The sequence below is a fragment of the Aquarana catesbeiana genome, linkage group LG01 (genome assembly GCF_042186555.1).
Source record: "Aquarana catesbeiana isolate 2022-GZ linkage group LG01, ASM4218655v1, whole genome shotgun sequence".
Taxonomy (NCBI): domain Eukaryota; kingdom Metazoa; phylum Chordata; class Amphibia; order Anura; family Ranidae; genus Aquarana; species Aquarana catesbeiana.
Window position 1 is genome coordinate 284,596,167 of NC_133324.1, and position 72,089 is coordinate 284,668,255.

At 42.5% G+C, this 72,089-nt stretch overlaps 1 protein-coding gene across 1 annotated transcript; it reads left to right on the forward strand.

Annotated features, from left to right (window-relative positions):
* Window positions 1-2,719: 2,719 nt before the first annotated feature.
* On the forward strand, window positions 2,720-49,465 carry LOC141128482 (solute carrier family 2, facilitated glucose transporter member 11-like). The gene is made up of 13 exons (XM_073615827.1): window positions 2,720-2,840; window positions 17,979-18,065; window positions 21,358-21,456; window positions 22,814-22,974; window positions 23,054-23,178; window positions 25,082-25,211; window positions 25,389-25,537; window positions 29,066-29,253; window positions 32,127-32,237; window positions 34,942-35,043; window positions 43,458-43,533; window positions 44,346-44,473; window positions 47,338-49,465. The coding sequence occupies exons 2-13, from the start codon at window positions 18,042-18,044 to the stop codon at window positions 47,533-47,535; spliced, it is 1,491 nt and encodes a 496-aa protein (XP_073471928.1). The 5' UTR covers window positions 2,720-2,840; window positions 17,979-18,041; the 3' UTR covers window positions 47,536-49,465.
* The last annotated feature ends 22,624 nt before the right edge of the window (window positions 49,466-72,089 follow it).

Consider the following 72,089-nt stretch of genomic DNA (forward strand, 5'->3'; position numbering starts at 1 on the left):
ATCAATATATGCTTATTGTCATTTTTATTACCACAAATATGTAGAAGAATACATATCGGCCTAAACTGAGGAAGACATTTTTTTTTATATATATTTTTGGGGGATATTTATTATAGCAAAAAGTAAAAAATATTGCTTTTTTTCAAAATAGTCCATCTTTTTTTGTTAATAGCGCAAAAAGTAAAAACCGCAGAGGTGATGAAATACCACCAAAAGAAAGCTCTATTTGTGGTGAAAGAAGGACATAAATTTTGTTTGGGTACAGCGTCGCACGACTGCGCAATTGTCAGTTAAAGTAACGCAGCGCCGTATCGCAAAAAATGGCCCGGTCAAGAAGGGGGTAAATTCATCCGGGGCGGAGGTGGTTAAGTATCGTTTTTTCTTTGCCTGTTTCTTTGAATATTCAAAAAGGCAGACAGTAAATTATATTATTACACACGGAATTTTAAGAAAATCACACTTTTTTCTTTTCCATCATGTAAGGGGGATTACAATTGGGCAGATACTGGCGCCAAACTGTGCAAGTCCCCGTCCCGCTTCTACTTATTGCTGGGAAACTCTCTGTCATATTGGGTCATACTTCTGGTCTGTGGCCCGCTCACGACATCCCCAGTCAGAGGCTTCACTATTTGAGAATAAAGGAATGTCCACATACAAATGTGTTTTCCTGCACTCAACTGTAACTTTTCTGTGACATATCATATTGACATACTTGCAGAATCCTCAGCGTGGATTGCCACAAGCCAGGTTAGACATTCTGTAGCCGCCATTTCAGCGCAGATTGCAGGTACACATCCTTAAGCCATCTTCCCTCTATACCTCCATTCTCCTCCTTGGAAGCACCCTGTATACTAATTCGACCAAGTCACAGGACCTATAGCTGAGGGTGAGGGGAGATCAAAGTGCTTTCTTTAGTATACCATTCTCTTTCCAGCGTCCTTTCTATAACTCTGTCCAGTCGGACACACTCCCAGATGGCATACTCACTCCCAGGCTTCACCACTACTCACATGGACCCTGTCCAGGCCTCCAAGGCCATATACACCCTGCTGTATGACCTGCAAAGAAGGCCAGGGAAGGCAGGTTGACTGCAGAAATTTCTTCCATGTTCTGTAACACCTCGTCTGGGACTTCAGCCCTGCAAAGGGCCCTTTAGATCAGCATTGCAGGAGACTATATCTTAGAAGCTCTGGGGTATCTCACTCCCATGCTCCGTCTACCAAGGGCTCCCCCCACCACTGTCATTTATGTGGCCACTAACCTCACCCAAAACAGCACTAGATGGGGCTTTTCTCTAATAGGGAAGTTAACACCTAATTACAACTTTCCCTTTACCATACTATCTGGTAATAGAGCCACTTAGTGGCAGACAAGCTAACTGCACCTGCCAACACTCCACCCCTTTAAATATGACTTGTCCCTGTGCCATGTAGGAAACCACACACAGGAAGAGTTCAAGGTATAATAGTTCATATACCTGGCACCACACTTGAACTGTTATGTAGAGATACATCTAGGCATGGTAGTCCATATGCCTGGTACTGTGGACCCCCTGATACTAGAATTATTGCTGTCACTATGACGTTTGCAGCGATACCTCACATGCATGGTGTCACTGTTTACATGTGCATGCCAGACCTAGGCGCGTGCTTTCATTTGTGTGCAAGCACGGGGGAACAGCGTTGCTTTTACGTTTTTTTGTTATTTTTTTATTTAAATTTTTTTACCTTTTTTCTATCACAAGGGGTAATGCTGTCTGTGTCCCCATTTCACCTGCTTCTTGTTCTGACACCAGTCACCTGCACAGGAATGTGGAGTAACCTCCCAAGTGGAAACACAAAACATCAATAAACATTTTACAAAGATTTTAACTCTTCACCATGCTACTAGAAAATGTATTTTTATTGCTGTCTGTGTCCCCATTGGAGAGGTTTCCCTTCCATACCTGATTAACCATACACCCATCAAATTAGACTTTTCCTGAATAGAGACAGAGACAACAATAAAAAGTTGGTAAGAAGAAATGTGGATATTAGAGGCAACAGCCCACAGCCAAGATAAACAAGGAGATTGAAATAAGTGCATGTCTCTTTAATTATTTAGAATATTTTAATAAAGATCTAAAGGTAACCCGACACGTTTAATGGATTTGTGTGCTCTTCCTCAGGGCTAATCAATATGTGAACAGAGAGCCACAGGAGACGTTCATTTGAAAAAATACAGTGTTTGGCAGAAATCCAGATGAGATACTTATTCACCTTGGCTATGGTCTTTGCTACATTCCTTTTTACCTTTCATAAGCAGTGCTTGGACTTCTACATAAACTATTGATGAGCCTACTACGTGGGGCATAATAAAGCCTGTGCCTCCTTTTTTTTCTATTCCAAGCAATAAAAAAAACAATGTTACATTTCTAAAAATTCCCCTCACCCTTTTCAAAACTAAATAAAAATGTAGTAGGCTAGGCTTTAAAAGCCACAGGTGAACATTAAAAATAAAATCCTCATCTATCTTACATGTTTGTCCATCCCAACACATAGGAGATGTATGTGACAAAAAATCTGCAATTCTGTTCAGCAAGTCTTGTGATTTACACACCTTTGCCACACTGCAGTAAGTCAGATAACATCCTTATATGTGTGTTCAGCTTTGCAGCGTCCTATGTCATCTCTCCATCCCTAGCCTGCTCATTGGGCAATTCACAGCTGTCTATCCAATTAGCAGGGAGATGATCCAGGAAGAGGTAGAGCTGAAGAAAGAAATAGCAGAGAGATCTTCCCAACTGTAGAGTGTGACAGAAGCATATAAATCTGAGACAGCGGTATAGAATCAGATGGCAGGTAAACAAATATGGATTTTAAACATGCCTTTAGCGGTTTGCCTGGCATTCAACTTTAATACATAATTAATGACGGCAAAGCACAATCTTTAAATAAGCTATAAAACAAGATTCTTCTTTGCTGGAAATAATAAGCATGTTAATTTTTTATAATGGCAGTTACAGGAAGTGATACGCCAAACAGAAAACATAGTTTGTCATTTTCAACAGAAACAGAAGATAAGTATTTATTAATGTTGAACTTTGCAGAGGTTCTTCATGTTTTCAGCAGAGCTAATGTTTTTATACCCTGTTCCCAGCAGCTACATTAAAGATTTGCATCATAGGCACGTGCTGTTTTTGGCATGAAAGTAATATTGGAGCTGAACTTATGACTGTAATGCCCCGTACACACGGTCGGATTATCCGACGAAAAATGTGTGATAGGACCTTGTTGTTGGAAATTCCGACCGTGTGTAGGCTCCATGACACATTTTCCATCGGATTTTCCGACACAAAGTTTTAGAGCAGGATATAAAATTTTCCGACAGCAAAATCCGTTGTCGGAAATTCCGATCGTGTGTACACAAATCTGACGGACAAAGTGCCACGCATGCTCAGAGTAAATAAAGAGATGAAAGCTATTGGCCACTGCCCCGTTTATAGTCCAGATGTACGTGTTTTACGTCACCGCGTTCAGAACGATCGGATTTTCCGACAACTTTGTGTGACCATGTGTATGCAAGACAAGTTTGAGCCAACATCCCTTGGAAAAAATCCTAGGATTTTGTTGTCGGAATGTCCGAACAAAGTCCGACCGTGTGTACGGGGTAATATAGTTAGTTATAGATAGTAAGGGTTATGTCTAGAGTTAATGCAATTATTACATATTGTACATTGTAAAACACTAATGCCCCGTACACACGGTCGGACTTTGTTCGGACATTCCGACAACAAAATCCTAGGTTTTTTTCCGACGGATGTTGGCTCAAACTTTTCTTGCATACACACGGTCACACAAAGTTGTCGGAAAATCCGATCGTTCTGAATGCAGTGACATAAAACACGTACGTCGGGACTATAAACAGGGCAGTGGCCAATAGCTTTCATCTCTTTATTTATTCTGAGCATGCGTGGCACTTTGTCCGTCGGATTTGTGTACACACGATCGGAATTTCTGACAACGGATTTTGTTGTCGGAAAATTTTATATCCTGCTCTCAAACTTTGTGTGTCAGAAAATCCGATGGAAAATGTGTGATGGAGCCTACACACGGTCGGAATTTCCGACAACAAGGTCCTATCACACATTTTCCGTCGGAAAATCCGACCGTGTGTACGGGGCATAACACTGAAATGAAATTATACCAGCACTGAATTGAATTCATATTATTTTTCTGTAAGATCAGGGCTTTTTTTTCTCAGCTAATTTGCCCCCAAACTAGCCCCCGACCCTACCCCCTCCCGCCATTCCTTGGGGAAGAAAAGTAAAGTGGTGCAAAATAATGGGTGTGGTCAAGGCTCAGAACTGAGTTTCGCACACAATGCAAGGTTCAGGAAAGTGTAATACACAGAGCACTGGATTCAGGCGTGCATAACATACAGGAGTGCGTATTGTGCAGTGCTGGGGAGTGTGTATAACACAGTGTGCAGAAAAAAATCAGCATCCCCCTCCACAGCTCACCCTCTCCCCCCTGTCCACAGCTCACCCTCTCCCCCCTGTCCACAGCTTGTCTTGTCTGCCCCTCGCTTGCAACTCACCTTCCCCTGATCCACAGGTCAACCTCTCCCAACCCCCTGTCCAAAGGTCACCCTCTTTCCCCTCATCCACAGGTCACCCTCTCCCCCCATTCACAGGTTACCCTCTTCCCCCCACCCACAGCTCACCTTCCCTCCCCATCAACAGCTCACCTTCCCTCCCCATCCACAGCTCACCCTCTCCCCCCACCCACAGCTCTCACTTTGCACAATCTACTACCCCCACCAATCTCTTGCCTCTGCAGAACCCCCAGAACTTCTCCACAGCTGTCTCTTTGCACAGCCGCTGCCCCCATCCTCCCCCCTTTTCCCTCCACAGCTCTCTCACCTCTTCACAGTTGCAATAGAACAGTGCAGCTCGATCTGTTCTATTGGGGTGGAGCCTTTTTTTTCTCTCAGCCTACTGTGCAGTCTCATCCCAAACAGGTACTTCTCTAGGGGGTGTATCTCTTCTGTGCCCCTGTCAGTTGTTTGGACCAAAATCCAATAGGTATAGCTCTCAGACCTTTCTTTTTGTTTGGCTGCCACAGACTCCAAAATATGGTACCATCCTCCTCCACTACATCCAGCTGAAATGATACTTCTTGTCTCACTGGTCCTAATCCCTGATGCTGCAAAATGGCTTCTTTAGCAGCAAGGAATGCAGTCTGCTGCTCTGAACCCCATGAGAACTCAGTCTTTTTCCTCGTGACATTGTATATAGGCCTCAGAATCAGTCCAAGATGTGGAGAATCCCACAACTCCAATGAACTTCTGTGCCTCCTTTTTGGTCGTAGGGAGTGACAGTGACTGGATAGTTTGCACAACTTTCTCTGGAATTTTCCTCTGCAGCCCAGACCACATCATTCCCAGGAATTTCACCTCTGTGGCAGGTCCTTGGACTTTGTCCCTGTTGATATTCCACCCTCTGTTCTCCATATGCCGTATCAGCAGGTGCAGTGCTTTAGTTACATCTTCTTTTGTCCCAGAAATCATAAAGTCATCAATGTAGTGAAACACAGCAACTTTCAAGTTCAGGGTACTTAAATTTCGGGCAATTGGTCCATGACAAATCGTTGGAGAATGAAGATAGCCTTGCGGAAGGACAGTGAAAGTGTACTGGCGGCTGTCCCACACAAAGGAAAACTGGTCCTGACACTTTGGGTCTATCAAAATCTAAAAGAAAGCATTAGCTAGGTCTATCACAGCATGATATTCTCCTGCCTCTTTATCAATTTTCTCAACAATTGAGATCATATCAAGTACTGCTGACTTCAATGGAGGTGCCACTTTGTTTAGACCTCTGTAATCCACAGTCATTCTATAAGTTCCATCGGGTTTCTTTATTGGGAACACCAGAGATGAGAAAGGACTTAAAGCAGGTCTAAGGATCCCTACTCTCAACAGTTCTTGAATAGTCTCCACAATTTCTTTGCGGCCTCCAGGAAGTCTGTTCTGCTTGAAACAGACTGGCTTCTCTGGTGGAGGAATGTAGACAGGGGTCCATTTAGCATGACCTCTGACCACAGCCTTAACCGCCCTAACCAGATACGCTTTATCAGATACCCGAATGTGAATGTACCTCCATCCCAAGAATATTTTTGGTTAACTCTGATACCAAAACATTTGTGCAAAATCCTGATCCCTTGCCAATAGCCAATTTCACCCGTATCCTAACTGCTGGTGTGGTTTGCCCTCCTACACCTTCTACATAAATCAATTCACCTTTGTGATGAGAAGGATTTCCTTGCAAAAGTGTAACTTCAGCTCCAGTATCAACTAAAGCCATTACATGTGTAGGAGAGGATGACTTCCCCCACCATACAGTGACAGGTGCATATGGGCGTCGGTCTCCTGCCGTCACTGTCCTCACTGCTATTACAGGAGACCCACCTTCCCTTCATAAAGAATAAGTAACCTCCCAATCCCCTTTTCTGTCTCTCTAACTACTCCCCAGAATAAAGGGATTTGAGTTTGGGTTCATCTTCAGTTTTGGGAATTGGTTTGGGGCTAACAGGGGGGGTCTGTTCTGTTTTCTCTAAATCTAGGCTGATGTTATCTTCACTAGGAATGGTGTTCCTAATCCTGACAGTTTTCCCCACTAAATGTTTCCACATCTTCAGCATTTCTGCAGTAGAAATCCCATCTATCACATATTTAGGTACTCCTGCCTTTAATAGATCCACCCACATTTCTTTCCTAGAGATAATTAGCCTGGTTTTCTCTTCACCTCCTGTCTCGCCCACATTCCCTTTCTTCTCTGTAAAAGTTATTTTCTGCCTGTTTTCTTCCTGTCTGGCCTTGACCTTATCTACTGCCCTGACAGGTTTTGTTTTAGTCTCCTCTAGCTCCCCCAACTGGCTTAAGAGGGTAGTCCTGTGTGCCATACTGCCAGTTTATTGCCATATAGTTTGCCTGTGCGTCGCTGCCAGTTTAACGCCATATAGTTCTGTGTGCTTTACTGTCAGTTTAACGCCATATAGTTTTGTGGGTTACTGCCAGTTTAATGCCATTTACTTCTGTTTGCATTACTGCCAGTTTAACGCCATATGGTTCTGTGTGCGTTACTGCAAGTTTAACGCCATATAGTTTTGCATGCATTACTGCCAGTTTAACGCCATATAGTTCTGTGTGCCATACTGCCAGTTTAATGCCATATAGTTTTGCGTGCGTTACTGCCAGTTTAACGCCATATAGTTCTGTGTGCATTGCTGCCAGTTTAACGCCATATAGTTTTGTGCGTTACTGCCAGTTTAACGCCATTTACTTCTGTGTGCATTACTACCAGTTTAACGCCATATAGTTTTGCATGCGTTACTGCCAGTTTAACGCCATATAGTTTTGTGTGCGTCACTGCCAGTTTAATGCCATATAGTTTTGTGTGCGTTACTGCCAGTTTAACGCCATTTACTTCCGTGTACGTTACTGCCAGTTTAACGCCATACTGTTTTGTGTGCGTTACTGCCAGTTTAACGCCATACTATTTTGTGTGTGTTACTGCCAGTTTAACGCTATATCGTTTTGCGTGTGTTACTGACAGTTTAATGTCATATAGTTCTGTGTGCATTACTGACAGTTTAACACCATATAGTTCTGTGTGCGTTACTGCCAGTTTAATGCCATAAAGTTCTGTGTGCGTTACTGCCAGTTTAATGCCATTTACTTCCGTGTGTGTTACTGCCAGTTTAACGCCATATAGTTTTGTGCGTTACTGCCAGTTTAACGCCATTTACTTCTGTGTGCATTACTGCCAGTTTAACGCCATATAGTTTTGCATGCGTTACTGCCATTTTAACGCCATATAGTTCTGTGTGTGTTACTGCCAGTTTAACGCCATATAGTTTTGTGTGTGTTACTGCCAGTTTAACGCCATTTACTTCTGTGTGCGTTACTGCCAGTTTAACACCATTTACTTCTGTGTGCGTTACTGCCAGTTTAACGCCATATCGTTTTATGTGCGTTACTGCCAGTTTAACGCCATATAGTTCTGTGTGCGTTACTGCCAGTTTAACACCATATAGTTCTGTGTGCGTTACTGCAAGTTTAACGCCATATAGTTTTGCGTGTGTTACTACCAGTTTAACGCCATATAGTTTTGTGTGCGTTACTGCCAGTTCAACGCCATATAGTTCTGTGTGCGTTACTGCCAGTTTAATGCCATTTACTTCTGTGTGCGTTACTGCCAGTTTAACGCCATATCGTTTTGTGTGCATTACTGCCAGTTTAACACCATTTACTTCTGTGTGCATTACTGCCAGTTTAACGCCATATAGTTTTGTGTGCGTTACTGCCAGTTTAACACCATATCATTTTGTGTGCATTACTGCCAGTTTAAGGCTATTTACTTCTGTGTGCGTTATTGCCAGTTTAACGCCATATCATTTTGTGTGTGTTACTGCCAGTTTAACGCCATTTACTTCTGTGTGCATTACTGCCAGTTTAACGCCATATAATTCTGTGTGCGTTAATGCCAGTTTAACGTCATATAGTTTTGTGCGTTACTGCCAGTTTAACGCCATTTACTTCTGTGTGCATTACTGCCAGTTTAACGCCATATAGTTCTGTGTGCGTTACTGCCAGTTTAACGCCATATAATTTTGTGTGTGTTACTGCCAGTTTAACACAGTTTACTTCTATGTGCGTTACTGCCAGTTTAACGCGATATTGTTTTGTGTGCGTTACTGCCAGTTTAACGCCATATAGTTTTGTGTGCGTTACTGCCAGTTTAATGCCATATAGTTCTGTGCATCACTGTATGTTTGGCGCATTATATTGCAGTATATAATAGTATATTATATTGCAGGGGTGTCAAACTCAATTTCATCGTGGGCCGCATCAGCATTATGATTGTCCTCAAAAGGGCCGGTTGTATCTGTAAGATTAGATGTCCAGCGCATCCCCTCCCCATACAAGAGCCACCCCACCATCAGAAGTTGAGTCCCCTACTCTCCCTAACATCACAGTGCACCCCCTTTCCTTATGCTGCTGCTGGGAAGAAGCTGGATGCATTACTTGAAAGCAGAAAGTAGGGGTCTGGAGAAGGACCAGAGGAGGGCTTAAGCTCTCCTGCAGCTGCAGGAGAGGTGTGAGGGCCACATGAAATGGCCTGGAGGGCCAGATTTGGCCCGCGGGCTTTGTGTTTGACACCTGTGTTATAGTGTATCCCTGGAGTGTGTCTGTGAAGTGTGAGTACTCAAATTAAAGTGCACCAAACACCTCTACGTACAGATTTCAACTTCTACTTTACATTTGCTTATAAGCACCCCCCCCTCCTTCCCAATAATGTCTGGGAGGACAACAAGGAGAGGCAGACGTTCCCTTGGCACTGTAAGGGGGTCAGCAACAAATGTGTCCACAGGCAAAGGTGGATGTGGTGGTCAGTCCTCAGGCAGGGCATCATTTCCTGCTTAGTGAGTTTATCTGTGCTATGCTTGTCCATCTATTCCTGCCATAGCCCCAACATCAGCCATTGAGGAGTCAGTTGAGTTATTTGACCACAGCGTCAGCCACTTGCTCCTTGATGATGCCCAGCCATTACTGGATTCAGATGTTGGTTCTGAGGTTGAGGATGACAGGAACATGAGCCTAGAGAGAGGGAGGAACACTGGCAGACAAATTGGCATTCTTGTTCCACAGCGTATTGCCAAGTTGTCTCCAGTGGTAATGATGAAGATGGAGGAGATGGAGATGATGATGATGATGGGATCACTGATGCAACTTGGGTGCCAGAGAGAACAGAGGAGGAAACTGAAGATGAGGCGGCACAACCCCAAGGAGGTGGACATCAAGAAAGAGTAGAGAGCAGCCATCCTATTCCATCACATTCTGCAGCTGTTATCTCCCAGCCCACTCTCCAAAGCTGTCTGGGCCTTTTTCACTGTCTGGGCCTTTTTCACCACATCTGCAGCAGATCGCACTGTTGCTATCTGCAAACTGTGTCTCAGGCACATGAAACGTGGCAAAAACACCAACCATTTGGGTACCACATGCTTAACAAGGCATTTAACGTCCAACCACTCAGCCCGTTGGCAAGAGCACCTAAAAACCACAGAAAAGGGGCACAAATCTGTCCCTCCACCTCTTCCTCCTCCTCCTCCTCCTTACCCACTTCAGTCTGCTCCTGCGATACCAAGTCATTACATCTCAGCAGCCTCCACTGACAGGGATGATGGTATAGCACAGGGTGTTCCAGGTCCTAGCAGCACATCTGCCAGCAGCACACCACCAGCTGTAGACTGTAGCCGGCAAATTTCTCTGCCCCATCTGCTGCAGCGGAAAAAAAAATACAGTCCCTGCCCAGCGTCTGAATGCAAGCTTGACAAAGCTGTTGGCTCTCCAACTTCTGCCTTTCAGCCTGGTGGATTCTTCCCCGTTCCGTGAATTTGCACAATGTGCTGTACCACAATAGCAGGTTCCCAGTTGCTACTACTTTTAACGCAAGGCCATTCCATCTCTCTACTATTACGAGACAGGGAATGTGCTGGCATCGTTAGGCAAGGCAGTCAGCCGTAAAATCCACCTTACTGCTGACACGTGGTCCAGCAAGCATGGGAAGGGACGATATATTTTGTTCACAGCACACTGAGTAACGCTGCTTGCAACTCGAAAGGATACAGGACAGGGCTCAGTGCTGCAGCTTGTTGCTCCCCCACGTCTCCATACAGCTGGTGGTGATGATGCCAGACCTGTGAGCTTTACCCCTCCTCCGCCTCCTTCTCCGCCACCTCCATGCCCTCCTCTGCAGAATTGTCCTATGAACATCAGGTACCCCCTAAGCGTTCAAAGGGCTATTCCCAGAGTCAGACTAAAAAGGTGCCATGCAGTGCTTCAGCTGGTTTGTTTAAGGGACAGGAGCCATACATGATCAGAGATTCCTGCAGCTCTACAGAGACAGGCCCAGAGGTGGTTCACACCATGCCAGCTGGAGCCAGGAATGTTGGTGTCCGATAATGGCTCAAACCTCCTGTCCGCCCTTAGACAGGGAAAGTTGACACATGTGCCATGCCTTGCACATGTCCTCAATTTGGTGGTGCAGCGTTTCCTAAGTACATACCCAGGGTTGCAAGATGTACTAAAGCAGACCAGAAGAGTCTGTAGCCATTTTAGGCAGTCATACACAGCCAGTGCTTGGTTGGCTGAAATTCAGCGGCAATTCCACCTGCCTGTAAACCACCTGATTTGTGACATGCTCACCAGATGGAACTCAACTTTGGGAATGCTGCAGCGGCTATACATGCAGCAGAGGGCCATCAATGAGTACCTGTGCCAGTACGGAACGATGACAGGCTCAGGCCGCCTCTGCTTTTTTTCCCCTATGCCAATGGCTGATCATTAAGGATGAATGCACTGTATTGTCACCATATGAGGAGGCCACAAGGATGGTGAGCAGCGACAGTGCATGAATCAGTGACACAATCCCTGTTGTGTTCCTGCTGGAGCAGACTCTGCGTGGCATTGTGGACAGGTTGCTGGAGGCAGAGCAGAAGGAAGAAGAGGAGGACTTCCTTTCCTCTCAAGGCCCATTTTATCCAGACACGATCATTCCTATGTCACTAAACACACAGGAGGAGAGAGGGGAGGAGGATGAGGAGGAGGATTCTGGCACTTTCATAGGCTTCGAAGAAGAGGAAGACATGCGTCAATCTGTAAGCGATGGCTTTCCAACCCCAGGACCCTTGGGAGTAGTACGTGGCTGGGAGGAGGAAGTTCCAGATGCTGTCATCCTGAGTGAGCCCGAGGAGTCTGCTTCTCAAGCCTCTGCAAATTTGAGGCGCATGGGCAACCTCATGCTTCAAAGCCTGTGAAAGGACCCAAGAATACGTGACATAAAGGAGGATGATTACTGGTTGGCAACCCTCCTTGACCACCGTTATAAGGGAAAAGTCTCAAAACCCATCCCGTCCCCACAGAAAGTGCAGAAGATAAAATCTCTTGAGGACACGTTAAAGAGGATTTTTTGAACGTTTTTCCTGGCTCTAGTAGGTTACAGTGTCGTGGAAAACATAGTTTTGAGTCTTCTGTTGGTCAAGAGAGGAGCGTTGGAAAAGGCGTCTGCCTAAGTGAGGCATTTCGGAATTTTTTTAGTCCCAGGGCTGTCAGCTTTCACATCCCATCGGCAGCGTCTGCATCACATGGTGGACGATTACCTCGGGTCCAAAACAGAGATGGAGAGCTTTCCAGCTGACGATCCACTGACTTACTGTGTCATAAGAATAGACCACTGGCCAGAACTTGCCCAGTAGAAGTAGTCGAATGTTTTTGGTATAGGTTTCATGGGCACAATTAACACCCAAATACCAATTTTTCAGCACCTGTTTGACATTTGCATATCATTGCAATTTTTTACAGCAAGGCCAATTATTGCTTTCATCAAGAGTATCTCTATAAGGTTATGGTGGGAAGGCGCCCCCGACACCCAAAGACCAATTTTTCTGTGCCTGTTTGACAGGTGCATATCATTGCAATTTTTTACTGCAAGGCCAATTCTTGCTTTCATCAAGATTACCTCTATAGGGTTACAGTGGGAAGGCGCCACCGACACCCAAAGACCAATTTTTACACACCCGTTACTTCTATCCAAAGTCAAAGTGACACCAGAATGTATCCAAAAAGTCTCTAATCTTGTTCCCAGTGCACTACATTGTGGCCTCATCATACACACTGGCTCCCCAGCTGTTGCTGAGCAAAATAAAGGCAGCTTGCAGGGAAAATTTCATTTTTTTGGTTTTATGAATGCAATTATTGCTGCAGCAGATTCTAGACATGGTACAGATCTGCCACTTTACAGATAAGGGGACCTCCCAGGCACTATATTGGAAGGAATTTTTCATTTTTATGCTTTCACTTTAAAAATCAAAAAATCACTGCTCATTTAAAAATGACTTTTTTCACAAACTTTTTTTTTTTTTTTTTATTGATACATGTCCCCCAGGGCAGGACCCGGACCCCTATAACCATTGTATGCCCAATTACTTGCATATAAGCCTTCAAAATGGGCACTTTTGATTTTTGACATTCAGGTCTTATTGACTTTAATGGGGTTCATTATTCGGGTCCGAACTTTCGTGGTGGTCAAAAGTTCTGGTGCAAACCGAACAGGGATCGGTTCGGCCCATCCCTGGTCAACAGTTGCCATTGTTTGAGGACAGCCTATGTACGTGTTACCAAAACATTGATTTGAAAAGCATCCTCAAACAAACTCAAACAAAACCTGATTTCTGTTCCTGTGAAAATTAGTCTGATGGAGAAAATAATTAATTTAATATATATACATATATATATATATATCACATTTTTGTTAATATTTTATTATATCTTTTCATGTGACAACACTGAAGAAATTACCTTTGCTACAATGTAAAGTAGTGAGTGTACAGCTTGTATAATGCCGCGTACACACGAGCGGACTTTTCGACCGGACTGGTCCGACGGACTATCTGACAGACTTTCGACGGACTTTCCGAATGAACGGACTTGCCTACACACAATCACAACAAAGTCCGACGGATTCGTACGTGATGACATACGACCGGACTAAAATAAGGAAGTTGATAGCCAGTAGCCGATAGCTGCCCTAGCGTTGGTTTTCGTCCGTCGGACTAGCATACAGACGAGCAGACTTTTGATAGGAACTGGGTATGGCGGATTTCTGACGTAAAGATTTAAAACATGTTGCAAATCTAAAGTCCGTCAGATTTTCGACCGAAAAAGTCTGCTGCAAGTCGGATGAAGCCCACACACGGTCAAATTGTCCGCCGGACTCGGTCCGTCGGACCAGTCCGGTCGAAAAGTCCGCTCGTGTGTATGCGGCATAACAGTGTAAATTTGGTGTCCCCTCAAAATAACTCAACACACAGCCATTAATGTCTAAACCGCTGGCAATAAACGTGAGTGGCCACCATTATTTTCCAGCACTGCCTTAACCCTCTTGGGCATGGAGTTCACCGGAGCTTCACAGGTTGCCACTGGAGTCTTCTTCCACTCCTCCATGACGACATCACAGAGCTGGTGGATGTTAGAGACCTTGCACTCCTCCACCTTCCGTTTGAGGATGCCCCACAGATGCTCAATAGGTTTTAGGTCTGGAGACATGCTTGGCCAGTCCATCACCTTTACCCTCAGCTTCTTTAGCAAGACAGTGGTCATCTTGGAGGTGTGTTTGGAGTCGTTATCATGTTGGAATACTGCCCTGTGGCCCAGTCTCCAAAGGGAGGAGATCATGCTCTGCTTCAGTATGTCACAGTACATGTTGGCATACATGGTTCCCTCAATGAACTGTAGCTCCCCAGTTCTGGCAGCACTCCTGCAGCACCAGACCATGACACTCCCACTACCATGCTTGACTGTAGGCAAGACACACTTGTCTTTGTACTCCTCACCTGGTTTCCGCCACACACGCTTCACATCATCTGAACCAAATAAGTTTATCTTGGTCTCATCAGACCACAGGACATGGTTCCAGTAATCCATGTCCTTAGTCTACTTGTCTTCAGCAAACTCTGTTTGCGGGCTTCTTGTGCATCATCTTTAGAAGAGGCTTCCATCTGAGACGACAGCCATACAGACCAATTTGATGCAGTGTGCGGCGTATCGTCTGAGCACTGACAGGCTGACCCCCCACCCCTTCAACCCCTGCAGCAATGCTGGCAGCACTCATATGTCTATTTCCAAAAGACAACCTCTGGATATGACACTGAGCATGTGCACTCAACTTCTTTGGTTGCCGGCGGTAGCACACAAAAGCGGCTTCTGTGTTAAGTGGCAGCTTGGAGAGGAGAGGGTTGCTGAAGGTGGTGGAATGCCATTTTGTCATGTTCCAACTGAAAAAAAATCCCAGTGTAAGATAAATAATATTTATACACTTAAAGAATATGTAAACCCAACATGTCATATTTTAGATATGTGCCTGCTGCACCATGTACTTGTATAAGAAAACTATCCTGTTCTCTTCCTTTGTGTGATACCCCTGGTGTTCCTGCCAGTCCCTCTCCTATTAAAAACTGACCACATTAGGCATGAGAACACAGGGGAGGAAGGCCCCTGAAGTCAAAACTGAAGTTAAAACTGAAGTCAAGGTATCATCCTTATTGCATAGTTACCTTAGCCCAGCTTGTATCAATGTAAGTATGGATATCTCATACCTGATGGACCTCTGTGGAAGATGACAATCACTCCAGTAGTTGCCACTACTATAGTGATCATTGCAATCTCCCCTGTGCCAAGAGGCTTCCCTTCTGCTTAGAGACGACAGGAGGTCTCTACCTCTGCACTGCTGCCTTTTGCAGAATGACTTGCACAAGGCATTTTCTGATTGGACAAGGAGCAAACTGTGACGTCACCTCCCTCCCTGAGAATGCCTTGTATTCATTATGAAAATGCAAGGTGTTTTGTGAATGGCAGCAGTGATAAACAAGCAACTCCTGTGGTCACTAAGCAGAAGGGAAACCTTTCCTGGGCTTCTCAGCTCCATCTAGTGGCCATAACCTGGTATTTCACTGCTGCCTATAATAAAGGAACATTCGATCAGAAGAGAAAATAGCCTTAAGGGTTAGTTTACACTTGCTTCAAAACATGGCTTCAGATACGCTTTGTTAAAGCTCTCTGAACGCCAGTCAAAGCTCCTTTCGCTAAATAAATTAAATGGTTAGCTTACAGTCCTTTTTACACCTTTCTTTTTCTTGGTGCTTTGATGAGGCTTCGATGAGGCTTCAGTGGTAGGGTGCCCACGTGTCCTGGATTGCCCAGAACATTTCCGCATTTAGCAGGTCTGTCCCGGGTCCCGGGCACCTTCATTCCGGGACAATACAGTGTCCCAGAATGAAATTAACAGAGCGAGCAAACCCCGCTAGTGCTGGCGCTCGCTCTGCCTCCAGCTCCATCTGCCTCCGCAGCCGAACCCGCCCGAGCCGAGGGGAACTGTGACCGCCCCTCCCGCCCGAGCAAAGCCGAGCCCGCCTGAGCCGAGGGGAGCTGAGACCGCCCCACCCCCGCCCGAACACAGCCGAACCCGCCCGATTAGAGGGAAGCTGAGACTGCCCCCTGCCCAAACACAGCCGAACCCGCCCGAGCCGAGGGGAGCTGAGACCGCTCTCCCGCCCAAGCACAGCCGAGCCCGCCCGAGCTGAGGGGAGTTGACACCGCCCCCCACCTGAGCAACTCTGTACTTAGCAGGGGGATCTGTACTGAGGGGGTCTGTACTTATTGGGGGTCTATACAATATTGGGGGGGAGTCTGTACTGATTGAGGGGGATCTATACTGAGGGAGGGGGGTTTGTACTGAGGGGGGTCTGTACTTATTGGGGGTATATACAATATTGGGGGGGAGTCTGTACTGATTGAGGGGGATCTGTACTGAGGGGGGGTCTGTACTTATTGGGGGGGTCTGTACTGAGGGGGTCTGTACTTATTGGGGGGTCTGTACTTATTGGGGGGGTCTGTACTGAGGGCGGTCTGTACTTATTGGGGGGGTCTGTACTGAGGGGGGTCTGTACTTATTGGGGGGAGTCTGTACTGAGGGGGGGTCTGTACTTATTGAGGGGAGTCTGTACCGAGGGGGGTCTGTACTTATTGGGCGGAGTCTGTACTGAGGGGGGTCTGTACTTATTGGGGGGAGTCTGTACTGAGGGGGGGTCTGTACTTATTGGGGGAAGTCTGTATTGAGGGGGGCCTGTACTTATTGGGGGGAGTCTATACTTAATGAAGGGGGGTCTGTACTGAGGGGGACTTTACTTGGCAGGAGGTAACACCATGTTTTACGGCACCAGTGGGGTGACACCAACCCTAGCAAAGCCACTGCCACCCACCTGCTCTATCTTCTAGTTGAACTATTTCATTATATATTACAATGTAGTAATAGAAATAATATGATGCTAAAACCAGCCATTCACCTGGCAAATCACTCGCCAAGACTACATTCAACACCCCCCCACCCCCCCCGGTCCTTGGCAAAATTGTCCCTGAATGGCAGTTTGGAAATGTGGTCACCCTATTCGGTGGGGGCTTCGATGAGGCTTTGGTGGAGCTTCGATGGGGCTTCAGGGGGGCTTTGGTGAGGCTTCCTGGGGCTTCAACGAGGCTACAGTGGGGTTTCAGTGGGGCTTCAAGCGAGCTTTGCCATAGACTTCTATGGAGGCTTTGAAGAAGCTTTGAAGCACCACTAAAGCTACATGGGGTATAATTTTTGAAGCAAAGCCGAAGAAAAGCAAAAGCAAGGTGTAAACAGGAAGACTGTAAGCTAACCATTTTATTTAGTGGCAGGAGCTTTGACTAGCATTCAGAGAACTAACAAAGCCTGTCTGAAGCCTTGTTTTGAAGCAAATGTAAACTAGCGGTTAATGTGTGTTGAAGCCGAAGCAAGTGTAAATGAGTCCTAAGAACATTTATTTTTGCCCAGTTCACACAGAACAAATGTACATGCAGATTCCCTGGATGAAATGTCATTTTTTTATATATATTTAGTGTCCCACACTGCTTACCCTGTCTGTTGAGTGATAACAGTGCCAGAAAAATGCCACTACCATTGCATAAAAGGATAGCCTGCATGCCATTGGTAGCTGCAGACCCAAGATAAGTGCCAGGCATCACCCTAGTGCTGGATTAGGATACCCTAAAGAACTGGGATCCACTTCAGGATTCTCCAGTAGGCCAGTTCAACCCTAATGAAACCCATTATAGATTGTCTTTAACAGAAAAGCATCTATGACACATGTAACAGAATTTAGATATAGGATGCATGTGCTCCTGTGTGCCTTTGACCCAGTACCTGCAAATGTTATACATATTGTAAATCAGTAGCACATTATGTAACATCAAAAGTGTGTGAAAAGTACCATATGAGATCTCTGAAATGTCTAATCGGTAGGTTCTTTATAAGTTAGGAATAACACTGTATGTAAAAATTTAACCTCATTCCACCTCAATACCAGTTTCCTTGGTCCAAGATTGCCAGGACTCAGGAAGAAGCCAAGGCAGCAAGTCTATTCTCTGAAATGTCATCTTGGGTGAAGAACCTGGTGAGTATCCAACTTTTATATCCCTAGCTGAGGAGCAGCGAGGCCACTCATAGCACAATACATTTTGACTGCTATGTGTATATTGCCTGTTCATTACATTTATATTATATGAAGTAAGAACTGGTTAAATATAAAATATTTATTTAATGATTTGGTTCCTTAAACTTTGCCCTAATGGATGAAACATGTATGCTTGGATTATTTTTTAATGGGTTCAAAGGTTAATTTATCTTAGAAATGTTTTTTAGTCAAATCATCAGATAAACATCAGATAAACATTGTGTGGAGGGACAAACTTTAGGCTGGGTTCACACCTATGCGAATTGGATGCAGCTTACACCTCATCCAATTCGCAGAACATTTTAAAATATATTACTTTCAATCAGTCTGGTTCAAATATGTGCTTTGCATTCGCACACCGCATTGCCCAAAAAACGTGTGTGCGTTTTCTAGGCAGTGCGGTGCAAATTGCAGGCACATATTTTTCTATGGGAATGCATCTAATTTGCAGAACAGGCATTCTCTCCCCCTCTCCACTACACCTCCCCCTTTCCCTGCTCAGCGGATCCACAGCTACAACGGAGAGGAAGCACTGAATAGCTGCTTTTTCTCTTCGCACAGAGAACGGAGCTGGAATTCACACCGGACTGGTGTGAATCCAGCCTTAGGGGTATTAGTGATCCATGCCTTAGTTTAACCACTTGCCTACTAGGCACTTTCACCCTCTTCCTGCCCAGGCCAGTTTTATCTTTCAGCGCTGTCACACTTTGAATAACAATGGCACACTCATGCACTGTAACCAAGGAAATTTTTATCTTTTTTTTGAGACAGATAGAAATTTCTTTTGTTGGTATTTAATCACCACTGGATTTTCTATTTTTTGCTAAACAAACAAAAAAAGAAAAAAAGACCAAAAATTTTGTTTGGGTTTTTCTCCTTCACTGATGTGTGCTAATGAGGCTGCACTGATGAGCACTGATAGGCGGCACTGATGGGCACTAATGAGGCAGCACTAATGAGGCAGCACTGATGGGCACTGATGAGGAGGCACTGATGAGGCTGCACTGATATGAGGCACTGATGGGCCCTGACAGGCATCACTGATGGGCACTGACAGGCATCATTAATGGGCACTGACATGCATCACTAATGGGCACTGAAAGGCATCGCTGATGGGCACTAACAGGCATCATTGATGGGCACTGACAGGCATCATTGATGGGCACTGAAAGGCTGCAATGATGGGCACTGGTGGGGCTGCACTGATGATCAGGGCACTGATTACCATGGTAGATGTCCCCCAGAGCTTAATAAATGAGATGAAGCTTCACTTTGCAAAAAATACCCATTCACATGCAAGGAAAAAATAATAATTTTGGCTTGCGCATGATTGGATGATGTAAGTCAGCAGAGCTTCCCCTCATTCACTAAGCTGTGGAGCAACTGCACCCACAGACTGCAGCTGCACTTGAAAAGTGCACAGTATATTGTAAATGTGTCTGTGCTAAATTATCCATATTGGTCTTAGTGTAACAGAGGTTTAAACTTGCTTAAAGTGGCTATTAAACCCAAAAAAGAAAAAGTATTAAAATTACAGCTTACAGACACTTAGACTGCATTTGCTTTTTTTGTTTTGTCTTGCTTTTCCTTTATTGCCATCTGGTAATACTGCCAGTAATTTTTCAGCTTACTATACCAGACCAAGCTGTCTACCAAATTGGAAGTTAGAGAGTTTGGACAAACCATTTAACACTGACTGGAGTGCTTACAATGATCAACTTTTATTCATTTATGTGAAATCTTTATCCTAAAAGGAAAACAAATTTACTGTAACTGCTTATAAAGTATTAGCTAGAGTTCCCCTTCAGATTGGTTTAATGTTATATTTAGGTAAATATATTTACCACCAGAGAAAGCCATAAATTGTTGCCAACATCCCTAGAAATTGGAAAATATACAAATAAGTGTCAGAAACCATGAACCAGACCGAGACAGAAGTACAGTAAAATCACACTTGTTTAGTAATAAAAATAAAAAGGTAAATAGAGTAAGCGTAGTCAAAGCATAGCCAGAGTCCAGTAACCGAATCGGGTAGTCATCCAAGCCAGAGTTCAGTAACCAGATCGGGTAATCAGCCAGGCCAGAAGTCAGGGATCCAAGTAGAGGAACAGCAAGCAGGATAAGGAGCCAGAAGGGATGTCAGCAAAGCCAGTCTTTAAACAGGAATGCAGGAGATGGTTAATTGTGATGTGACCAAGGCGAAGGCAGGAATGAAGTGAGCTGGAGATCTTTAAGTAGGAGGGACTGACGAGCAGATCCACAACAGCTGGTTAACTGTGAAGAGAGATGAGAGCTGGCAATTAGCCGACAGCTGAGCGGCCAGCTCAGAGAAGGAAGGGCTGAGCCAGCCCTGACAATAAGTACCCCCCAGTACAATGGGACTTTAAGGGCAACTCATATATTGAACCAAAATTTTATAAAATAAAGCTTTATTAGATATATAGATAAAAAGTCGGTGCATACATCACATTTAAGAAAAAAGAGACATAACAGAGCACAATAAGGTAATGACTGATATGAGAATCAATGTTGCTGTGACAATATCTTCTCATTATGCCCAACGTGTTTCAGGAAAAAACTTGAATCCCTTCTTCAGGGGAATTTGCATAGAGAAGACCACAAGATTAAAACACTCAGCAAAGCAGTCAGCACAGAGGTCATCACATGTAAAAACACCAACGAATATGCCTGCACCAGAGTAGGGATGTCCCCCACATATGTTGTCCCCGTGAGGGGACACCGAGGCCTCAGATGATCCACACAAGTGTGACCTCAAACCGCAGCAAAGAGTATTTCAACATGGAATGAGAAAGCCCTTGACACTGAGTAATGAGGCAATTATCAACAAGGGGGTCTCAACAGTGGAGGAGACAAGCACCTTGGCCATCTACAGACACAGGGCACTAGCGTCCTGGTGCAGGCAAAATCTCTGGTGTTTTTACATGTGATGACCTCTGTGCTGACTGCTTTGCTGAGTGTTTTAATCTTGTGGTCTTCTCTATGCAAATTCCCTGAAGAAGGGATTCAAGTTTTGTCCTGAAACACGTCAGACATAACGAGAAGATATTGTCATGGCAAAATTGATTCTCATATCAGTCATTACCTTATTGTGCTCTATTATGTCTCTTTTTTTAAGTTTATATTTACTACAGGACAAACCTTTCAGCTGATCTGTTACAGCTTGCATGATGCAGACAGTTCAGTAATACAGTATTAAACATTTGTCTCTCAGCTCCAGTATCGTGGGCTTCTTATGCTTATATGTGTATTGGGAATTGGAGGAACTTTTCAATATGGATTTCATATATCTGTGTTAAACTCTCCCTCTCAGGTGAGCATTAAACTGATTTTGTCTATATTTTAATTCAGCATTACTTTGGCAAGGATAAAACCATCTGGCAAATGTATCAACTGTCTCACAGACTGTAATAATCAATTAATTATTGTATTAGAAGTATTTTTTAACTTGGTATTAGCCTTTGCAATCCCTATTAGAGCAGCACTTTTAATCTGCAGACCTTGACTGGAGGCGGTACTGGGCACTGCGGAGGACCAAGTTGATTGACACTTCTGGAAGTGTCAGTTTCCCTATAGACTTCAGAGGAGGACTTCTTGTGAACGGAACCACAGGAAAGGTAAGTATTTATCTCTTCTTTTACAGGTATGTCTGTTTGGGATGCTTTGATTTAACGGCTGGGACATTAACTGCATAAATCAATGATCTCATTACAGTTACACTGTGGATCGCATTGCACAAATTAAATGCATCTGATTAGGTAATGAAATTAGACTTTTTCGTTTCAACCGGAAACATGTTGGGGCAACAACCACCTTTCAAATATCACTTCTGCAGGCCGGAGTTTTAAAATGAAAGAAAGATTCTCTAGGCATTATTGCAGACCCAAATACTAAGCACATCACAAGCACATCTAGAATTCCTTTTGGTGCATTCAGAATTCAAGAACTTCTCTGATTTGTTAAAAGTCATAGGATTCATTCTTCAAAAGATCCAGATATACAGTAGTTAATGTTCCTCAACAGTTTATAGAACTCTGAACCAGCCAGTTTTTTAAAGGCCAAGTTCATCTTTAAAAAAAATTCAAATAAATGCACATGTTTTTGCAGGTATAAACTGGTGCAAAGTAACATGTTATATGTTACACCCTAAATATAAATACAGGCCTAACATGTAACATGTTACTAAAGGTGAATTTGGAGAATCCCATTCTTTCTAACTGTGACTGTTCACACTTGTTTGCTCAGTGGCTCTACGCCCTATGCTCACAAAAGTATGTGAGCTTTTCTTTGAGCTTATCCAACCAATTTTGGACCTATATAATTTAATGGGAGCGTTTGTAAACACATGATACACACATTTTGGGGTGCTTTCACGTTTGCCTGAAGAACTTCTATTGCCTAGCCCAGGAAAAAAACACCTGATACGCATGCAAAAGCACTTGTAAAATGCCTGTAATATGTATGAAAAACACCTGAAAATGCTTTAAAAATGCTGAAACATTCCTAGGAATGTGCGGTGCTCAGGTGTAAATTAAGGTTTACACTATGGAAGGAAGTAGACTAAAAAAATTCAAGAAACATTTATTCTTATCGGTAGACTTACAGTGGCTCTACACAGCCATTTCAGATCCTAGATAATAGGTAGTGATTGCTTAAAACCTTTCTTCCAGTTTGTAAAGACATTCATCAATGACACATGGATACATCGATACCAGCTACCAATAGCTGAGAGTGATCTTAGATTATTATGGTCCTTCGTTGTGTCAAGTTACTGCATTGGTGGGTTGCTTGGATCTCTGACATCAGGATATTTAGCTTCCAGATTTGGCAAGTAAGTGCATTTAAAACTCATTGCTGTCATTACCAGTATGAAAACAGCGCTGATAATTACCAATGTTTCCTCATTACAGAAAGAGATGTCTGCTATGCAGTGACCTGATTCCTATTGTTGGAGCTCTCCTGCTTGGTCTCAGTTCCACTGCCAGGTCTTTTGAGACGATTCTGCTTGCTCGCTTTTTGTATGGCATTAATGCAGGTATGGGTAGTCTGCTTAAGTGCTGTTTTGTAAAATAAATGGTCACAGCATAAAACCTAAAGGAGTTCAATGGTCACAGCACACGCATTATATTTTTTACATTGGCATTGTAAAAGAAAGACAAACAATAGTTATGTTTAATAATTTAGTATAAGCTTATTTGAAAAGTCAGCAGGCCATGTTTCCACAACTTCCTGGATTTCCTGCATGCTTTACAAGCGGTGATCCCAGTACTGACCCAGTACTGAGCCCCTTTGTAATTGCTGCACTACATGCAGTTTGAGGTTCCTAATGCAAAGATCTCATCCTCACAAAAACACAGAAATATGTTAGTTGATTTAAATTACACGTATACCAAAATAAATATATATGATGTTGGACTTCCTTTGAAACATAACAATTGCCAGGGTCTCCAGAATGAGTATAAAAATTTTATCAAAAGTATAAAAACAATGATACTACTCACAAACTAGCGTGAAAAGCAGGCTTTTCTTAGCAGTCACAGCTACATCCCTTGGTACCTGATGACAAGAGGTAGATGATGGCACCCCAAACGGCTGAACGGCTGACGCGTTTCAGGGGCGCACCCCTTTCCTTGGAGCCTAGGCAGTCTGTGGCTCCTCTGTCCTGTGTGCCCTAATATATACATCCATATGCCCACGCCCCAAATGACCACTACCCTAATAAGCCACGCCCATCAATGAGATCTGGCTCCAAACAAAGGGGCGGAACTTACTTCCCTCTCTACAGCATGCTGTAACAGTGTCACCAAGTACGGGCCGTCAACAGGCCAAAGAGTTAACCACACAAATAATGTATCAAAAATCAGATTATCAAAACACAATAGAGATATATCAGTTGCCCAGCATCAATTGCACTAGCCCCAATCTGACTGATGTGAATATTCCATAGCGTATTCATGGCAGTGCGCAGCTCGATCCCCCAAGAGAAGAAAGGTCAGGCAAAAACCTACCCTCATGACTCACTCTGTGTGATGTGTCTCTATTGTGTTTTGATACGCTGATTTTTGATCCATTATTTGTGTGGTTAACTGTTTGGCCTGTTGGCGGCCCCGTACTTGGTGACACTGTTACAGCGTGCTGTAGAGAGGGAAGTAAGTTCCGCCCCTTTGTTTGGAGCCAGATCTCATTGATCGGTGTGGCTTATTAGGTTCGTGGTCATTTGGGGCATGGGCATATGGATGTATATATTAGGGCACACAGGACAGAGAAGCCACAAACCGCCTAGGCTCTGAGAAAAGGGGTGCGCCCCTGAAACACGTCAGCCGTTCAGCCGTTCAGCCGTTTGGGGTGCCATCATCTACCTCTTGTCATCAGGTACCAAGGGATGTAGCTGTGACTGCTAAGAAAAGCCTGCTCACACTCGTTTGTGAGTAGTACCATTGTTTTTATACTTTTAATAAAACTTTTACATTGGTAATGCACTAGCTCGATGCGCCCTCTTCTCTTTTTATTTTCTCTTTAGTTGTATGAATACCCATTATTCTGAAGAGGGCTGCAAGACTTTAGATTTTGCCTTATATTCAAGAATGAACCACACCATAGTGTCTAGCAAAACACTGGAGCACAGGAGATTATTGCTTGGTTGATTTTTGTTCAAAGGTTTCCCCTTTCTTCCTGTTCTGATCACCATCCACAATTTGGAATTTTCACTTTCACACTCGTAATAATGGTAAACAGTACATATTGAGAGAGTGATGCTCCCTAACAGGGACACAGACAATAAAAAATCTGACATGTGTTCTAATCCCTCTGTTCTCTATCCAAAACTTTAAAAAAATGCCTTAGTTATACTTTAACTCTTTCTAAGATATATTTCTTGTGGATTTCCCTTTAAATGTTTTAATAATGTGTACTCTGTAAAATACATATTTGCTTTTCAGGATTCGGACTGAACATCCACGCTCAGTATGCAGGTGAAATAGCAGATAAAAAGATGCGTGGCTTTACGAACACCAGTATCTCCATATTTGTGACAACTGGGAAACTGACTGGCCAAATTCTTGGGCTAAGGTGAGTGCCCCTGTGGGCCTGTATTCTAATCCTTTAAGTTATATGGCTTTGAAATGTTTTAATTATTGCTGTTATACCGATGTGACACCTGGCATTCAATTTACTTTATTATATGAGGGTATTTTGGGATATAAAATATATAAGTTTTATAGTTTTGTTATCTCTGATTACCTTTAGGGAGGTCCTAGGATTTGAATCAATATGGCCTCTTCTCTTGGCTGTCAGTGGGTTCTGGGCACTGACCCAACTGCTTACTTTGCCATTCTTTCCTGAGTCTCCACCATACCTTCTGATGGAAAAACAAGACAAGGATGGTTGTATGCAAGGTATGGGTGAAGAACCTTTTATGTCCTATTTGGTTAATTATTGATAAGGGTTTGCTATGAAGTATTCCCTGGTTATTGTGGCTTTTGAATTTTTTTTGCTGGAGACAGCTTACTGGATGAAAGACCACCAAACTAATGTACCTACAGCAGATGTTCTTCTGCCAGCTATTGTTGGGGCCCTTTATAGGCATCAGTGCTCCTATTGACAGTCCCTGTTAACCTGCATGCAGTATAGGTACAGTATGGGTACGTTTCAGTCTTGGCACAAGTGCAAGGGTTGGTGTTGTATAGGTACGGTAAAGAGTCTGTATATTGCGGTATAGAGTACATGTGCAGAACGGAAAAAATTGTTTTGCTTCAGGTTGATTTGTTATGTTACTAATTTCCTTTTGTTGATTCGTTTTGGAATTTGTTTAGTTTTGTTTAGTTTAATTTTGTTTATTACTTTTCTAACTAATTATAAATTTTCGGAACAATTCAAATTCAGATGGGTCTTCCCCACAACCCTTGCCCAGTAATTCACATAGGGGTGGGTCGGGATCTGGGGCCCACTTGTTAAAGGGTGCTTCCACATTCTGAGCCACCCCCACAACCACCAGGCCAGGGTTGTGGGGAAGAGGCCCTTGTCCCCATCAACATGGGGACAGGGTGCTTTGGGGGTTTCCCCTTAAAATCCATGCCGGACCTGAAGGGCCTGGTATGGACTGGGGGGGCCCCATGCTGTTTTTTTCTGCATTTTTCATTGTCGGCATTCTTTTTTACATTTGAGTGATCGGTTGTTAAGGAGCTCCCCTGCCCAAAAGCACCCCCCCCCCCCATATTGAGGGCATGTGGTCTAGTATGGTTCAGGAGAGGGGGGCTCACTCTTCCCATCCCCCTTCCCTGACCTACCAGACTGCTTGGATAAGGGTCTAGTATGGATTTATGGGGGGGACCCCATGCTGTTTTCTTTTCTGCATTATTCATTGCCGGCATTCTTTTGTTTACATTCATCTGTCAGCGGGCAAACCTGCTAAACTAAATTTTTTCCTTAAGACCCCTTTTACACCGAGGTACCTTACAGGCATTTTTGCGCTAAAAATAGCTCCTGTAAAGCAACTGTTTCTTCTGCAGCCCCAGTGTGAAAGCCAGAGTGCTTTCACACTGGGGCGGTGCACTTGCAGGACAGGAAAAAAAGTCCTGCAAGCAGCATCTTTGGGACGGTGTGCCATTTTCAAAGAGCCTTAGCAGCGCTAAGCAGGCGCTTTTAACCCCTTTTTAACCCCTCCTGGGGGGTTAAAAGCACCCCGCTAACAGCAGTAAAGTGCCACTAAATCTAGCAGTGCTTTACCGCTACCGCCCACACTGCCCCAGTGTGAAAGGGGTCTAAATCTTTCTACACTGAACACTAAAGCAAATAGTTTCCAAACAAGAATCAATTTAAATACTTTTATAAGCATTTTTTTAATTTGAAAAAAAAAATCTAAAGCTATCCTACATTGATATTGGAGAAGATCTAGACGTTTTACCTGTTTTAAAGCAATTCATTTTTTTTTTTAAATCAAATAGAGCTTTATTGAAAAATAAAAGCATATAAATACAAAGTTTATAGCAATTCCAGGACAGTCTCTTAAGTTTCTTAAACATACTCAGAAAACAGCTCATACAATGTATAACAAACACAGTGGTATAAATCTAGCTTCCCTCTATCGCAAAAGGACAGTACAGTTTGGTCATAGGTAAATAACAGAATCAAACTCATGTTGCCAGATCTGCTGACAAGTGTATAGTAAAGTTCTCCTGTCAGAGGGATATAACTCAACCAATAAGTAGCCTGTCCATCACCAATTCTAATGGGCCCTGGATCTGGGGTATCCAGCCATGGACCCCTGTTCTGGTAGATGTACTTCTCCAGTCTAAGAGCTTCACCCATACATTGTACCCATTCCTTATGAGATGGAGAATCAGTAGACTTTCAATACCTAAGCACATCTCTACGGACTTGAAAGAGAGCTCCAGCCACAACTTCTCTAATAGGGACAGATAGTTGAAAATTAATGTAAAATGCCCAGAAGGCAAGGTTTGGGGTCAAGCGGGATGGAGATCTGAAATACAGCGTTTATCGTATTCAGTACTCCCACCCAGTAATTGTGTAGTTTGGGGCACCGCCAAATTAGATGGACCAGGTCCCCATGGTCCCCCGAACATTTACTGCAAGTGGGGGTGTCTAAGATGCCCATTTTGTGCAACCTAATTGGAGTAAGATGCCCCCTTAGGAGTATGTATAATTGTGTCACATTAAGGGAACATTGGGGTACTGCCTGAAGCACTTCCTCCCGCTGATCTGCTACAAATGGGAAAAGATCACTCTCCCACCTCTTGCCTGCTTTCAAGGGAAAGGATATAAAAAAATTAATTTAGCAGCATTGCATAGCACCTTGAAATAAAGCCTTTCATGGAAACAGTTTCAGCCATCATGTTAAACACAGGCATTGGGGATTATTGCCACTCCACAGACTGGCCCTGGGCTGCTATAGCATGTTTGAGCTGGATATAATAAAATAGCATGGATGTTGGCAAGGAAAATTTCACCTCAAAGGAACATAAAGTGCCATATTTAAAATGATGGTAAAGATGGGTTATCCCCAGTTTACTCCAACTCTGACCTTGTTGCACCGTTGCCAGCTCCGGGAAACCTATTCCGCCAAATGGGACTATAGCAGATGAAGCCTGTGACCCATTGTAGCTGTTTAGTCTTATTTAAGATTTTCTGAATGAGGGCGTATGTGGACAAAAGGCAATTAGACTTGGGTAATTTGAAATTTAATGGAGCTTTTTTGCATGTTACATAAATGCTATATTGCAGAGGCTATATAAAACACAATAAGCTTCTATAACTTGTTTCTCAACCTTTTTTCAGTCAGGGCACCCTCTAAAACTATGCACAAGAGGCACCCCATTCTAAAATGTAAAAAACTAAATTAATAGTTTTACATAAAGCAGCAACATCCACCAACGTAGGACACCGAACATTAGAGGCGACTTATTCTTCCAAAGCAAATACACCTTTACAAACTGGTACTGACTGGTATTCTAGCATTTATCTTCTCTCATTCAGCTAATGTGACCCCAGTGCCGACAGAGAGGTGCAAACAAGATGTTGTGTAGGTGCCCAGTGTCCTCCTTATCAAACAATGACATCATTGTTAGGACACCGGTAGCTGAAATGTTGCAATGGAGCACAAATGGCTTTGTGTAGCTAAAGGAAGGCTTGATCTACTGCTGGTTGGTATACAAGTTTGGGGCAATTTTAGGGCATTTTACTAAGGCACTCTTTGAAGAAACCTGAAGGCACCCAGTTGCAAAAAGCTGACTTAGAGAATAAGCCAACCAATAAAAAGAATCACACTTCTACAGGTAGAATTATACTGGAAAAATAAGAACATTTACGCTTTAAAAATTATATATATATATATATATATATATATATATATATATATATATATATATATATATATACATATTCAAATAGATCCCTTGTATCCTTAGCCCTGAAACAACTCTGGGGAGACAGAGACCACCAGAAGGAGATTGATGATATGTTAAAGGAGCAAGCAGCTCGCAGAAGTGGGCGGAGCCTGGGTGTCCTGGAACTTCTTAAAGAGCGCTCTGTGCGCTGGCAGCTATATATTCTCCTTGCCTTGACGATAACTCTGCAGCTCTGCGGAATCAATGCAGTAAGTCTCTAGTTGCTACATATTATAAAGACTAGCATCCCATTCAGCTCAGCCTATCTGCATTATATGATATATATAATATATATATATACAACATATATATATATACATATATATGATATATATATATATATATATATATATATATATATATATATATATATATATATATATATATATACACAACAGTGAGTACACCCCTCACATTTTTATAAATATTTGTAAAGTAGTGAGTATACAGTTTGCTGTCACCACAAAATAACTCAATACACAGCCATTCATGTCTAAACTGCTGGCAACAAAAGTAAATATACCCATAACTAAGTGAAGATATCCAAATTGGGCCCAAAGTGTCAATATTTTGTGTGGCCATCATTATTTTCCAGCACTGCCTTAACCCTCTTGGGAATGGAGTTTACAGAGCTTCACAGGTTGCCACTGGAGTCCTCTTCCACTTCTCCACGATGACATCACAGAGCTGGTGAATGTTAGAGACCTTGTGCTACTCCACCTTCCGTTTGAGGATGCCCCACAGATGCCAAAGGTCAGGACTGGAGACAGCAGCGTGATTAGAAAGCCGGGTCAAATACTGGATCAGATACAGGCACAGGATCAGAAAACAGGGTAAAGCTGCAGATCAGACAGCAGCTGCACTAGTGCAGCTGCTGTCTTTATATAGGCCATTTGGCGCCAGCATTAATGGCTAACGTGTGCGCGTATTTTCGCGCTAATGTGCATTTGCCTTTTAGCGCTAATGTGCATTCGCCTGTTAGCGCTAATGTTCCTGCGCATAGGCTTTAGCCTATGCCTGGCAAGACGGGCACCTTCTAATGCACGTCTGCGCATGCCATGTCTCTGACAGACGGGAAGAAAAAAGAGTGGAGAAGGCTTGGAACAGCTCATGGTCCAAAGCACACAACGTCGTCTGCAAAACATGGTGGGGGCAGTGTGATTGCATACGCATGCAGGCTTCCAGTGGCACTGGGTCATTGGTGTTTATTGATGATGTGACAGAAGACAGAAGCAGCCAGATGAATTCTGCAGTGTTTAGAGATATACTGTCAGCCCACATTCAGCCAAATGCAGCAAAGTTGATTGGATGGCGCTTCACAGTATAGATGGACAATGATCCAAAAGACTGCAAAAACCCAGGAGCTTTTGAAGGAAAAGAAGTGGAATATTCTGCAATGGCCAAGTCAACTACCTGATCTCAACCAAATTGACCATGGCATTTCACTTGCTGAAGGCAAAACTAAAGGCAGAAAGACCCACAAACACAGAACAACTGAAGACAGCTGCAGTTAGAGCCTGGCAAAGCATCAGAAAGGAGGAAACCCAGTCTTTGGTAATGTCCATGGGTTCCAGACTTCAGGCAGTCATTGGCAGTAAAGGATTCACAACAAAATATTAAAAATTAACATTTTATTTATGAATATATTCATGTGTCCAATTACATTTGAGCCCTTGAAAATGGGGGGATATTTATGTTCAACCCCTTGAATTAAAGGTGGAAGTCTGCTCTTCAAATTCATTTGGATTTTTGTTGTAATTTTATTCTGGTGGCATACAGAGCCAAAAGTATGAAAATTGTGCCTGTGTCCAAATATATATGGACCTAACTGTATATTATAACAACCACTAGATATCATACTCAGATACATATAGTGTAATTGGATGGCAAAATATACATACTAATATTTTATATATACTAAAATAGGTGAAAGAGTAACAGAATCTAACACCTGTTAGGCTGGGTTCACATATGAGCACGCAGCGGCTCACAGCAAGAGTCCAGTGCGTCCTCATTCACTGTTTCAGGTCCGTTTTCAGCCCAAATTTTTGGCTGCATTCAGACTTGATACCGACCAAAAGACACACAGCGTTCCTGTGCAAAACGCACGGGAACTGTTGCGGAGATATGTGAACCAGCTCTATAGAGTGCCAGTCACAATCTCCTGCTATTGCGAATTGGATGTGGGGAACCCGCATCCAATTCGCACTAGTGTGAACCCAGCCTTAGCGCTGGTTCACAGTGGTATGATTTGACATGCAATTTGACATGTCAAATCGCATGTCCAATCCGAGGCAATTGCTGGCAATGGCACTGTCCTAATCGGTGCAATGCCACAATTGCGGGGCCGCACCGATTTAAAAAAGTAGCTTCTGTACTACATTTTGCGATTTCATTGCAGGTTTCTGCACAGATGTCTGTGAAATCGCAGCCCAAATCGGGACTGACATGCGGGAGTGAAATCATGTGAGTTCAGCTGAACTCACACGGCTTCATTCCTGCAGCTCAGTGTGAACCTGGGTTTAGACTAATTACCCATGCATTGAATGTGCACTGATTTTTTTATTTGGATTAAATCAGAACTTTTGATCATTTTTTATGAATATTTTCTTTCTATGATGCAACTTATGGGTTTGCTGTTTGACCATCCATCAATTTAATCTGAATCTCAAGTTGGTACAACTGCATTGAAAACAATACAAAATATCCAACAAGTTTGATTTTTCTTTCTCAGTTTAAAAAAAAAAAAAAGTTATTGGATGCTGGCCCTGCATACTGTCTTTATCAGAAACAATTGTAATATCTGAACAATTGGATTATAAACCGAATACTCTGAAATATGTGAGAGTACCTTTGGTCATTTGGCTGATGGGGAACAAATGATCTGCAAATACACTAATCATCTCACTTGGTCAGAGACTGGTGAAACTCTATATTCTGGTTAATGGGATATGTCAACAACCATTTTGAATAAATATACTGTACAGTGCTCTGCGAGAGATAACTTGTTAAATATATAAAGTTCAATTTATACACGAGACATAACAGTATATAATTATGTCTGGGTTTTTGTTTTTTTTAGATTTATTTCTATGCTGTTGAAGTGTTCAAAGCTGCTGGCTTTCATGATGAGCAGATTCCCTACCTGACAGTTGGTGTAGGAATGTGTGAGTCCACATCAGTGATTCTGTGTGTAAGTGATATCAGCTCCTTTTTTACTGCATTTCAATGAAGAAATTTGATATTTAACCAAAAACCAATAAGGCAGAGCCTGATAGGGAAAGCAAGTGCAGGTTCTTCCAGCAACCAGCACTGGACTGGACAGTGCCGGATTTAGCCCTTTGGTTTGGGGACCCCTCAACGTAGAAATTAAATTATATGACAAATAAAAAAGTGAACTGAAATGAATGATAAACTGCATTTGTTATTAAAAAAATATGTTCCGAAAAAGTCACTTGACTGAACCAGCAAGACATACGTCACAATTATGCATCACACTACAATATTTACAAAAAGTCTTTCTTCCTGCACTTAGCATCTGCAAAATCTTAAACTTAAGCTGGCCATAGATGGATCAAATCTCGGTCAGTTTAGCAGGGACTCACTGTGGCTGATTTACCAATGGATTTCAGAATGTTCACCTAATATTAAGAGAGTAATTTTTACTTCCATTATCCAATCAGTTATAATGCAAATTCCTGTTCCCTTTGAATATTCAATCATGTGCAGGTAAAATAAGTAAACTGCCATTTTCTTTTTACATACTTGATAACTGAAGTGAATCTTCATAAAATCTATTGGCTTTTAACAAATTAACCTCATTATGATAAGGAAGACTTTATGGAACTTCTGTGCAATTCTACACCTACTGTATGTCCCTGCATGGTTGCAAGGAAAACCTACTGGAGGTGGATCACCAGTGCTAAAGCTGACCAGCACTGCTTTAGGGTTCCCTGACCCTATGTGGACTTTTACATTTTTCGTACAGTAATTTGTAGAAATGCATATTGTATATTTTACTGACTTCTAAAAGGTCACAGACCTGTATGCACAAACCAAGATGACGGGCACAAGTGAGGAGCACACCTGACTATACACTGAGAATGTACAGGTCTCAGATACAGTCTGGTCACAGGCCATGATCAGTATATAAAACAAAAATCTATCAGCGCAAATATGTGAAAGAATAGTGACCTAAATCGCCTCTTCAATAATAATAACCAGTGGGTGATATCGAAGACATACCACACAAATGAAACACAAATATACCCCCCCCCCCCCGGCTGCTGCATACACAGAAAATGCGTTCACTTCACATAAATAATATCAATAACAATTCAGTGTAGTGCTACCTAAATACCAAAATACCTATAAATGAATCCTCATAGGAATAAATGATTAACTTTAGAATAGCAAGATACTAAGATACTAATTGGGAGTAAAAAACACTGAAAAATAATCACAGTGATTAAAATATTAATATGAAATTATTAAAATAATCAAAAAATTGTGATAAAGATCCAAAAACAGTCCTCCAAAATCTTCTGAATAAAAATAGCTTTCACGTGACAATAGTGCAAGGATTTCGAAAGTGCTAGTGCTCTCCTCCACCTCAATATCCTAGCCGCTCACCTCAAAATCTGACCCGTTTCACCAGCAGGTCAGAAATAGCAGGTACCTTTTCAGGGATACAAATGGGGGTCAGCTGAACATAGAGCTCCTATTTCATCCGTGCTGCCACAGGCTGATTGTATGGATATCATCCGGTAAACACTCCCTCTGGACTATCCAGTGAACATAGGAATAAAAGGCTAATCTAGTGCTCTCTGTATACCAAACGGTTTATTTCATCATAAAAACATATAAAACGTTACTCACAAACGCAGCAGTTAAGCAGTGCGGGCTCAGGAAGCAAAAGAAACACCAAGATGCTCGCAGGATGACGTCAACACTGCGACTCCTCCCCCTAGGGTATAAAAATATGTATGTATATGTAACAGTATGGATGGGCTGCAATATCAAATTTATAGAACAGCTTTTTCAATAGCCTTGGATCATTAACTCTGAGAAGCAGGGATCTTTTATATTGTGTGCCATCAAATTGTTCCCATTCCGGGGTTAAACAAAACATAATTAACCTCATTCCTCCTAGTAGTACAGCTAAAGAGGTATATAGTGTATGTTATGTATAAAAATATAGAGCAGCAGGAACTGCATCCAGTATTTTAGACAGTTCAAGAAAACCAGTACAGCACAACTGGCACTTATGCCGCATACACACGACCGGACTTTCCGTCAGAGTAGACTCTGACAGTCTTTCCAACGGAGTTCCGATGGAGTTCCGCTGAAACGGACTTGCCTACACACGATCACACCAAAGTTCGTTCGTTTAGAACGCAATGACATACGACGGGACTAGAAAAGGGAAGTTCAATAGCCAGTAGCCAATAACTGCCCTAGCGTCATTTTTGGTCCGTTGGACTAGCATACAGACGAACGTTTTTTTCTATAGGAATCAAGTCCGTCGGAAAGATTTGAAACATGTTCTATTTCTAGGTCCGTCAGAATTTTAGAAAGAAAAAGTCCGATGAAGCCCACACACGATCGGAATGTCCGACGGAATGATTCCGTCGGACCTTTTCTGCCGGAAAGTCCGGTTGTGTGTACGCGGCATTATACATATGAAAACAATGAGGAATAATTCTACTCATACATTTTAAAGTCTGAGAATGTAGAAGAAATATATAGTATATACCAAGGCTGTCCACACACAGACACACACACACACACTAAATTAATATTTATTTCTACCAGTGCAGTAGAACATTTAACAACAGGATGTTAAGCTTAACTTTTAAAGCATTTACATTTAATTGACACTTATTCTTCTGGTATAGAGTCTGGTGGTTGATCGCTTTGGCAGAAGAGTTTTCCTGCTGGCTGGCTATATATCAATGGTCTTAGCGTTGGGGCTTCTAACTCTGACAATCTCGCTGCAGGTAAATATACTTATTGCTATACGAATATCATTTGTAGAGCACAACTGACAATGTCACGGAACACTGCAAACTGATTTCTGCAACACTTATTGGGCTTAAATGAATAGTAGTTAGACTTGCCGGATAAGGATTTGAGGAATGAAAGGAGGGGTGTTATTCCACACTGTGAAAAAGTGGCAAGGAAAGAGATAAAAATGGTGCAGCGCGCTTTGTTGTACAATTTGCAGGGTTCCAGTCAAAAGATTGGAATAGAGCCACACAGAAAAACATATCAGACATTAAACATGCAGGACTATCATTACCTGTTAAAAAAAAAACAAAAAAAAAATTTTTTGTAATCCACCGTTGTAGTGGGAAAAAATCCAATAGAAAACAATATATATATATTTTTTTGTTAATGCATTTTACCTAAGCTATATTTGGATTAGCCTATTTGCTACATAATATGGACTATACAGTAATGCACATAGAAAGCAAATCACTGGCGCAGGTGCTCTGCCAGTGACACACTCCCGCTGTGATTGGACACTGTGAGAGCCAATCAGCAGGTCCAGCAGACACAATATGCTACGGGACCTGCTGATCATTCGGGAGACAGGCAAAACAATGGTCTGCCTATGTAAACAAGGCAGACCACCATTCTGTGAGAGGGGAATGTACTGATCCTGTGTTTCTGCTAAGCAGGAACATTGATCTTTACCTTTGCCCAGTCAAAGCATCTTTTAAGTAAGCACTCCCTAGGAACACATTTAACCCTTTGATCACCCCTGGTGTTAACCCCTTTCCTGCCAGTGTCTTTAGTACAGTGACAGTGCATATTTTTTGCCACTGATCACTGTATTGGTGTCACTGGTCCCCAAAAAGTGTCAGTTAGGTGTCCGATTTGTCCGCCACAATATTGCAGTTCTGTTATAAGTTGCTGATAGTTGAAAATATTAGTAAAAAAAATTATCCCATGGTTTGTAGACGCTATAACTTTTGTGCAAACCTCTCAATAGAGGCTTATTGGGATTTTTTTTTACCAAAAATATGTAGTAGAATACATAATGACCTAAATCAGGGGTAAGCAACCTCGACCCTCCAGCTGTGGTGAAACTACAAATCCCATCATGCCTCTGCTTCTAGGAGTCATGCCTGTGATTGTCAGGGTCTTGCATGTCTCATGGGACTTGTAGTTTCAAAATAGCTGGAGGGCAGAGGTTGCCTACCCCTGGCCTAAATTGATGAAGAAATTAGATTTAAAAAATTTTTTATTGGGTATATTTTATAGCAGAAAGTTAAAAAATATTGTTATTTTTCAAAATTGTCAGTCTTATTTGTTTATAGTGCAAAAAATAAAAACCGCAGAGGTGATCAAATACCACCAAAAGAAAGCTCTGTTTGTGGGAAAAAAAAGGACAAACATTTTATTTTGGTACAGCGTCACATGACCGCGCAATTGTCAGTTAAAGTAACACAGTGTCATATCGCAAAAAATGGCCTGGTCATGAAGGGGGGTAAACCTTTCCAGAGTTGAAGTGGTTAATGAATATTAATGCACAAAACACAATATAATACCCAATTATTTGGTAAAATATAAAAGATGATGATACACAGAGTAAATAGATTCCTAACATGTTACACTTTAAAATGGCATATGTCTGTGGAATGGCGACAACCTACAGTACTTAACCACTTAAGCCCCGGAAAATTTTACCCCCTTCCTGACCAGAGCACTTTTTGTGATTCGGCACTGCATCGCTTTAACTGACAATTGTGCGGTTGTGTGATGTGGCTCCCAAACAAAATTGACGTCCTTTTTTCCCCACAAATAAAGCTTTCTTTTGGTGGTATTTGATCACCTCTGCGGTTTTTAGTTTTTGCGCTATAAACAAAAAAAGAGCGTCAATTTTGAAAAAAACGCATTATTTTTTACTTTTTGCTATAATAAATATCCCCCAAAAATATATAAAAAAACATTTTTTTTCCTCAGTTTAGGCCGATACATATTCTTCTACATATTTTTGGTAAAAAAATCGCAACAAGCGTTTATTGATTGGTTTGCGCAAAAGTTATAGTGTCTACAAAATAGGGGTTAGTTTTATGGCATTTTTATTAATAATTTTTTTTTTTACTAGTAATGGAGGCGATCAGCGATTTTTATCGTGACTGGGACATTATGGCGGACACTTATATCGGACAATTTTGACACATTTTTGGGACCATTGGCATTAATACAGCGATCAATGCTAAAAAATTGCATTGATTACTGTAAAAATGTCACTGGCAGTGAAGGGGCTAACCTCTAGGTGGCGCTTTAGGGGTTAAGTGTGTCCTAGGGAGTGTTTCTAACTGTGGGGGGACCTCCGCTTTAATTCCCTTTATTTTTATTTATTTTATTAAAAAAAAAAAAAATTACACTGTCTGTTATAGCTGCACGATTAATCCTTAAAAAATCGCGATTGCGATTCAACCCCCTCACGATCTTAATACTGTACAGTATTTCACCGATTCATGTAAAACAAGTGCAGAGCCGTTCTCTGCTCAGAGCTGTAAAAAGATTTTTTAAAAACTCAAATGTTTATCAACAGCGATAATTAGAAACAATATATCTTTCTGTTCTTTTAGATCAAAGGAATGAACTACTGTCTGTAAATTAGATCAGTTTAACCACTTAAAGACTAAACCTTTTTTGACACTTGTCGCTAACAAGTTAAAATCTGTATTTTTTGCTAGAAAATTACTTAGAACCCCCAAACATTATATATACTGTATATTTTTTTTAGCAGAAACCCTAGAGAATAAAATGGAGATCGCTGCAATATTTTATATCACACTGTATATGTGCAGTCTTTCCAAAGCATTTTTTTAGGAAAAAATATACTTCAATAAATTAAAGCGGTTGTTAAGCCACTCTAACCTGTATACACCATCAGCACTGCCTCCTATTGCAGTATCCCCCTCTGTGTATGATTTATAAAAATAAATAATGCAAATACCTAAATTCACAGCCGAGATTGAGATCACATGACCGGCAAGCTTACTCCTTTCCTCCTCTGACAGATGCAGCGGGAGGGGCCGAGAGTCCCCTGCTGACATCAGTCGGAAGGGGAGGAGGAGGAGAGGAGGAAAGATCTAGCCGGTCATGTGATCACAGATCTCAGCTGTGTAAGGAGGTATTTGCAGCATTTATATTTATAAATCATACACAGAGGGGGACACTGCAATAGGAGGCAGTGCTGATGGTGTATACAGGTTAGTGTAATGCAAGCAGGAGGGGGGAGGGGCGGCACTGTCACGAGCAGACAGGCAGAGAGGGGAGGGGGAGGAGGACACAGGAGCAGAGAGAAGACAGATAGAAGGGCTGCGGATGACGGAGGCACTTAAACTGACCACAGTGTCAGGGCTCAGCAGCCATGATACACCGTGGTCAGTTTACATAGTGGAGGACAGAAACTGTCAGGATCAGCCAGGTATTTTAGGTGTTACGAGGGGCCAAATGACACAGGACAAGCACTGTGTTATATAACATGCTTTAAAGGAGCAGGATCCTTTTTGGGGGGATTAACAAACGCTTTGAAAAAAAAAACGAAACGGTAAAGTAAGCCCAAATTTTTTTGTATAATTTGAAAGATGATGTTACGCAGAGAATTGTGATCTTCATTCTAAGCAAAAAAATTTGGATTCTCATTTTATCCAGAATCGTGCAGCTCTACTGTCTGTTTTTTTTTTTTTTTCGACTTTATTGCTTTCACAAGGGATAAACTACATCCCTTGTGATAGCATGGACAGTGACAGGTATTCTTTACTGAGATATCTGGGATATAGACCCCAGATCTCTCCTCTGCCCTCAAAAGCATCTAAACAAACAAAGGTTGGTTTGAGCAGATGCTGTTACAAAACCAAAACTGGTGACAAACCAGTGACAAAATCCTCATCCCTTCTGATTTCATGGACCATAGAGATTAACAGGGCACTTCTGTTCCTCCCTCATCTCTATGGTCAGCCACTCATCTCTATGAAAAACCGCTTGCTTAAGTCCCATGCTCTCTGGTGGAACAGGAGAGCTTGGGAAGGTGGAAGGCCCCAGATGAAAAAAGATACTGGGGCAGCTGCAGCCATGGCCCCCGGTATAACCACTGAAACCCGAGGACGTACAGGTACATCCTAAGGGCGGCAAGTGGTTAACATAAATTAAAGCAGAACTTAACTGTATCTGAGCGCCACAAACTGAGAATGCCATTTAATGCAAAGCAAACTGACCCATCTATCCATATCTACATGTTTTATATAGTTAAAGGGTAACTCTACTTTTGTTGAGAAAAATACATTCCCCTCTGGGTGATCTATGTACATTGCAAGGATTGCAACAAACTTTGTTGCAGATTCCTAGCTTTTGTTATTCTGAAGAAATCCCCGTATGTTCATCTGTGCCCCTGTGCCAAGTGAGTCTAATGGGAGTGGTTTCATAATTATCAACCAGCTGCTGCAGAATCAGGCCTCTAACTGCTAACCTTTAGACATGATTTCCTATTGGGAGTATCTTACCAAAAATGACATTTTTTCTGCAGGGGATGCCAAAAATCTGACTTGAATAAATAAATAAATATATATATATATATATATATATATATATATTGTATGCTATTTTTTCCATGAAAGTGGTGTTATCCTTTAAGAAATCACTTTGAAAAACAACCCCGTAGTATTTCTAGGCATCCTGAGAAGGTGCAGCTGATTCATGTATTATTTACTTCCTGTAATCCGTCTCCCCTTAGCTCAGGCATGCAGGCACAAGGGTTTGCTTACCTGAGAAAGCTCCTCCTCCCCTGCTCCAGATGAAAAAAAAATGCTCATGAAGACTCCTTGGATGTATTTAAAACCAGGAAGTAACTGAAGAAAAAAAAAAAGTTTAAAACACATGAATATAGCATACATTACTATCTATTTACTAATGCTAGCAGCAAAATTATTAAAAATAGTTACTATTACTATTGATTAAGAGATTGAAGTTCCGCTTTAACCAGTTGCCAGGGGCGTTGCTAGGTCTGCAAAAGACCTGGGGCTAGAGCCCATAGCAGCGGTCACCAACCTTTTTGCAGGCCCGGGGAGGGGGGGGGGCATGCCAGTGGTAAGCAATTTTTCGCAGGCAAAGGCTGTTGTTGGCGTTTCAATCATCATGACACCATGGTTGATATGGTGTCAGGGTGATCAAAGTGCATTGTTTCTATTGTTACATTCTAATATATAATAAAGTGGTTCAACTCACCATGATGCAGAATCAGTGGGAGCCCTTGGGTGTGTCACTTGCCACATCTCCTGCCACCAGATGCAGCGTGTCACCTGTCACCAGATGCAGCATGTCACTTGCCACTGTCGCCTGTCACCAGATGCACCGTCACCTGCCACTAGATGTGGATTGTTACTTGCCACATCACCTGCCATCATTTGCAGATTGCCGCGTCACCTTCCACCATATGTAGATTGTCACTTGCCACGTCACCTGCCACCTGATGTGGATTGTCACTTGCCATCATTTGCGGAATGTCACTTGCCACGTCACCGGCCACCATTTGCAGATTGTCACTTGCCATGTCACCTGCCACCATTTGCAGATTGTCACTTGCCACGTCACCTGCCACCTGATGCGGATTGTCACTTGCCATGTCACCTGTCACCATTTGCAGACTGTCACTTGCCACGTCACCTGCCACCATTAGCAGATTGCCACTTGCCACATCACCTGCCACTAGATGTGGGTTGTCACTTGCCAGCCAGTGCCACCAAATGTGCATTGTCGCTGCATTGGTGGCAGACTGGCAGCACTGGTCCATTTAGTGAGGACAGGAGAGCGGAGATGCAGGGCGGGCAGTGAGAGATGATGTCATCTTTGCTCCCTGCCGCAGCTTCAACATTGAAGAGGCCGGTGTTCTGACAAAATGAGCACCCATGCTATGGGGGCGGAAAAGCGCTGATGTGTGGTGGGCAGTGAGAGATGATGTCATCTCTCTGCTCCCCACCGCACATCGCTTCCACACTGAAGTGGCCCGGCTATGAGGGCGGAAGAGTGGTGACGTGGAGCGGGTGGAGAGAGATGATGTCATCTCTGCTCATGCTCCCGCTCATCTCTCTCCTCTCATCCACCTCTAATGCAGCCCACCCGCCACAGCCGCGACCTGCTGGTTAGGCAGGGACTCTGCGGCAAGAGACTCGGGGCTATGGGTTTCAGATTCGGGGCTACAGCCTCAATAGCCACCCCCTGCCGACGCCTATGCCACTTGCCGTCTGTGCTATAGCCGAATGACGGCTACAGCGTGGACCTGAATTTCCGGGAGGCCATCACAGGACGCCCACCCTTTTGCGCGGCGCACGCTGTGATCACCGAGTCACCGAGACTCGGGTGATCACCGATCCGAGTAAGGGGCCGATCCCAGCCCCTTACCACCTGATCAGCTGTCAGCCAATGACAGCTGATCATGTGTTTAAACAAAAGCTCAGTGATCGTTTTTTTTTTCTCCTCACGCTGACAGCCTGAGGAGATAAAAAAGCCTATCAATGGCTTATGTTCAAGGGACATCGTTCCCGAAGAGGAAGGAGGCACATCTGCCTCCTCCTCTGCCTCCTCTGTGCCAATCAGTACCCCCTGCCAGTGCCACCTGCCATTGCCACCTGCCAGTGCCCACAGTGCCCACCAGTGCCACCTATCAATGCCTACAAGTGCCACCTATCAATGCCCACCAGTGGTGCCAATCCGTGCCTCATCAGTGCCACCTAGCAGTGCTGCCTATCAGTATAACCTACCAGTGCCGATCAGTGCCCATCACTGCCACCCATCAGTGCCCATCACTACCACAAATCAGTGCCCATCACTGCCACCTATCAATGCCCACACTGCCAGCTATCAGTGCCACCTATTATTGCCACTTCTCAGTGCCCACCAATGCCACCTATCAATGCCCTTCAGTGCCACCCATCAGTGCCACCTCTCAGTGTCACCTCTCAGTGCACACCAGTGCCGCCTATCAGTGCCCACCAGTGCTGCCTATCAGTGCCCACCAGTGCTGCCCTATCGGGGCCCATCAGTGCAGCCCATCGGTGCCCATCAGTGCAGCCTATCAGTGCAGCCTATCGCTGCCCATCAGTGCAGCCTCATCAGCGTACATCAATAAAGGAGAAAAATTACCTGTTTGCAAAATTTTATAACAAAATATAAAAAATTATCATTTTTTTTTTTAATTCGGTCTTTTAAAATTTTTTTAACAAAAAAATAAAAACCGCAGAGGTGATCAAATACCACCAAAAGAAAGCTCTATTTGTGGAAAAAAAATGATAAAAATTTCATTTGAGTACAGTGTTGTATGATCGCACAATTGTCATTCAAAGTGCGACAGCTCTGAAAGCTAAAAATTGGTCTGGACAGGGTTTTAGTGTCCAGTGAGCAAGTGGTTAAATAAAAAAATAGTGAAATTGCTTGACACAGACAGGTTCATAAAATAGGATTAAATCTCAAGATTGGCCACTAGAGAGAGCTCTTACTGCAACTATAGAAGAGTCTGTACTAATAATAAGAAACTTTGTAATGCAATGAAACAAAATAACTTCAGCCAAAAAATACTACTGATTTACTCTTTATGGACTTTTAGAGCAAACCTAAGCAAAAGAATGGGAAAGTTGTAGAAAACTATTATAATTAGAAAAAATAAATAAATAGATAGAAAGATAATTAAAAAAATGCAGTCTAACACACGTGCCCGTGTATAGAAGAGGAGACCTATGTATAAGAACATACAAATATATATATATATTTGTGTATGCTATCTTGGAGATCAGAAGATTTATTCTTAAAATTAAATAAAAGGGAATATAAAGGATTGCTTATCTATATAAATTAATATTTACTGGGATGCATGACTAGTACCTATGTATAGATGACTTACGATCATATAATGGTCCTGATTTCTAGATGTTCATTCAAGCCAATAAGTGACAGGTTTTTCAACATACATAGTAGATCCAGTAGATTTCCTTGTGATATAGCCTACAGATATAGCCCACACCTCTCTGTGATGGGGAGTTGGGAGTAGATGGATTCAATGGGGAAAACAATTAAGTGTTTTGATGTTTCAAAAGAAAATGGCTCACTATGATTTAGGCTCTTGTTTTTTTACCAGTCTCCTATGTTCCCCAAACCGTGTGTATAAGGCCTCTTAATGTGTAGCCAAAATATTTTAGTTCACACGGGCAGGTTATATAGGAAAGCACATATCCACTAAAACAATTAAGAATTTGTTCAATTTTATATTCCTTTCTAATTCTATTATTATCAATAAAAGATTGTTGACCATGTTAAATGTTATCCCAATCATTGCCCCCAGGACACAGATTGCTAAGTAGTGTTCATTTATTTATAACTATTATTATATGTTGTACTTTAGACTATGTACACTTGGATGCCTTACTGCAGTGTGATTCTGATCTTCTTATATACTTTGTCATTTGGCGCAGGGCCAGGTAAGAGACATCAAATTGGCAACTTAAACATACACGCTATTCATAAACATAAACGCTATTCAAAAATCAAAGTTTTGCATTTAAACTCTTTCAGGTACACTGTCCATGCACCTGGTTCAAGCTGGTTAATTTTGGCATTTATGTTGCATTACAATAAAACAAAAGTAGTGCAATCAATTGCAATCAACAATCAATTAAGGTGCTGATAATTTCAGTTCCTATTTGTACTCAAAATTCATATATATGCAACAACAGCAGCTGAAAAATGTGCTGCAAACCAGTTTAATAAAACAAGTCCTTGATAAGTACTGGTATGTGCTATGTCTCTTTATATTCCTTCTCATATAAGGTATGAAGTGAGTTCCGCCATCACTAATACACTGCACTTATATTTGTACAAAATATCATATTTCTCCCAAAACATATAGTGCATTCACTGCAATACTTCTTCTTCCACTCTTTATTGTGTAAAATGTCCAATGAGTACCACAAACAACAACATACTGCGCTCACCACATAATGTAAAAAATAGGCCATGTGCACCTTCCCCTTTATGGGTCGCATCCACCACTTTAGGATGCCTCTGGTCTGTTTCCACTTGGCCAGCTCAACCGGCTCAACATGGGCTTCCTACTTTGCAGTGCCATACAATGGCATTTACCATGAGTTAAACAATGCACTCCCTAAGTGGGCAATATCCTCTAATCCGTAAAATTAAAGTCTGCTGCTTTTTGGAAAATCTACTATCATTTAATCTTTAAGTGAAAGAACTTAAAATCTTTAGTTACTCACTGAATTTAATCTTCTATCAGGTGCAACCACCATGACTATCAATGTGGAAATATTTTCTCAAGAAGCTCGAGCAGCAGCACTTGTCATTGTGGGCGTGATAAACTGGTTAGGCCTGGCTATCATCGGCATGGTCTTCCCCTTTGTAGTGGTAAGAAAAACCGTATTGTATAAATGACTATTAAAAGTGAGTAAAATTCATAAGTGATGGTAATATGTAGGGGGGGTGTATTTACCACAGGCAAATCCACTGTGCACTACAAGTACACTTGGAAATGCACTTGGAAGTGCAGTCGTTGTAGATCTGAGGGAGAGATCTGAAATGAGGGGAAGCTCTGCTGATTTCTATCATCCAATCATTTGCAGGCAATTTATTTTCCTTGCATGTCCCCCTCAGATCTACAGCGACTGTACTTCCAAGTGCACTTGTAGTGCACAGTGAATTTGCCATTAGTAAATAAACCCCATGTCCCATGAAATATGTCCTTATATACTTTACAATGAGCTGTCTCAATAATATATTTTACTATGCTAAATTACACTATATGGACAAAGAGAGATACGCCTATCTGCCCTAAACTACATAGGGGGACTTCATTCAGGTGATATGGTGTTGTCCAAAACTTTCTAGATATTAGACAGAGGTCCTCCAAACTATCTCCTTAGCAGCCCAAATTACTGTGCCTCTAGATCCTCTTATATGTCTGCTGGGAGTGTTGGATGCTGAACTGTATCAACCAGGGGTTTATATTATGGTCTCTTGACTTTTGTATCTTGTTAGGAAACTCATAGCCAGATATTGGATGTTCTCTAACTCTTCGACACATAACCAATAGATAGAATATGTTAATTCCTTGCTGATGAGAGAACAACTTACTTATCGCCACTGCAATGCACTTCGTAAATTCAGGGTGGTATGGTATGGCAGGGCTGATTAGAAATACGAGGTTTAGCCCCACCACAATTGGTTATGGATAGGCTCCTTCAAATGTAAAGGTTATTGGATTTTCTTAAGGTATATTTCTTGACATGTTTTTTATTTTGTGCTGGCTGTAAGATCTACTGCATTAAAACCTTTAGCTGTATTTTACCATAAGCACAGAAACCCACCTGATGTTAATAGGTTTGGTTTTTACTAGTATTGGTATGATAGTACACGACTTCTTGTGCAGAACTGTTTTTCCCTTCTGTTCCGTGTCATTTGTACTTACTGTGTATTACATTGTATGTTATGTGACATCTCAATTTTCTTTATTATTTGTTTGTATTTTTTGAGATCTTATGCTGTTAATTCTGCTCTTTGCTATCAATAAAATGAGTTTGAATTAAAAAAAAAAAAAAAAGATAAGGTTTCCACAAACTTCTGGCTTTATAGTGCACTTTATAGTGACTCTATGGGGGTTATTTACGAAAGGCAAATCCACTTTGCACTGCAAGTCGCTCTAAATCTAAGGGGTAAATCTGAAATGAGGAGAAGCTCTGCTGGTTTTATCATCCAATCATGTGCAAGCTACTGTTTTTTATTTTCATTGCATGTCCCCCTCAGATCTACAGCTACTTTACTTTCAAGTGCACTTGCAGTGCAAAGTGGATTTTCCTTTAGTAAATAACCCCCTATATATTATTAGTAGGTAAGGTAAACTATTCCAGACAAACTTTTTTTGATGCCTCTACAAATGATGTCTAAAATTACCAGTTGTCATACTCCAACCATATACTTGACTGAAAATAACATATCAGCTCTTCCATTAAAGATTTCAAGATCCAGTAAAAAAAAGTGTATAAATAGAGTGGACATAATGAAAATGAGTGACAATTTAGTGGGAGCTGATTTAGAGAAGAGCTACTGAAAACAATATTTCACATTAAATATGTCAAAACAGCAAATGTAAGCTTTAGAAAGCCAATTGAACTGCTGTCTGAATGATTTCCATTATATAATTATGGAAATAGATTTTTTTTTCAAAATATTTATACAGCCAACTAGAGCTGCACGATTAATCGTCAAGAATCGTTATCGCGATTTTTTCCCATTGCGATCTTGACAAAAGTGTTTCAGGATTCTTGCTATGTAAAGAATTCTCTCTGCTCTTCTGAAGCCACAGCGCTCAAAAGGAAGGGAGAAAAAAAATGGGCAGTCTGCCAAAAATTACAACATTCTTTAGCAGTGGAACTAAGTCTAAACATTGTAACAATTTGTCAAAGGAACTTCATGTGTAAGTGAGGAAAGTTTAACCACTTAAACACTAAACCTTTTTCTGACATTTGTTGGTTTCAAGTCAAAATCATTTTTTTTTTTTGCTAGAAAATTACTTAGAACCCCCAAACATTATATATATATTTTTAGTAGAGACCCTAGAGAATAAAATGGTGGCTGTTGCAATATTTTATGTCACACTGTATTTGCGCAGCAGTCTTTCAAATGCAATTTTTTTGGAAAGAAATACTTTAATGAATTAAAGAAAAACAAAAAAAAAAACTAACCAGTATAGTTAGCCCAATTTTTTTTGTATAATGTGAAGGATTTTACGTCGCAAGAATCGTGATCTTTTTATTCTAAGCAAAAAAATTGTGATTCTCATTTTGGCCAGAATCGTGCAGCTCTCGTGCAGCTCTACAGCCAACAAGTGGTAATGCCAATTTATATCTGTTAGTATGCTAGGATTACTAGCAGGTAAGAGACATGTGCTAGTGATGCCCATGAGAAGTGCGCACTAGAGGACCAGTGCCGGTTGGTGGCGGTACATAGTACTAAAAGTACAAAAAGAATCCTATCAGTTTACATAACAAGAAAAAGATCACAAATCATTTTTGTACTTGCTCAAAGATTTTCTTAGACTGAAAATGAATGCAGCCACCACACCTAAGGACTGGTAAGCTGCAATATATTCCATTTTTGCTTCAGTCTAGATATGCTTGAGTAGAATGCATTTGTCATCTGTATATTATGGGTGTGGATTGTGGAGGATTCTCTGTACATAGCAATCATTCATTTGCTTCTCATTCTTCTTCCAGGCTACAATGGAGCAGTATTGTTTCCTTACGTTCCTTGTCATCATAGTCATCTGTGGGGTGTTTCTATACTTTTACCTACCAGAAACAAAAGGAAAATCGTCACTTGAGATAAAAGAGGGCTTCAACAAATGCAACTACAGAAACCAGCCTAGAACAGAACGCACCCCTGAGATTTTTGTGATATCTACCAGATTCTAGCTTCACAAAGCTTCAAACATCTGTACTACAAACTGTTTTTGGTCAAGACTTTTTGATCCTTATGGAGAGATGCCAAGCAGTACTTGAAGTTTCTGTTGTTCACACAATTGTGTGATAAGTACCGCAATTATTCTGTTTTATATACTGACTGTGTACGGATCTAAAATTTTATTTGTGTTTCTGCTTATTTGCATTGCTATTGGAAAGGAAAATATTCCAGGCGGATACCAATATGTATTAATCAATGAATGGCGTGAGCTTCTTTTAACCCTTTGATCGTCAGGAAGCAAAGGACACATCCTTGAGAATCAAAGGTTTAAAGAGCTATTGCCAAACACATCTATAATTTTAGTACTGTTTTCTTAAATATATTTGTGAATGTTATTCACTTAAAAACCACTTAACATCTTATCAAGGATCTGCTATTAAAGGTCAAGCCCTACATGCGTCTGTATGGCATAAGCTATAACAACATAACCACATCACATTTTTATATGATTTAAAAAAAAAATAGCAAAAAAGATCATATATAGTCAAAGACTACAAGGAATACTTTGAGTGTTTCATGCTATGAAAGACTGCACGAGTGCTCATTATTTTCAACCAGATGCACCCTATCTGCTTGACTTGCAATAAAATAATAATAATTATTTGGCTGACTCTATATCATACCTCCTAACATTTTGAGATGGGAATGAGGGACACCTACTAGTATGTAGGCATAGGGCACGCCCCTTGCCACACCCCCTTAAAGGAGAATTAAAAAAAAAAAAAAGATTAATGAAATCCACAAGGACTTTTTTTTACCACTATCATTCCTTTATATTGGCTTTTAAAAGTTACAAATGCAGCAATTTAGAAATTGGATGAAAGGTTTAGCACTGGGAAACACTTTTTGAAAGATAAAAAGTGAATTTTATATACAACTATATGGATCAGACCAAAATGAGGGACAAATGAGGAGGAATGAGGGACAGAAGACATTGCTCAAAATCAGGGACAGTCCCTCCAAATCAGGAACAGTTGCGAGCTATGCTATATACATACAGTATATTATTGAAGCAAAATTAAACTCCGCATTTTTTTTTTAATTAAGTGGGTCCCCAGGAGCCTCATGCCATAACGTGCTATTATACACAGCATATTGGAACATTATTACAGATTTACCTGTCAAAAGATGCCATCCAGCTCTGTGCTGTCAGCACTCTGTGGTCACACACGCTGCCATCTTCTCCAGATCTTCCTTCTGGATTCGGTCTGTTCGCATGGGAGCCACATTATCATGGCAAAAGAAGGTACCGTAAATGTATGCTGAGCTGGGCATGCATGGCTCAGTGCACATTAACGCTGACACTGAGGGAGAAGTATAGGTCTCTTCTGTCATACAGTATAAACCCTACTTGTCAGCATTTTTTTTTATTCCAATTTAAGCTATACATAAAAACAAGGATTTGTAAAGGGTTAGTTCACATTTACAGAAAAAATGTAAAGGTGAACTAACACAGTTTCCCTTCCCCACCCCATTTCATGCTGTTCTTACCTCCAGGGTTGCAGAGCTGTCATCACCCCCATAGCCTCTCCAGTGGTTTGGGGATTTCAAATCCACACTCTTCTCCCTCTTCTCTGTCAGTGCTTCCAGTACAAACCAGATGGATTATGATTGGCCAGTGCCATCAATGTGACGGCACTGACCAATTAGAACCCATCTAGACTGTTCGGGAAGCACTGTCAAATGTATTTTGTTTATTTATTTTGCCATCTGCGTCCCATTGGTGAAAGTCCCCTTCACTTCTTGTCCTAAAGCCACAGCAGAAAGTATTAGGATATGCTTCCAAAGTAAGGGAATTCCTGTTTATCATCAGGTTACTAGAACTAGTGTCCCTATTGGAAGGTCTCCCCTCTATTAGAGCCCTTTCACACTGGGGCGGGGGCGGCGTTGGCGGTAAAACACCACTATTATTAGCGGCGTTTTACCATCGGTATGCGGCCGCTAGCGGGGTGGTTTTACCCCCCGCTAGCGGCCGAGAAAGGGTTAAATACCACCGCAAAGCACCTCTGCAGAGGCACTTTGCCGGCGGTATAGCCGCGCCGTCCCATTGATTTCAATGGGCAGGAGCGGTGAAGGAGCGGTATACGCTCCTTCACCGCTCCGAAGATGCTGCTAGCAGGACTTTTTTTCCCATCCTGCCAGCGCATCGCTCCAGTGTGAAAGCCCTCGGGGCTTTCACACTGGAATTAAGGCAATGGCACTTTCGGGTCGGTTTGCAGGCGCTATTATTAGCGCAATAGCGCTTGCAAACCGCCCCAGTGTGAAAGGGCTCTTACTGTTCTGAGGACAACCCAAAATGTAAGATTTTCTTTCACACTCAGAGATACTAGTAAACAGGACAAATAGAGAGGGACACAGACAACAATAAAAACCTTACAGGAGTTCTAATCCCTCTCCACTCTATACAAAACGTAAAAATAAAAAACCCTTTGGTTATACTATAATCGTGTGCTTTTATGTGACTTTTATCCAGACCAAATAAGCATTAGGTGCTGGAAATTTAAAGGTATATACCTATTTTACACTTTTCCATTTGTTCTATTTATTCGTTTATGTGTGAAAAATATTTTCCCATCCCCTCCCATAATTTGATTCTCCAGACTTTCTTTTGATGGAGTTACATTTTCATGGCAATCAATAGATTAGTCTAAGCTAAATCCTGTATAATAATAATATATTAACCCTTCCTGACGAACGTGCGCATATATGGGCCTCACCGAAGTGGGTCTTCTTCCAATCTGTGATAGCCTCAGATTGGCTCTCACTGAGATCAGTAAGAGCCCTTGCACACTGGGGCGGTTTGCAGGCGCTATTGTGCTAATAATAGCGCCTGCAAACCGCCCCGAAAGTGCCGCTGCTTTCATTCCAGTGTGAAAGCCCCGAGGGCTTGCACACTGGAGCGATGCGCTGGCAGGACGGTAAAAAAAGTCCTGCCAGCAGCATCTTCGGAGCGGTGTGTATACCGCTCCTTTACCGCTCCTGCCCATTGAAATCAATGGGACGGCGCGGCTATACCGCCGGCAAAGCGCCTCTGCAGAGGCGCTTTGCGGTGGTATTTAACCCTTTCTCAGCCGCTAGCGGGGGGTAAAACCGCCCCGCTAGCGGCCGCATACCGACGGTAAAACACCGCTAATAATAGCGGCGTTTTACCGCCGACGCCACCCCCCGCCCCAGTGTGCAAGGGCTCTCACTGTAGAGACCACCCCTGTGTTGTTTTCTCCTCTTGACTGGAGAAAAAGATATGCTATGCTATAGGAGAAAAGTGGTGACAGTGTGTGTATAAAAAAAAATAATAATAATAAAATAAACATATAATCTAGGTCAGTGTCAGGGTTCGAGTTAGGGTCAAAGTTCAGATTTAAAGGTCAGAGGTAGTGTTTTTTAGGTAGGAATTTAAAAATATATATTTATTTTCAGTATCAGTTAGTGTCAGTGTGTTTTAGGTAGGATAAAAAAGCAAAAATGCACACTATTGTTTCTGAGCCCTACTACCAGTACAAACAACAAATAATATACACATATGTGGTATCACTGAGATCATCTGGAGCAGGAGGATTTATGTTGGGTTGTGCTTTTTTTTAAATGGAAAAAGACAACTTTATTTGGATAAAAGTCATTTTACAAAGTAGTTGCTTATGTGAAATAATAAACAGTACATTATAACAGTCATTTTGTGTGAGATTATTTGTACATACATATTAAGGCACAAGCTTATGCTGGTGTAGACATCTAGTATATAAGAGACTTCATGTCATTCTGTTATCAATACAGATCTGATTACGATTTTCATGGTTTACGCCTTCATAGGACAGTCGCTTTCCACTTTTATCTAAGTGGGCCTGACTTCAGGGCTTGGAGTATTTTAAGCACATGTCTCTCCATCCTCTAACCATCTATCCCACACCTTTGAGTACTTATGTGCACATTTTCTATTGGCATAGACTCATTTTTTAAACGGTAGTGCATCATTAACGTCCCTCTTCCATTGGCATATAGAGGGAGGCTGACCCTGCATCCATACCTTGGCTATGCCCTTACGCGCCATAAACAGAGTTTGATTTAAAAATGTAGCTTGGAAATTTGTCAATTTCTACGTCTGGCATAAGTCCCGTTGGGTTGTGCTTTGGTGGTAGCTTATGGTAATAGCAAGAAATATATAGGTATATATATTTTTTTACTATTTTGTGTCAATTTTCCTTTGATAATAGAGCAAACAACAATCACAAAAATCGGGGGATATCCATCACCATTTACCACTAAATAAAAGCCCACTATGTCCTGAAAACACATGACCCACCAGAGTCAGGACTTTTTTTAGTCCTGGGTGAGCTGTCATTAGCCTAGGGGTACCAGTTTCAGAAGATTACTGAACCCACCCCTAAAATCTTGGCAATCAATCCAGACGCACATGCAGAGAAGCATTACGGCTCCTTACAGAAGAAGAAGTGATGTTCTTTCCTCATTCTGAGAAGAGCTGCTGGAGCTCTGTTCTGTAAGTAAGTCTTTGTAGCAGGTCACCAAGATCTGAGGTCGGCTATAGTGGTATATACACTTAACCACTTAATGACTGCCCACTGCAGATATACTGTGGCAGGGCAGCCGCTCTGCGCCAGATTACGCGCCTTGTACGTGATCTGACACTTCTGGGTCTGGGATTATTATACACAGCGGGAGCCCAGCGGCGGGTCCTATGGACGTGATGACCGTCGGCACCTGCCAATTACACAGGTAGAACGACAATCTGTAAACAAGGCAAATTGTCGTTCTGTCAAAAGGGAAGGCATTGATCCTGTTTTCTGCAAAGCAGGAACACGGATCTTTGCCTTCCCCTAATCAAAACACCTCCCCCACAGTGAGTAAGCACAACCTAGGCACACAGTTAACCCTTTGATCGTCCCTGATGTTAACCCCTTCCCAGCCAGTGTCATAATACAATGACAGAGCATATTTTTTAGGACTGACCACTGTATTAGTATCACCGGTCCCCAAAAGTGTCCACCGCAATATTGCAGTCCCGCTATAAATCGCTGATCACCACCATTACTAGTAAAAATAAATAAAAATATCCCATAGTTTGTACATAGTTACATAGTAGGTGAGGTTGAAAAAAGACACAAGTCCAACCTTTGTCTGTGATTGTATGTTAGTATTACATTGTATATCCCTGTATGTTGTGGTTGTTCAGGTGCTTATCTAATTGTCTTTTGAAACTATCGATGCTCCCCACTGAAACCACTGCCTGTGGTAAAGAACCCTCTATGTTAAGGTTAAACTGCTTTTCTTCTAATTTTAGTGAATGGCTGCGTGTCTTATTAAATTCCCTTATACGGAAAAGTTTTATCCCTATTGTGGGGTCACCAGTACGGTATTTGTACATTGAAATCATATCCCCTCTCAAGCGTCTCTTCTCCAGAGAGAATAAGTTCAGTGCTCGTAACCTTTCCTCATAACTAAGGTCCTACAGTCCCTTTATTAGTTTGGTTGCCCTTCTCTGGATTCTCTCCAGTTCTAGCACATCCTTCCTGAGGACTGGTGCCCAGAACTGAACAGCATATTCTAGGTGAGGCCGGACCAGAGTCTTGTAGAGTGGGAGAATTATCTCCCTGGAGTTAATCCCCTTTTTAATACATGCCAATATTTCTGTTTGCTTTGTTAGCAGCAGCTTGGCCTTGCATGCCAATGTTATTTAGGTACAGTGCTGCATGACTGTGCAATTGTCAGTTAATGTAATGCAGTGCCGTATCACAAAAAATGCTCTGGTCATGAAGGAGGGTAAACCTTCCAGAGGTCAAGTGGTTAAAAAGAACACTGGTACACATCTTTTAGGTCCAGTTTATCTATTAGAAAAGAAGCAATCTCTGGATTTAAAAAAATACTGTCTGGCAGAATACATGTGCATTAATTGAAGCTCAACTCTAGGAACAAAATATTTTCAATAAACATATTCTGACTCCCACTGTTGTAATAGTGACTTATACCTTGCTGAGACCTCAATGCCTGGCCTGTATAAGCAGATATAATCACTGTGGACAGTCTTTATCAGATAGCTGAATTCCCCAAACACCTTTTTTTCAGTGAAGATCTTCATTAAAAGCAGCAGGTATAGCAGGTATAAATGTGGCAGATGATTGAAAGATGGTATTTGCAGGTCAAAATATGGTAATGTGTTCCCGGATGCGAGCAAATTAATTGCATGTGTCCTTCAGACAACTGGCCATCTTTATCCCCACAAGACAGCGTGATGGGACAGGAAATACATCACAAGAATGGGAGGAGACAAAGATAAAACAGGAAAAGATGGTGCAATAACCAAAATAACCACAAGATGACAGTGTAATAACCAACTATACAGAAGCCAAATAAATAATAGTTAAACTATATAAATAATAATAATAATAATAATAATAGTTAACTATATAAATTCTCACACAACAAATGTAACAGCACAAAGCATGTAGGTAACGTCTTACTTCTATCCTGTGTCTTTGTATTACACATTTTAGCAGCATTTCTGGTTCATTATTATGTAGCACCCCCTTACCCCGGAAAGGCAGTTAGAGCCCCCAGATGGTTCAGTGGGCTAGCATTTCAAGAATTTCTGATTATTTGTGGGGTGGGAGAAATTCCATGCCAGTCATTTTAGGAAGTATAACAGAGTTTATTAGTCACTGTAAACTCAAGGAGGGAGTGGTTAGAACAAAGGATACCCAAATGAGACTCCTGGTCGACTTACGGTAAGAAAAAAAAAACATTTTTTAAAATATAATCTTATCAGAATAGTTCAGTGTCACAATAGTGACACTGCACAACTCTTGGGGGGTGATCAGGGTTTTTTTTACACTTGATGATCACTGTAACAGCAATGTTTTGAACTGTTGTGAATAGGTTACATTTATTTTTTTGAAAAGCTTTATTTATTGCTTTTAACACAACAAGTATACACAAGACCCAATGGGCCACACACAAAAGTAAACTATTTACATTACCTCAGCATTGACTCTCTCCTCTTCCCTGAATAGGTTACATTTATAACAGCTGTTATTTACTATTGTGTGCTGTGATTGGCCCACAGTTATCACATAGTACAGGGTGCTGTGATTGGCCCAGGTACCATGTGATAGCTGTGGGCTAATCACAGCCTCACTATTCAAATCACAGCTGTTATGAATGAAACTCATTCATAACAGCTTTGTTGACCGGAGGACACAGCGGTTGCTGAAGTGGCTCTCTACACGCCCCTCAGCTGGGTGATGTACATGTACAAGATCAAACCTGCTTGTGATGCCCTGCTGCTGTAAATGTACACTGTGCATTAAGATAAAAAACCTTCTGTGTGCAGCAGCCCCCTCAACCCCCCTTAATATTTACCTGAGCCCCCTCGTGATCCAGCGATGTCCACGAATGCCTCGGTCCTCCGGGACTCTCCCTCCTAATTGGCTGAGACACAGCAACAGCGCCATTGGCTCCTGCTGATGTCAATCAAACTCAGCCAATGAGGTGAGAGGGAGGGCCTAAGTGCAGCTCTGTGTCTGTCTGGAGCTGCGGCTTGGCTCAGGTGCCCCCATAGCAAGCTGCTTGCTGTGGGGGGCACTCAACAGGAGGGAGGGGCCAGGAGCTCCAGCCAGGGACCAGAGAAAAGGAGGATCCGGGCTGCTCTGTGCAAACCCACTGCACAGAGCAGGTAAGTATTACATGTTTGCTATTTTAATAGAAAAAAAAAACTAGACTTTACAATCACTTTAAGACTGTACAGCATCTTTTAGGCAGCACACATACCCTTTGGATGAGCCACCAGAACTTCCTGCAGTAGCTTTCAGCCAGCCCCCAAGGACACTCATCTGAGGCAAAGTTTTTACTCCTGGTGCTCTACTTCAAATAGCCTAAAATTCCTAGGCCTCAAAACCAGGCTTCTCCTTTGGCAAAGTTGAGGAAAGTGTAAAAATATAGCTGGACTTGTAAGGTTATATTATTGGTATTGCTATTCTAAAATATTGATGTTGATGTAAATAATATGGTTCCTGCGCAGGCGCCGTCTACACCTCAGAGGGTCTCTAAGGTATCCTTGGCTGGTAATTGAATGTAACAAAATAGAAATTAAAGTCACACACTAGCTGCTAAGTGGTCCAGATACCATTTTAATGCAATAAAAGTCAAGGGGAGGATCCAAAGAATAGCCAACACGTTTCAGGGGTCCAAAACTGTCAAAAATGGGGTGTTTTTGGACCCCTGAACTGCATTGGTTACTCTTTGGATTGTCACCCTGACTTTTATTAGAATAAAGTTGTATCTGGACCTTCTAGCAGAGGTGTGGTGCTTCAATTTCCATTTTACATTCTCCTCTGGCAAAGTCCCTCCCCAGGCAACAAGCATGTGATGCACTGACCCCAAATACTCAGCCTCCTCTCCTGGCAGAAGCTCGGGGAGCTAGAGAGCTCATAACTCAGAATGATTTTATCTTACATAGCTACATAGTTACATAGTTGGTAAGGTTGAAAAAAGACACCAGTCCATTCAGTTCAACCTATGAAGTGTGTGTGTATGTGTTTATGTCAATAGTACATCGTATACCCCTGTATGTTGTGGTCATTAGGTTGCTCATCTAATAGTTTTTGAAACTATCGACGCTCCCTGATGATACCACTGCTTGTGGAAGAGAATCCCACATGCTTACCGCTCTGACAGTAAAGGATCCTCTACGCAGTTTAAGGTTACACAGCTTCTCTTCCAGTTTTAGTGAATGGCCATGTGTCTTTTTAAATTCCCTTTCACTGAATAGTTTTTTCCCCTATTTGTACATTGATATCATATCCCCTCTAAGCGTTTCCTCTCCAGAGAAAATATGTTTAATGCTTGTAGTCTTTCCCCATAGCTGAGGTCCTCCATTCCCTTTATTAACTTTGTTGCCCTTCTCTGGACTCTCTCCAGTTCCAGCACATCCTTCCTGAGGACTGGTGCCCAGAACTGGACGGCATACTCAAGATGCGGCCGGACCAGAGTCTTGTAGAGTAGGAGAATTATTGTTTTATCTCTGGAGTGAATGCCCTTTTTTAATGCATGCCAATATTCTGTTGGCTCTGCTTTCAGCAGATTGGCATTGCATGACACTGCTGAGCCTGTCATCTGCTAGGACCCCCAGGTCCTTTTTCATCCTAGATTTCCTCAGAGGTTCTCCCCCTAGCGAGTAACTTGCATTCGTATTTTTGGCACCCAAATGCATTACCTTACATTTTTCAACATTAAACCTTTTTTGCCATGTAGTTGCCCACACCATTATTTTGTCTAGGTCTTCTTGCAAGGTTTCCACATCCTGCGTAGAAGTTATTGCTCTGATTAACTTTGTATCATCTGCAAATACTGACATTGAGCTGTTTATCCCATCCTCTAGATCGTTTATGAATAAATTAAACAGGATTGGTCCCAGGACAGATCCTTGGGGGACCCCATTTACCACACCGGACCATTTAGATTACTCCCTATTTATCACCACCCTTTGGACTCACCCCTGTAGCCAGTTTTTAATCCAAGTACTCACCCTATGGTCCATGCTTACATACCTTAGTTTGTACAGTAAACGTTTGTGGGGAACTGTATCAAATGCCTTTGCAAAATCCAGATAAACCACGTCTACGGGCCTTCCTAGATAGCAGCTCACTTCTTCATAGAAGGTTAATAGATTGGTCTGGCAAGAATGCTTCTTCATGAATCCATGCTGATTACTGTTAATGATACTGTTTTTATTACTAAAATCTTGTATATAGTCCCTTCTAATTCCCTCCAATAGCTTGCAGACTATTGATGTTAGGCTAACTGACCTGCAGTTCCCAGGGATATACCTCTGCCCTTTTTTAAATATTGGTGCCACGTTGGCTTTCTTCCAATCTGCTGGTACCATTCCAGTCAGTAAACTGTCCATAAAAATTAGGAACATCCTCCTCATACATTAACAGCTCCAGTTCTCCCATCTTGTTAGCCAGATTTATAACATTGGTGTACAAGCTTCGTACTTTTGTCCGGTCGCATACTACAGTATTTCCTTGTTAGTTGTTATGAGGCTGCAATTTGGATTTGCCAACTTACTTATCTTGGGTTTTGGCATTGTAGTCACCCTACCGCTAATGCCCCCAATATTATACGCAGAACCTTATTCCATGCTGGCTATCTCTACATCTGTTACCCCCCCCCCCCCCCCCATTATTGTCACAGACACTCTCCAACTGCAGGCAGAAGCAAACAATAATGCTGAGCTTAGGGGAAACCCAAAAAAGCAGAACTCTAACAATTCAGAGCTTGGGCTCACTACAGCCCAGCTGCAGCACTAAAGTTATCCTAGGGACGTCCTACTGCTTAAGATAGGGTCCCTACACTTACCCAAAAAGAGCATTCCGAGCTTTTCTCTTCCCCATTACCTGTCTACAGGAAAGGACACCTGTACCTGCTCTATGTACAGCCAGGTGACTGGTCCCCCCTATCACCCTTTGTAGCTTTAACTAAAATTGCACAATTGACTTAATTACACCCTGCAATTGACTAAATCACATCCCTAGACAGTCATAACACACAGTCTTTGCCACTGTCTGGTTTTGACTTTAAAGCAGACCTTGCATAAAACAATGCACAGTTCTTTTAATGCTAGCCCCCCAAAAATCTTTACAAAGGCTGCCAAAAAAGCAGTTTTAGAAGAAAAAAAATACATACCATGGACCACACTTCCTGGCAGTGACTACCTTGCCTTGCTGCTGCCTCCCGGGTTCTCCATGTGCACAGCAATAATGCATGCTTATGTTACTAGATTCATAAAGATAAGATGGCCGCACACTTCACTAGAAAGGCCAGTTCTCTATTCAAATATCAAAAGTTTAAAAGACATCACATCGCAAGAACACACACAGGTAGGAGGGTTGATGTGTTTCACATACAGCAACGCTTAATCACAACCATATATCATATGATTAGGTGCTGATGTGTGTGAAACGCGTCAACCCTCCTATCTGTATGTGCTCTTGCGCTGTGATGTCTTTTATTTTGAACTTTTGATACTTCAATAAAGAACTGGCCTTTTCAGTGGAGTGTGTGGCCATCCTATCTTCATAAAGCTTGTAACATATGCATCAGTGGCGGCTAGTGGTATATTTTTTTGGGGGGGCAGCAAACAGTGCACCCACAGCCTCCCCCCTGTCGGTCAGGTCACCCTGTCGGTCAGGTCACCCGTGTCCTCCGTCCTCCTCCTAGGCCAATAGGATTGCTTCTCATTTCAGCCAATCGGGAAATGGGTCTTGCTGATTGGCCGAGAGGAGAATCAGGAAGACAATAGAGAATATTCATTCGCTATCGTCACACAACTGGGTGGGCTCACCGCGTCCCGAGCCCACCCTTTTTTGAAGCCTATTTTAGCCTCTGGCTCTAACCACATGCTTCAAACAAAACCTAGACACCCCTCCCCCCCGGACGCATGGATGGGGGGGGTGCCCCTGCGTCCTGCATTAAGGGCCAACATTGATAAGCATGCATTATTGCTGTGCACATGGAGCACCCAGGAGGCAGCAGCAAGGCAAGGTAGTCACTGCCAGGAACTGTGGTCCATGGTATGTATTTTTTTTTCTGACACTGCTTTTTTGTCAGCCTTTGTAAAGATGTTTTTATTTTTATTTGGGAGGGCTAACATCACACTTAAAGAATAACTAAAGAGAAAACTTTTTTTCTGGTTTTGGGTGGAGTGGAGAGTGATTAGAACACCTGTCAGTTTTTATTGCTGTCTGTGCCCCTATTAGGGAGATTCACCCTCTCTATTTGCCCTGTCTATTTATATCATTAAAAGTGAAAGTAAAAGAAAATCCCAAAATGATGGGTTGTCCCCAGAAAAGTAATAGAGGTGAAATCTTCTAATGGGGACCTGGGGGGCCCCAAGGAATTCCCTTAATTTGCAGGGATTTCCTCTCACTTTCTGTTTGGCTACAGGAAGTGAAGGGAAATCTCCATAATGGGACACAGATGGCAAAAAATATTCTTAATCAGGTTATAACCCTCCCTTACTTTATACAAAATGAAAAAAAAAATGTTTTGCCTATGGTTCTACTTTAACTGTGCATTTTTATGCAAGGTCTGCCTCCTACCTGTACGTGCTCTGTCATTTATTTTGAACTTTTGATACTTGAATAAAGAATTGGCTTTTCCAGTGGAGTGTGCTGCCATCCTATCTTCATAAAAATAAATACAAATAAACTTGGGCCGCGTTGTGTCTACCCCTGTGTAAATACTGTTCACAGATGTGCCAATTGTAAAGTGCAAATGCTAATGATAAAAAGTAAATAATAAAGTGACAATATATGTACTGAATAGTGTGTGACCACTATGTATGAGTATTTCTATTGGAGATCTTAAACAGCCAATGTGATACCAAAGTGCAAATGCTAAATCAAAAAGGTACCTCCTGTAAGTACAGATACATAAATTAAATATATTGCAAATATTTCAAATATTGATTCACTTCAAACAATACAATATAATGTCCTGTGCTAAAAAAAAAAAAAAAAAAAAAAACACAATTGGTACAAGTATCATAGATAATAATGCAGTCCAAATGCAGTCCAATATAGTATTCAATGCTCCAAAACGAAATCCACAGTGACTTGTGACAGTACTTCACAGATGGAAATTTTCAGTGACTTTCAGTGCTTCAGTGCTCCCCCCCGTGTGTCTGCACCCACCTCAAAGATTTTGACCGCCCACCTAAGTTTGGTCAAAATATGCAGTAGAACATACACTGGGTTCAGGGTTAGTAGACTCTGTGGAACGTCAATCCCTTCACTGTGGTTGTCCTCGGTGAGTATATGCAAAGAAAGGCTCAATAGTGTGATAATGTTTTAAACTCCAGTTTAAAATAGTATATATATATATATATTGTACTCACATCTTAGAGGTGCTACCAGTGCACCACTCTATACTTAGCATGGAAAACCGAACGATCCCAATCCGATAGGTATGTTTATTATGCCTCTAGCCACCATGCCCTGAGATCCACGTCTCAGCTGGCTTCTCCTCCGTCCTAGCCCCTCCCCAACGCGTATTCGACACAGGGCTTGTCACGTGTCTTCATCAGAGGGATTCTATTGGATGGCTGAAATGACTAGAATATATAGTGGTCCGGTGACCATTTTCCTGTAGTTCAATATGCGCCGATACGCGCCATTTTGTTGTGGGCCTATAATTCACCTATACTTCCTCTCCACCAGCAAGTACGCTGTACTGAATAGTGTTGTAATATAAGTAGATATTAATATATAGTATATACAGGGCTTTTTTCTCAGAGCATGGTTACAGGGACTCCCCCCTTCCGAGTCACCCTTATCTCTACCCCTTACCCACCTCCGAGCATCGTTCCTTGGTTGCACCCCCTCCACACCTCCCAGTACTGTCTCATTTAGAGAATACAGAACCAAGTATTTTGTGGTGCTAATTAATTTGTATGGAATTTGTTAATGACAACAAGAAAGACAGCAATAGATTGTAGATAGATTGTAGTCAGCAATGGACCCCCCAGAAACAATAGATCCACCAGCAGCCAGCAGCAATAGACCCCTCCCCCAACAGGAGATCCCTCCCAGCAATGGTTGACCCACCCCCAGCAACAGCAGATCCTCCACCAGCAACAATAGACCTCTCTAGCAACAATAGCCCCCCCCCTGCAAAAATACAGTAGATCCCCTCCAGCAACAATAGATTCCCCAGCAGCCAGCATCAATAGAACCTCCAGAACAACCACAGCACCCCTTGCCATTCCATACATTCAGTGCTGGAGGTGCCGGAACTGCGTTCCTCCGCGTTCCTGCTGAAAAAAAGCCCTGAGTATATATAAGACATCTCCTTATACATGAGGGTGGTCTATTTGGATTCTTAGTTGATTGGATTGGTAGCTTGCAAGTTTTTTTTTATTAATTAAGCATCCTATCTTAATATATCTTGCATCTCGGAGGCAAGCCGGGTGAGCGCCTCTATTTGAGGTCTGTATATAAGGTAGGATGATCCCTACCGGAAGCGATGTTTCCCTTGTGTGGATTTATATGCTGATTTATTTTACACGCATCTAGTAAGTTTTCTAAAAAATCTTCTAATTCCATTTGACACTCTCTTTTTATTTGGCCTGGGAGGATTAAAGCAGGCCTTGCATTTTCATAAAAAGTGGCAACCCAACTTTCATAGCATATTCCTTTACAGAGTTTCCTATTTTCTCTGGAATGTTCTCATGGTTGTAACCACTCTTTTATTGCCGAGAGATTTAACAAGAAATGACAACAGAAGATGGACATGGCTGTCACTTGTGTATTGGAGTGTAATGACTGTCAGCTGTACTTGACCTTGGCCACCAGGGGGGAGCGGTAGGGGCGGACGTTGTTCCGTCAGATTCGGCGACCCGTCAGAATATGTAACTGAAGTGACGTTTTGACGCTGCCATCTTGCTACACCCTGCACCCGTCCACAGTAAGGATACAGTGAAAAGGGGGGAAGCGGACATCTTGTTACACCCACTGGAGTCTTGCATTTTACACTTATTTTTAATAGTAAACTGAGTTTATATAGTGAAATATAGAAGTTAGAACTTTGTCTGTCTTGTTAGATGTTGGATTTTAAAAGCAGTGGTAAGCCTGCTGATCTCACAGGTTTGCTAATCTGACAGAAGTTCGCTGCTTTTAAAATTGAATATCTAAACATTCAGACGGAGTTTCTAAGCACTGTATTTCACTGTATATACTCACTTTACTGTTAAAAATAAGTATAAAACGCAAAATTCCGGTGGGTGTAACAAGATGTCCGCTTCCCCCTTCTCAGTGTATCCTTACTGTTGAGGAGTGCGGGGTGTAGCAAGATGGCGGCGACGAAATGTCACTTCCGTTCCACATTCTGACGGGTCGCCGAATCTGATGAAACACTTGCTTGATACGAAGGGGCTGGCTATCCCACGTGTTCTCTGCTCTCTGCACCTTGTCAGATCGGCTGTACGGAGACATCATGCCCACCTTCGAGCTCTTCACTAACGTGCCCAAGGATGCCATTCCTGAGGACCTGCTGTGTAGTCTGACCGAGCAGCTGGCCAAGGCCACGGGCAAGCCTGCAGAGGTGAGGCGTGATGAATGAACTGGCCGGTACCCTGGTATGGAGGGAGGGATGAGGCCCATCAGTGAACGTGGGCACAGATTACTGTATAACCTCAACCCATCCTATGGGCCTCTATGGTGCTCATACATGTTCAAGAAATGATCATGGATTTCGGTTCAGATCGATCCCTTCTGATAGGGACTATCGATCTATAATCAAAAATCTATTATTATATATTCAATTGACGTGCCACACATGGGGAAGTGGGTTTGGATTGATAGTTCAGATATGATCATATCTCTTTGTTTCCACCATGTAATCTCATAATCTTATTGATCGAAATACAACCGTACTCCAAAATCAATGCAAAAATCAATCATTTCCTGTTCTGGCCAATCAATGCAGTTTGATCATTTCCAATTGAGTCTAAATTTGATTCCATTTTTTTTAATTTTGAGGATTCAATTGTTTGGATTAAGATCTGGGCCTGTCTTTCAGACTTGGAGTTTACAAATTTTTTTTTTTTTTGCTAGGAAATTACTTTTTTCAGACACCCTAGAGAATATAATGGCAGACGTTGCAATACTTTCTGTCACGCCATATTTGCCAGCGGTCTTGCAAGCGCAATTTGTTTGGAAAAAATACACTTTTTTTTTTTTTTTTTTATTATTATTAAAAAAAAAAATAAGGCAACAGTAAAGTTTGCCCATTTTTTTTTTTTTTTTTTTTTTTTTAATATATATATTGTGAAAGATAATGTTACACTAAATTGATACCCAACATGTCACACTTCAAAATTGCGCCCGCTTGTGGAATGGCGACAAACTTTGACCCTTAAAAATCTCCATAGGCGATGTTTAAATTTTATTTTGGTTTTTTTTTTTGGTTTTTTTTAACAGGTTACCAATTTTGAGTTACAGAGGAGGTCTAGGGCTAGAATTATTGCTCTGCTCTAAAGATTGCAGCGATACCTCACGTGTGGTTTGAACACCGTTTTCATATGCGGGGCGCAACTTGCGTATAATTCTGCGCGTGAGCTTGGCGGGATGGGGAGCTTTAATTTTTTTTTTTTTTTCCTTTATTTTGCTTTCTATTTTTATTTTTTTAACGGTACAATGTTCTTTTAAAAAAAAATAAAAATTTGTGTCACTTTTTATTCCTATTACAAGGAATGTAAACATCCCTTGTAATTATTATTATTATTATTATTCAGGATTTATATAGCGCCAACAGTTTACGCAGCGCTTTACAATATAAAAGGGAGACAATACAGTTATAATATAATACAATACAATACAATAGGATTAAGAGGGCCCTGCTCAGAAGAGCTTACAATCTAATAGGGTGGGGCAGGTGGTACAAAAGGTTGTAACTGTGGGGAATGAGCTGGTGGAAGTGGTAGGAGATTAGTTGGAGACGTGATAGGCTTTCCTGAAGAGATGAGTTTTCAGGGATTGCCTGAAGGTAGCAAGAGTAGGGGATAGCCGGGTAGATGGAGGTAGCGAGTTCCAGAGGATGGGAGAGGCTCTGGAGAAATCCTGGAGACGAGCATGGGAGGAGGAGATGAGAGAGCTTGAAAGCAGGAGGTCTTGAGAAGAGCGGAAAGGACGATTTGGGTGATAATAGAAAAAAAGCATGACAGGACCTCTTAAATATGAGATCTGGGGTCAAAAAGACCTCAGATCTCACATCTACGCTTAAATGCAATACATTTTTAAATGTCTTTTTTTGCAAAAAAAAGTTTCCCTTTTTAAGACCATCGAACATCACTTCTGTCATCCAATGGTATGAAGCCAAGCAGGGGCCATTTTTCCCTCACTCGACATCCAGCCTCACAGGGAAAAGGATGTGAACGTCTCCGCCGCTACCAATGGCTCCTGTAGGCGGCGGAGATGACCGGAGCGTGGCGGGCCTCTCCTGCCCCCGATAAAAGTGATTTTGCAGCAAATCCACTGCAGAGACAACTTTTATCTGAAAGAGGTCCATCTACCGTTGAAGAGGATACCAGGGTTATGGCAGCTATCTTCTGGTACTTTACCAACAAATGACGGCGGGTGGTCTGCAAGTGGTTAAATCACAGATCGTGTGTGTGTGTGTGTGTATATATATATATATATATGTGTGTGTATATAAGAGAGAGAGATATAGATACACGTGTGTGTGTATATATGTGTGTGTATATATATATATATATATATATATTATAAAGAGAGAGATAATAGCCACCATAAGGCCCCTTTCACACTGATGGACCGATAGGGTCTGTCTGTTTTTCAGGTGGACCTGATCGGACCACCCGTTATCCTCTATAGGGAGTGACATGTATCCTCTGACACCTGCCTAGCATCTGATCCAACAAAATCTGCTGAAACCAGACAGATGGCGATATGTTCACCATCAGTCCAGCAGATTGGATGGAAATGGTCCAGGGTTTTCTCTGACTCCGATAGAGGAGAGCAGGCTCTGTCCTTGTCCGCTCTGCATAGCGGATTAGACAGGACCTATCATACTCCTGCTAAGCGGAGAAACCCCCCCCTGCTGAACAGGCAGATTCCGCTTGGACGGATCCACCCCATGTGCAATGGATCTAAGGCTCGCCATACATGTTATACAATCAGTGTAAGTTTTATTATAACATTGAGGGCCTGCCTAGTCTATCCAATTATTCTGTATTTAATCAGGCAAGTCCATCTACTGTACTTGTTGGTGGATTCTAAAGGAGATTGTGCAATCGGATTGTAATGTGTGTGGTGAGCTGAACAGGGTATGGACAATCAATGACGACAGCCATCAGGATGTTGGGTCATTGGGTAACCAGATCCTGTGTTACCTCCTATTCTCTGGGCCATGGGCATATGTGGAATTACACCCTAAAATACATTCTGCTGCTTCTCCTGAGTACGGAGATACAAGTGGATGTAAACCTGATTCATGAAATTTGAGCTGGGCACATATCTGTAGTGTTTTCTTATCACTCTTCAAAGCACGGAGTCCTGTAGCTGTCTCCTGCTCTGTTCTTCTGTTATCAGCATGAGTTCTCCATCACATATGATAAAAGCAGCCAGAGTTTTGTGTTGGGGAGGATGCTATAAAGTAGCAGAGAGCTGAACTATTAAACGAACAGATCTGGAAGTCTCTACCTATGGGGGGGGGTGCCTTTCCTCCAATCAGCTGTCTTGGCTGTATACCTAGACTTCATTCCTACTGCTAAGCAGGAAGAGAAAATCTAATGTGAACTTTCTAAACCGTATATAAAGCTGAAGACAGCAGATATGGATGTAAAACTTATGTAGGAGGATTTGTTTCATCTCTGTGTATCATCTGCCGCTGCTCACTGGGTATATGTGAGGGTTTACATCCACTTTAAGTCAATAACGTGATATCATATTTAAGACAGAACTTCACTCTCCCAATCAACATTGACTATTTTTGATCCTTTTGCCATTCGCATTAGTAAATAGTACAGTATATCATATTTGTTTTAAACTTTTTTTTTTTTTAAATAATGTCATATTTATTATTGACAAAATTGGCCTGGGCAGGAGGGGGGTGTAAGTGCCCAGTAGGCAAGTTGTTAAATTATCCAGCATGCTTTTATTTTTTTATGCTTTATACTGTTCTTTAATTGTGTGCAGAAAGCATAAATTAAGACTTAAGCTTGAAATGTTTTATTTCCAGTTTTGGGAAGGGATGGAATTCAGCGGCCGATTTCAGCCAACGATTTGTCCAATCACAGACAGAGTTCTGTGTGCATAGGAACAGCGATCTGGCTGGGAGAAAAAACAGCCAGATAGTAAAGGCAGTACACATTGTTAGGCACAGTTAACTTCTTCCCAGCTGGTGTCATTAGTACAGTGTCGATGTACAGTATAAGTGTCACTAGTGACATTAGTGTCCCTCCCAACCAGTATTGGCACCAGATTGCCCGCCACCCTATCACAGACCTACTATAAGTCGCTGATCACCGCCTTCACAGTAAAGTGTCATAGTTGCCAGTAGACGCTATAACTTTCACAACAAACCAATCAATATACACTTATTGGGATTTTCTTTTTTTTTTTTTTTTTTTTTTTTTTTTTTACCAAAGACGTGTAGCAGAATACATTTTGGCCTAAATGTAGGAAGAAATGTTTTTTTTTTTTTTTTTTTTTTTTTAATAAAACCGTGGTGATCAAATATCACCAAAAGAAAGCTCTATTTGTGTGAAAAAAATAGATAAATTTCATTTGGGTACAGTGTTGCATGATCGTACAATTGCCAGTTAAAGTAGCGCAGTGCATATCAAAAAATGCCCTGGTCATGATACCTGTATCCCTATTGAGAGAGGTCTGTGTTTAAGAGCAGTCTCACCAGTGAGCTTGTTTGAAGATTCCTTGTGTTTGTACCACTGGAATAAGAAAAGTCGCAGTGCCTCATAAATGTTTTCTGGTGCCATAAACCTGACGGGTTCTAAATCCCTCACTTTTCTATCCAAATCTTAAAAAAAAAAAAATTTTTATATATATATATAGTTTTGCCTTTAGTTATACTTTAAGCAGTATTGTGGTGTGGTTCGCAGGATGGAAAACCAGCTCTTGTGCAGACATGCTGGGTTCCTGGGATATATTTTAAGGCTTCTAGATGTTCGGTGCCCATTTTGTGGGATTTGTATATAGCGACGTGCAGAGAAGAGCCATAGCTATGGGACTGGTTGCCTGGGGGTGATGAACAGGAGATGTAATGTAGACTGTAGCAGAGGGATTTCCAGACTTTGGAGCTGGCAGGATTACTGGAAATATTGAGGTCAGCATATTCACATTGCCCTTGTCACATTAGATCACTGAAAATGTGATGCTAGATTAAATCTGCACCTCTACTTTATTCAGTTGTAATATCTGCAAGTTAATTGTACGGGTCGGTTCACACTGGGGCGACTTGGGATCCGACTTGTACGCCCTCAAGTCGCCCCAAGTCGCCCCAAGTCGCTTTGTATTTAGATTAACATGGTAGGCAATGGGAGCGTCTTAATTGACACTACTGAAGTCGCTCCGACTTCAGAAAAGGTTCCTGTACTACTTCTATCCGACTTGTAGGCGACTTGTACCCATTCAACTCAATGTAAGTCGCCTGCAAGTCGGATCTCTCTGTAAAGTCAAGCGACTTTGCAGAGAAAACCCCTCCCTCCCCCCCTCCCTCCCAGAGAGGTGATTGGCCACAGGCAAAGTCGCCTGTCATGGAGGCGACTTCAAGTCGCCTCGTAATTTGCCGAAGTCGCGCTGAAGTCGCGCTAAAGTCGCGCTGAAGCCGCGTTGAAGTCGCGGTACAAAGTCGCGCTAAAGTCGTTTTGCCCATGTGTGAACCGACCCTACGTGTAAGTCTGTGCCACCAGGGAAACTTAGAGGAACTAAGAGTCCCCCCCACATATATTTAAAAGAGAAGTATGGGTTTGGCTTTTCCCCAAAATAATCATACTTGCCTAGGTGAATGCAGCATGGGTCTCCTGAGTCTCTGTACACTGGGAACCTCTCCCTCTCCAATTTCTTATCATTAAAGAGGAGCCCCCCCCCCCCAAAGAAAAATTAAATATATATACACTTGCCTGTCCAGGGAGCCCGCGATGTCGGCACCCCAGCCGACCTTCGGATTGGCTGTCAGGTGCAGCCGCCACCATTCCTGTTAAGGGAACCTGACAGTGAAGCCTTTTGGCGGAGGAAGGAGGGGGCAGAACTTCCAAGAGACAGTGCCATCTCCGGAAGTGGGAAATGGTACCTCTGCTTTAAACAATTGTAGATCATACAATGAAATTCTAGTATAGCTATACACAGAACATAACATGAACGTCACCTTATCCTCACTATTTAACCACTTCAGCCCCACCCCCTTAATGACCAGAGCATTTTTTGTGATGTGGTACTGCGTCGGTCGTGCGATGCTGTACCCAAACAAAATCGACGTTTTTTTTTTTTTTTTCCCCACCAATAGCTTTCTCTTGGTGGTATTTGATCACCTCCGTGGTTATTTTTTGCGCTATAAACAAAAAAAGCAACAATTTTGAAAAAAAAACCCCACAAAACATTTTTTAACTTTCTGCTATAATGCATATCCAAGAAAAAAATATATTAAACTTTTTTTTTTTTTTTTTTCATCAGTTTAGGCAGATCTATATTTTTGGTAAAATCGCAATGGGCTTGTATTGATTGGTTTGCGCAAAAGTTATCACGTCTACAAACTACGGGATCGATTTAGGGACTTTTATTTATTTTTACTGGTAATGTCGGCGATCTGCGATTTTAAGCGGGACTGTGACATTGCGGCAGACAAATCTGAAGCTAAATTACACTTTTTGAGGACCAGTGACATTATTGCATTGATCAGTGCTGTAAAAATGACACTGGCAGAGAAGGGGTTAACACTAGGGGGCGATCAAGGGGTTAAATGTGTTCCCTCAGCATGTTCTAACTGTAGGGGGAATGGGCTTACTGAAACATGACAGAGATCACCGGAAACAGTAGATCCCTATCATGTCACTAGGCAGAATGGGGAAATGCCTTGTTTACATTCCCCGTTACAAGTTCCCTGTTCTGCCTCTACTCGCTGCGGACTCAATGTCCACCGGTGGCCCGCGATCGCAGCGAGTAGAGGCAGAACGGGGAACTGCCTATGTAAGCAAGGCATTTCCTTGTTCTGCCTAGTAACATGATAGGGATCCACTGTTCCCGGTGATATACGTCGGCACGAGCCTACTATCCTGCTTTTACGGACTGACATGTCAGTTTGCGCAGGAGAGCTATTCTGCCTACGTATATCGGCGTGAGCTGGTCGGCATGTGCTTAACCTACTGAATTAAAAAGCCACACTGTCCACTTTTTTTTTTTTTTTTTATCTATATGTATGAGCCCCAGTACTCTGATGTTTCCCCGGTGATAGCATCTGAAAATACTCTGATGGGTAATCTTTAAAACAGGGGTCTAAAACTGGTGGACCTCCAGCTGTTGCGAAACTACAAGTCCCATGAGGCATTGCAAGGCTGACAAGTCTGACAAGTATGACTCCCACAGGCAGAGACATGATGGGACTTGTAGTTTCGCAACAGCTGCAGGGCCACTAGTTTGAGACCCCTGCTTTAAAATGTGCTCTACGAAGGAATATCTGCTCACTGATGTCTTTAACCACTTGACGACCGCCTCACGCCAATGTACGTCGGCAAAGTGGCACGGATAGGCAAAATCACGTACAGGGTACGTGATTTGCCTTCCGCGGGTGGGGGGTCCGATCGGACCCCCCCCCCGGTGCCCGAGGCGGTCGTCTTTTGTCCAGCGGCGATCGGTGATGAGGGGGAGACCATCCGTTCGTGGCCCCCCCCTCGCGATCGCCGCCGGCCAATGAGAACACTCCTTTGCTGCTGTATGCTAAACAGCAGCAAAGGAAGTGATGTCATCTCCCCTCGGGTCGGTATTTTCCGTTCCGGCCCGAGGAGAGAAGACATCTATGTGAGTGCACCAACACACACACACACAGTAGAACATGCCAGGCACACAAAACACCCCGATCCCCCCCCCGATCGCCCCCCGACCCCCCCCCCCAATCACCCCCCCCCCCTGTCACAAACTGACACCAGCAGTTTTTTTTTTTTTTTTTTTCTGATTACTGCATAGTGTCAGTTTGTGACAGTTACAGTGTTGGGACAGTTAGTATTACCGCCCTGTAGGTCTAGGGTACCCCCCTAACCCCCCCTAATAAAGTTTTAACCCCTTGATCACCCCCTGTCACCAGTGTCACTAAGCGATCATTTTTCTGATCGCTGTATTAGTGTCGCTGGTGACGCTAGTTAGTGAGGTAAATATTTAGGTTCGCCGTCAGCGTTTTATAGCGTCAGGGACCCCCATATACTACCTAATAAATGTTTTAACCCCTTGATTGCCCCCTAGTTAACCCTTTCACCACTGATCACCGTATAACCGTTACGGATGACGCTGGTTAGTTCGTTTATTTTTTATAGTGTCAGGGCACCCGCCGTTTATTACCGAATAAAGGTTTAGCCCCCTGATCGCCCGGCGGTGATATGCGTCGCCCCAGGCAGCGTCAGATTAGCGCCAGTACCGCTAACACCCACGCATGCAGCATACGCCTCCCTTAGTGGTATAGTATCTGATCAGATCAATATCTGATCCGATCAGATCTATACTAGCGTCCCCAGCAGTTTAGGGTTCCCAAAAACGCAGTGTTAGCGGGATCAGCCCAGATACCTGCTAGCACCTGCGTTTTGTGCCTCCGCCCAGCCCACCCAAGTGCAGTATCGATCGATCACTGTCACTTACAAAACACTAAACGCATAACTGCAGCGTTCGCAGAGTCAGGCCTGATCCCTGCGATCGCTAACAGTTTTTTTGGTAGCATTTTGGTGAACTGGCAAGCACCAGCCCCAGGCGTCAGGTTAGCGCCAGTACCGCTAACACCCACGCACGCAGCATACGCCTCCCTTAGTGGTATAGTATCTGAACGGATCAATATCTGATCCGATCAGATCTATACTAGCGTCCCCAGCAGTTTAGGGTTCCCAAAAACGCAGTGTTAGCGGAATCAGCCCAGATACCTGCTAGCACCTGCGTTTTGCCCCTCCGCCCGGCCCAGCCCAGCCCACCCAAGTGCAGTATCGATCGATCACTGACACTTACAAAACACTAAACGCATAACTGCAGCGTTCGCAGAGTCAGGCCTGATCCCTGCGATCGCTAACAGTTTTTTTTGTAGCGTTTTGGTGAACTGGCAAGCACCAGCCCCAGGCAGCGTCAGATTAGCGCCAGTACCGCTAACACCCACGCACGCACCGTACACCTCCCTTAGTGGTATAGTATCTGATCGCATCAATATCTGATCCGATCAGATCTATACTAGCGTCACCAGCAGTTTAGGGTTCCCAAAAGCGCAGTGTTAGCGGGATCAGCCCAGATACCTGCTAGCACCTGCGTTTTGCCCCTCCGCCCGGCCCAGCCCACCCAAGTGCAGTATCGATCGATCACTGTCACTTACAGAACACTAAACGCATAACTGCAGCGTTCGCAGAGTCAGGCCTGATCCCTGCGATCGCTAACAGTTTTTTTTGTAGCGTTTTGGTGAACTGGCAAGCACCAGCCCCAGGCAGCGTCAGGTTAGCGCCAGTACCGCTAACACCCACGCACGCACCGTACACCTCCCTTAGTGGTATAGTATCTGATCGCATCAATATCTGATCCGATCAGATCTATACTAGCGTCCCCAGCAGTTTAGGGTTCCCAAAAACGCAGTGTTAGCGGGATCAGCCCAGATACCTGCTAGCACCTGCGTTTTGCCCCTCCGCCCGGCCCAGCCCACCCAAGTGCAGTATCGATTGATCACTGTCACTTACAAAACACTAAACGCATAACTGCAGCGTTCGCAGAGTCAGGCCTGATCCCTG

What these genes read in the sequence shown, in the direction of transcription:
- LOC141128482 (XM_073615827.1), top strand. Translation starts at nt 18,042, where the DNA reads ATGTCATCTTGGGTGAAGAACCTG. An exon ending in TTTGTATGGCATTAATGCAG is followed by an intron (nt 23,179 to 25,081) that starts GTATGGGTAGTC and finishes TTTGCTTTTCAG; the next exon opens with GATTCGGACTGAACATCCAC. An exon ending in TGGTCTTCCCCTTTGTAGTG is followed by an intron (nt 44,474 to 47,337) that starts GTAAGAAAAACC and finishes TTCTTCTTCCAG; the next exon opens with GCTACAATGGAGCAGTATTG.